Source organism: Giraffa tippelskirchi, chromosome Y (genome assembly GCF_054371585.1).
Source record: "Giraffa tippelskirchi isolate mGirTip1 chromosome Y, T2T-mGirTip1v1.2.pri, whole genome shotgun sequence".
NCBI classification, from domain to species: Eukaryota; Metazoa; Chordata; class Mammalia; order Artiodactyla; family Giraffidae; genus Giraffa; species Giraffa tippelskirchi.
Window position 1 is genome coordinate 26,111,815 of NC_137290.1, and position 71,887 is coordinate 26,183,701.

General features: G+C 46.2%; 1 protein-coding gene across 1 annotated transcript; it reads left to right on the forward strand.

The window, feature by feature from the left end:
- Nucleotides 1-12,473: 12,473 nt before the first annotated feature.
- Nucleotides 12,474-36,772, forward strand: LOC145537570 (zinc finger imprinted 2-like). The gene is made up of 6 exons (XM_081568265.1): nt 12,474-12,591; nt 12,861-12,917; nt 26,606-26,899; nt 33,839-34,000; nt 34,195-34,287; nt 35,703-36,772. Exons 1-6 carry the CDS (start codon nt 12,474-12,476, stop codon nt 36,770-36,772), a joined length of 1,794 nt encoding a protein of 597 aa, XP_081424391.1.
- The last annotated feature ends 35,115 nt before the right edge of the window (nt 36,773-71,887 follow it).

Genomic DNA, 71,887 nt, shown 5'->3' on the forward strand with positions numbered 1-71,887 from the left:
GCCAAAAATAAATGCATAAATAAAATTATATTAACAAAGGAATTAATGATACCACTTGGAGCCTATCTCCCTAACAAGAGCTGTTGTAGAATTACAAGGGAACTGAAAGAGGGTAATTTTTAAAATTAACTGATTTCAGATGTTTGGTATTGCCCAAATGGCTTAAAAAGAAAAAAAAAAAAAAAAAAAAAACTTATCTATCTGGCTGTTCCAGATGTGCAAATTCTTAGTTCACATGTGGGATCTAGTTCTCTGACCAGGAATCAAACCCAGCCCTCTGCATTGGAGGTGCCGATTCTTAGCCCAATGGACCACCAGGGAAGTCCCTCCAGATGGCTTCTTGTTTGCTTGCCATTGGTTGGACTTCTTGTATCGCCCTTCATCGATTTGGTCCAAGTCATCTATTTAGAGATGAGAAAACTGAGGCTGCCACGTAACTCTGGCTAGCGTTCACACCAAGCCAGTGTTCTCCAGTCCTGTAGCCATTTTTATTCCATCTCTTATAGTTCTCCCCTTTACTTGTGGAACAAAATTGAGGAATGAACTTTCTGATAGGCATTGTCATTGCAGTTAAGAAAATGAATACAGCGACACAGTTTTGGAGCTGGTGAACTTGCTCATGTCTGAGGTGACCCAGAGTTGTAGACCCAGATTTCTCTGTTTCGGCAGAAGGGCTGTTCTTATTAATGTTGAGTTCCTTGCTATATTTGGAAGTGAGAATGAAGGTCAGACCACAGACTGATGATTTCTTTGAAATGAAATGTAACTATGGCATTAGTAAAGTATTGACTTTCATCCACTTTCTAAAGTTTTCTCATAGAGCAACTTTGTTTGTATATTTTAAATGGACGTGAGTAGGGAGGCCCCTGCAGTATGACTGACCATAAAGCCCAAAGTGTTTTTGCTGGCAGCCTCCCCCTGTGGTCTCTGCAACAAGGGGGAGAACCAATATTTCAACAGATACTTTATTCATTATCCGCCTATTTTGGGGGTGAATTGGAGGTTACTCTTTTGGGGTTGGTAGCATCTTTATGATTACATGTTCACGAGAATTCCTTCTTTTGTGAAAATAAGAAAACAGGTATTTCTTGTTTTATTTTTTATTTTTATTTTCTCCAGATGTTCAAGCTGGTTTTATTTTTTTTATTTTTTTTTACTTTACGATATTGTAGTAGTTTTATGAACTCCTCACCAGGTACTGAACGACAGTCGCCAGTTTTCTCATTTGATCCTTGTACACACCCTACAAGGGGGCATGTTTTTATCCTTGTTTTATGCATGGGACTCAGAGAGAGTTGTGGAGGATAAGATATAATTGCAGGAACAAATCTCAGGCATCAGGTACAAGGGTGCTCTTTGTCCTATTTTCTTGCTGAATTGGAGCAAACTGCATAGCACAGGGGTGTCTTGGCAGTGACTGGGCCAGATCTGAGACCTGGTTTGGTCTCCTGTCCCCTCCTGTCCCTGCTGTGATGTGGGAGGGCTCAGCAGGTATGTGCCCACTTAGGTCACCACAGAGCATTGACGAGAGTTCCCTGTGCTGAACAGTAGGTTCTCATGAGTTATCTATTGTATACAATGTAGTGTATATGTACACTATGTACATATGTCAGTCCCAGTGTCCCAGTTTGAATCTCCCCACTCCCCCATCCCCTCCTTTGGTAGCAATAAGTTGGTTTGCTACATCTGTGACTCTGTTTCTGCTTTCCCAGTAAGTTCATCTCTGCCATCTTTTCAGATTCCACATGTAAGCAATGTTGGACAATATTTTTCTCTTTCTGTCTTATTTCACTCTGTTTGACAGTTTCTAGGTTCACCTACATCTCTGCACATGGCACTGTTTCATGGCTTTCTAATGGGTGAGAAGTCCTCCGTTGTATATATGTACATCTTCGATATCCATTCCTCTGTCAATAGATATTTTAGGTTTTGTCTATGTCTGTCTATTGTAAATATTGCTACAGTGAACACTGGGGTGCATGCATCCCTTTGAATTATGTTTTTCTCCAGATACATGCCTAGGAGTAGGATTGCTGGGTGACATGGTAGCTCTATTTTTAGTTTTTTAAGGAACATCCTTAGAGTTCTTCTTAGTGGCTGTACCAATTTACATTCCCATCAACAGTGTAGGAGGGTTCCATTTTCTCCACACTGTTTCCAGCATTGGTGGTTTGAGATTATTTGATGATGGCCATCTGACTGAGGTGAGGTTGACACCTCATGTAGTTTTGATTTGCATTTCTCTAACAATTAGTGATGTTGAGCATCTTTTCATGTGTTTGTTGGCCATCTGTAAGTTTTCCTTGCAGAAAGGTCAATTTAGAACCCCCCTATTTTTGGTTGGAATATTTGTTTGTTTTTGCTTATTTGTTTTTATATATTGAGCCACACAAGCTTAATTCCTTTTGGAGGTTAATTCCTTGATGATTGCTTCATTTTCAAATTTTTATCCCAAGGGGAAGGTTGCCTTTTTGGGTTTTTTTTTTTAATGTTTCATTCGCTGTGTACAGATACATTTTAGATATATGTAAGCTAGAAAAAGTCTCAAGGAAGTTCATAACCCGAATTGTTTCTCTTTTTGTCTTTCAGATGATAGATGCAATAATAGGCATGATGATGGAAATATATAATAATCTAACTATTGGAGGTGCAGAATCTTAGCCAATGGACCACCAGGGATGTCCCCCCAGAGGGCTTCTTATTTGCTTGCCATTGGTTGGACTTCTTGTATCACCCTTCATCGATTTGGTCCAAGTCATCTATTTACAGATGAGAAAACTGAGGCTGCCACGTAACTCTGGCTAGCGTTCACACCAAGCCAGTGTTCTCCAGTCCTGTAGCCATTTTTATTCCATCTCTTATAGTTCTCCCCTTTACTTGTGGAACAAAATTGAGGAATGAACTTTCTGATAGGCATTGTCATTGCAGTTAAGAAAATGAATACAGCGACACAGTTTTGGAGCTGGTGAACTTGCTCATGTCTGAGGTGACCCAGAGTTGTAGACCCAGATTTCTCTGTTTCGGCAGAAGGGCTGTTCTTATTAATGTTGAGTTCCTTGCTATATTTGGAAGTGAGAATGAAGGTCAGACCACAGACTGATGATTTCTTTGAAATGAAATGTAACTATGGCATTAGTAAAGTATTGACTTTCATCCACTTTCTAAAGTTTTCTCATAGAGCAACTTTGTTTGTATATTTTAAATGGACGTGTGTAGGGAGGCCCCTGCAGTATGACTGACCATAAAGCCCAAAGTGTTTTTGCTGGCAGCCTCCCCCTGTGGTCTCTGCAACAAGGGGGAGAACCAATATTTCAACAGATACTTTATTCATTATCCGCCTATTTTGGGGGTGAATTGGAGGTTACTCTTTTGGGGTTGGTAGCATCTTTATGATTATATGTTCATGAGAATTCATTCTTTTGTGAAAATAAGAAAACAGGTATTTCTTTATGAACTCCTCAGCAGGTACTGAACGACAGTCGCCACTTTTTCTCATTTGATCCTTGTACACACCCTACAAGGGGGCATGTTTTTATCCTTGTTTTATGCATGGGACTCAGAGAGAGTTGTGGAGGATAAGATATATTCGCAGGAACAAATCTCGGGCATCGGGTACAAGGGTGCTCTTTGTCCTATTTTCTTGCTGAATTGGAGCAAACTGCATAGCACAGGGGTGTCTTGGTAGTGACTGGGCCAGATCTGAGATGTGGTTTGGTCTCCTGTCCCCTCCTGTCCCTTCTGTGATGTGGGAGGGCTCAAGCAGGTATGTGCCCACTTAGGTCACCACAGAGCATTGATGAGAGTTCCCTGTGCTGAACAGTAGGTTCTCATGAGTTATCTATTGTATGCAATGTAGTGTAGATGTTCACTATGTACATATGTCAGTCCCAGTGTCCCAGTTTGTATCTCCCCACTCCCCCATCCCCTCCTTTGGCAGCCGTAAATTGGTTTACTACATCTGTGACTCTGTTTCTGCTTTCCCAGTAAGTTCATCTCTGCCATCTTTTCAGATTCCACATGTAAGCAATGTTGGACAATATTTTTCTCTTTCTGTCTTATTTCACTCTGTTTGATAGTTTCTAGGTTCACCTGCATCTCTGCAAATGGCACTATTTCATGCCTTTTTAATGGGGGAGAAGTCCTCTGTTGTATATATGTACATCTTCGGTATCCATTCCTCTGTCAATAGATATTTTAGGTTTTGTCTATGTCTGGCTATTGTAAATATTGCTACAGTGAACACTGGGGTGCATGCATCCCTTTGAATTATGTTTTTCTCCAGATACATGCCTAGGAGTAGGATTGCTGGGTGACATGGTAGCTCTATTTTTAGTTTTTTAGAGTTCTTCTTAGTGGCTGTACCAAATTACATTCCCATCAACAGTGTAGGAGGGTTCCATTTTCTCCACACTGTTTCCAGCGTTGGTGGTTTGAGATTATTTGATGATGGCCATCTGACTGGGGTGAGGTTGATATCTCATGTAGTTTTTATTTGCATTTCTCTAACAATTAGTGATGTTGAGCATCTTTTCATGTGTTTGTTGGCCATCTGTATGTTTTCCCTGCAGAAATGTCAATTTAGATCCCCCATCAATTTTGATTGGAAGATTTGTTCGTTTTTGTTTATTTGTTTTTATATATTGAGCCGCAGAAGCTTAATTCCTTTTGGAGGTTAATTCCTTTTTAAAGATTAATTGCTTGACAGTTGCTTCATTTTCAAATTTTTATCCCAAGGGGAAGGTTGCCTTTTTGTGTTTTTCAATGTTTCATAGCTGTGTACAGATACATTTTAGATATATGTAAGCTAGAAAAAGTCTCAAGGAAGTTCATAACCCGAATTGTTTCTCTTTTTTTCTTTCAGATGATAGATGTAATAAAAGGCATGATGATGGAAATACATAATAATCTAACCATTCTAAGAACACTACTGGAAGCACCATAGCTCAGGTAAGAGATGACACATGTCATTCTTGTTTTTTGTGTGGCTGGTATATGTTTCATGTATTTAAGTTTTTAAGAATTGGAGTAAATTGCTTTACAATGTTGTGTTAGTTTCCCCTGAATAACAGTGTGAACCAGCTCTACGTAAACATGTGTCTCCTCTTTCTTGAACCTCCTTCCCAATCTTCATTCCCTGCTTTCTCAAGTTTTTTTTTTTTTTTTTTCTTTTTTTCTGGGCTGCTGTGGAGGAACCCTGAAGAAATTCTCTAGAAACCCCTCTCAGGTTCTGGCTCCAGTCACCAGGCTCAGTGTGCCTTGGTGGTGGTGTTGAGGGTATTTCTTAACTTGGCCAGGAAGCTGGTGCTGTGGAGACACGCCCTGCTCTGTGTGATCACCTCACTTCTAATCAAACAGCTGAAGCCACAGCAGGACCTGTTGACCCACGGGTGAAACCAGAAACCAGTTATTTTGGTCCCATGTCAAATTGGCTCCTCTGTCGTCTCCTGAAGTTGGGACTTCTTTATTCCAGTGATCTTGGTGTTCGAGAGGTAGTATCCCAAGATTTCTCCATTTAGGTGATTACTTAGAGAATAGAGTGGTTAACACATTGAAATGTCCAATTACGAAGTGACCACTTATTTTTTTAAAGCCTCCTTGAATTTTCTTCCTGGGATAATGTCAGTGCAAGCCAGCTGCAAACGTGTCTCTAGGGGAAATGACAAATAGCAGGACTTGTTGAGATCATTGAAAAGTCGTGATGGAGAAGTGAGGGGAACCCCGAGTGGAGCCATTGATGTGAGAGGACAGTCAGAGTGAGGCTGGCACCCAGAAAAAGAGGGGGACTACTCCAGGAAGATGCCTGATGGGCCTTAAACAGGGAACCGTGTGCTTCAGCTGTTTTTTCCTTTTTGGCCACCCTGAGCGGCATATAGGATCCTAGTGCTCTGACCAGGGATTGAACCTGTGTCCTCTGCATTGGGAGCATGGAGTCTTAACCCCTGGACTTCCAGGGAAGTCCCAAGAGCGCTGTGTGCATGTAAAGATTTCAAGGAGTCCTGAGGGTAATCCGTGAATCTCTCTAGGGATTTTTGCTATGTGACCATCTTCATGATTACACTGGGATGTCAAACACAAAGTCCAAATGCTGGTTTTTGAAAAACCTCCTCTCCCTCACCCTGACCTGTCCCCCTGCTTCATTCTTTTTTGTTCATTAAATTGATGTGCAGTTACCAGAAAACTTGTGTCTTGATAGGTGTCAGAACAGTCCAGATTTTAACGAGGTAAAATGCAGCCCTCTTCCACAATTAGATACATCATTTCTGCAGTGATACACTACAGTTGTTCCCACTGTGTTTGATAAATCACGATTTCTCAGCCTTGAAGTTACTGCCATTGGCGCCAGATGTTTTGCTGTGGTGAGGGCTGTCCTGTCCGTCTGGGAGGTTGAGCAGAATTCCCACTCTCTACCCTCTGGACGCCAGAAGCAACCCAGAATGCCTTCAGGCACTGCAGTGTCGTAAACAGAGGAAGTGGGCAAAAGTCATCCCAGTTTATAACCGCGGTGATGTTTAAACACTGTCAGTGGCCTTCTGTCAGTTCAGTTTGGATGTATATTTTCTTCTCTCCAAATGAATTTGGCCCCAAATATACTCCTCCTCCCCTTCACCCCAAATTCCTTATGGTTTCCAGAATGCTTAGGCTTTGGGATTTCAGGTGAATGATTATGGCCCTCACCCAAAACTTCACATCAGTGATGAAATTAAGCTGCTTTTTGGATGTTTCAGTTTTATTTTTTTTTAGGCCAAACTCCTGCTCAAAGCTTTAACATATGGTACGGCAGAAAGTGAAAAGGAACTAAAGAGCCTCCTGACGAAAGTGAAAGAGAAGAGTGAAAAAGGTGACTTGAGGCTCAACATTCAGAAAACCAAAATCACGCCATCCGGGCCCGTCTCTTGATGGCAAATGGATGGGGAGAGTGGAAACAGTGGCTAACTTTCTTTTTCTGGGCTCCAAAATCACTGCAGATGCTGATTGCAGCCATGAAATTAAAAGACGCTTACTCCTTGGAAGGAAAGTTATGATCAAGCTAAACTGCATATTAAAAAGCAGGACATCACTTTGTCGACAAAGGTCCATCTAGTCAAGGCTATGGTTTTTCCTGTGGTCATGTATGGATGTGAGACTTGGTGTAAAAAGAGGGCTGAGTGCAGAAGAACTTATGATTTTGAACTTTAGTGTTGGAGAAGACTCTTGAGAGTCCCTTGGACTGCAAGGAGATCCAACCAGTCCATCCTAAAGCAGATCAGTCCTGGGCGTACATTGGAAGGACTGATGCTGAAGCTGAAAGTCCAATACTTTGGCCACCTGATGCGAAGAGCTGAATCATTTGCAAAGACCCTGGTGCTGGGAAGGATTCAAGGCAGGAGGAGAAGGGGACGACAGAGGATGAGATGGTTGGATGGCATCACCGACTCAACGGACACGGGTTTGGGTGGACTCCTGGAGTTGGTGATGGACAGGAAGGCCTGGCGTGCTGCGGTTCATGGAGTCGCAAAGAGTCGGACACGACTGAGTGACTGAACGGAACTGAAGTCTCTTATGTGTGAACCTTCAAGTTGGGAATTTTGAAAGACATGAATGTTTGCATGTCCAATCCTGTAAGTTAGGTCACATCTCTGGTGTACACTGTCACCCGCACACATCCTCTACAATCATTGTGCTTTGTGTGCTTTACTGTACAGAGTGCAGTATTACAGTATCTTTATTTCAAGCCCAGGATGTCCACAAGCAAGCATAAAAGCAGTGGTGATGTAGCTGGTACTGTACTATATAGCTGATTGTGTCAGTTGGTTGCTTAGGCTAACTTTGTTGGACTTCTACAAAGAAATTGGACTTATGAACGTGTTCTAGGGATGGAACTTGTTCATATGTAGGGCACTCACTGTACTATTTACTTTGAAAATCTGGTCTTCTTTTTCACCTTAAATGGCTTTTACTGGCGCATCCCTTAGAAAAGATGGACCACTTGTATTTGTTTTTTTTAAGCAGAATTTCTCATGAATTTGAATTAACCCACTGGCAAGCAACTGGGGGAGGCCAGCAGAGACCAGGCTTCCCGCCCTTTGACTCAGCACATGACATTTACCTCATCGTGATAGCTGGAGCTTCCGAGCCCTATTGGCAAAAGGCACCCAGATGCACTTTGTAAGCCTTTCTGCTTCCATACAGATCCACAGGCTGAAGACTGAGGTACAAAGGAGAAACCAGAATTAAAAGAGACACGTGTACCCCAGTGTTCATCGAAGCCCTGTTTATAATAGCTGGACACGAGCTATTAGCTAACAGATGTCCATGAGCAGACAAATGGATAAGAAAGCAGTGGTACATATACACAATGAAATATTACTCAGCCATTAAAAAGAATACATTCGAATCAGTTCTAATGAGGTGGATGAAACTGGAGCCTACTATACAGAGTGAAATAAGCCAGAAAGAAAAACACCAATACACCATACTAATGCATATATATGGGATTCATAGAGATGGTAATGATAACTCTACATGCCAGAAAGACAGCAAAAGGGACACAGAGGTATAGAACAGTCTTTTGGACTCTGGGAGAGGGCAAGGGTGGGATGATTTGCGAGAACGGCATTGAAGCATGTATATTATCATATGCGAAACGAATAGACAGTCCTGTTTCAATACATGAGACAGGGTGCTTGGGGTTGGGGCAGTGGGATGACCCAGATCGTTTTTTAGCATACCTGTCTCCAAACACTGCATGGGTCATGCCCTACATGACATAAAAATTCATTTTGTATTCATTCTGCTAAATTGTGTTTCAGTATTGGCACGTCCCATGGACTATTTTCAATGTACTTATACTAAAAGGTAATTCATTGTTTATCTGAAATTTCAATTTAAGTATTTATCATGTATTTTACCTGCGATGCCCCAGTTTGGGGGGGTGTGTTTAACCTCTTGTGCTGTCTGCTTTCCCATCCACAAAATGAGCAGAATGGTGAAACGTGAGGATTAAATAGAATTAAATGCATGTCAAGTGTTGAGAACACAGTCTGACCCAGACCCATCGCTGTTGGTGGCGGGGGGTGGGTCAAGAGGCCTCCCCGCCACCGTCTCCCACCCACCTTCCCTGGATCACTGTCTCTGACCCTGGGACCCGCCAGCCTGACCTCTGACCTCTGATCTCTCCCCCATCAGTCCAGGGCCTCGTTCTGGGCCAGGTTGTCTGGGGGAGAGAAACCCTGCGGGAGGGAGAAGGCCCCTGGGTCACCGAGCAGCTGAGGCACAGGGACAAGGTGCTGGTCAGTGGGGCATGTGGGATTCAGAACTGGGGCAGCCCTCCAGGACTCTCAGAGCTGGGACGACCCCCCAGGAATGGGGTGACCCCCTGGGGGCCTCTCACGCACTCTGGCTCTCCGTGACGTGCTCCAAGCAACTGGGGCACCTGGGGCGCCCAGAAGTTTATTCAAAAGAACCGAGAGCCGCAGGCGGACACACCGCCCTGCAGCCCCAGAGGGGAAGACACAAGAGCCGTGTGCCCACCGTCCCCTCCGGCTGAGCCTGGCCACCCAGCCCCGGCGCCTCCCCCGGAGGCCGCCCCTCTGACCCAAGCTGCCCTGTGCCCACCGCCCCCGCCCACTGACCCCGGCCCACCCGGGCCTGGCCCCTCCCCCAGAGGCCGCCCCTCAGAGAGGCACCCGGACCCCCCAAACCAGACACGACCCCCCAAAGTCCCTGGAGGTCGACAAGCCCATTTCCGACGGCCGTAGTTAGCAGCACATCATCACAGCCGTCCTCCGAGGACCTCCATATGCCTCCAGAAGTTTCTCTGCCCCTATTTGTCCCAACAGGCTCCCCCCAGAGATAATTTCTCAATCTTCTCTTTGGTCAGGGCTGTGCCTGGACCCGTGATTCCCACCTGACCTCTCCTGTGTCCTGCACCAAGTCCCGCCTCCTCCCCCAAACTAACAAGTCCACAGGTCTGTCCCTTGTGCTCCCTAAAACCTGGGGACCAGGACCCAGCTCCCCCTCCGCTGTCCTGGAGGGGGTCACCGCCATCCCCTCTTGCAGATACCCCAGCCTCCTCTGCCCACTGCAGTCGTGGCTCCTCCCGGTGACCCCAGAAACGCTCAGACCTGGGGGAGGCCAGGAGGCTCAGAAGGTGAGATGGCCCTCAGGGAGGCCTGGTTCCTCAAGGGGCGCCACCGCCCTCCCCATTGGGTCTCAGTGGCCCCCAGGCCGCGCCCCTGCGCCCCACTCCCCAGGAGGCCCCCGCACATCCTCCCCGGGTGCCCCCTATCCCACGCTCCCCGCGGAGACCCCCGCAGCACCATCCTGCCCGAACGTGAAAGGTGGAGACCCTTCAGGACCGTGGCCAAGGAACTGACCTCGAGACTGTCATCGCGACCTGGGTCTTCCACCCTGGGCGTAGGCGGGATGGGGGCCCCGGTGCTTTTGCTTGATGCCCGGACAGGGCTGGCTCTCGGGATGCCCGTGGAGCCTGTGGACAAACGTGAGAGAATGAATGCGGCTGGGTTGCGCAGTCACACAAGGCCCCCGTCCCCGCCCCCAACCCCCAAATACTAAGTCAAGTGGTTAACAGGGTCTCTGACACCCGCACAGGTGTCGGAATGTTCACCGCAATTCCGTTATTCGTGGGGAAGGTCCTGGGCCTCTTCCTCCAGGAAGACCCCCAGCCTGCCAGCATCACTGTCCCTCTTATGAGCTGTCCCTACTGGACCTCAGCGCATGGCCCCTCCCCCAGCGCCCCTCCCCCACTGTGGGGCCAGGCCTTCCTGGGAAAGGCACAGAGGCTCAAGCTTCAGAGACCCAGGGGTGGGGGTCCTGCAGGATCACAGACACACAGTGACTCCCTCCCGCGAGCTGACCCCCTGCTCGGGACTCACAGGGGGACACTCTCAACAACTCCCAGCCACACCCCTGGACCCAGAGCCCCACGTGTGCAAATGAAGACACACTTTGCACTTGTAGATCCTGAAACACACGCAAATGGGCAGTAACACATCGTGAGGTTCAGGAACACTCAGGCACATGCGCGCGCGCATGCACACACACACACAGACGTGCAGATACACACAGCTTCAAACACTGGGCACTTCCAGGCACACACACTCAGGACACACATATTTGCACAATTCGATCTGAAAGGACACTCTAGGGGACACCCAGACCACCTCTGTCTGACACCCCAGGCTCCACCCCCAGTCTCACCTGGGGACCCATCCCCCAGAGGCCTCCCCTCTCAGACCCCCCCCCCGAGGTTCACTCCCCTTTAAACTCTCTCCAGATGGTGTATTTAAACCTCAGAATCACTCCTTTGGACTTACAGGCTTGGTGAACAGTGAAACCTACTAGGAAATCAAATCAGACAGATACGCAGAGAGAAACCCTGGCGTATCTCTCTCAGACACCCTCAGAGACACCCAGGCGTGCACACAGACACACACATACCCACACCCACACCGCAGTCACAGACATTCCTGGAAAATCAGAGACACCCCTTCAGCTCGCGAGCCTTTTGGAAACGCTAAGACCCGCTCACAGATCCACACACACAAACGTTCAGGTTCAGGATCGTGGAGCTTGAAAGAGCAGACAATCCGGGCAGATACACACACAGACACACGCATGTACGGACTTGCAGAAACACCCATTTTCAAACAGACGCTTTGGACACGGGAACATAAAGACACAGACGCCTTGGCAGACACGTTTGCAAAGCCGGAATCGGCCTCCAGACACAGGATCGCCTAGGGCTGGACCCGGGGGCCGACGCTCGGTCTCCCCCAGAGGTCGCCCCCCTCAGATGCGCGTCCCCGGCGCGCTCCAGGCACCCGCCGGCCGCAGGCACGGGCGCGGAGACACACGAGGCTCCATAACGCTCCGGCAAGCACGCTTCTCGCCAGCTTGCTCTGGTGCCCCCGAAAGGCTCCGGAGGGGTTCCACGCCCCTCCGCACTCCCCCAGGCCCCCGTCTAGGCTCCCCCGAGTCAGCCTCCTGAGCTGCCTCCGGTCGTTCCGGAAGGAGGCCCCGGCCCTGCCGCCTCCCCAGAGCGCCTCGTCCCCCACGGGAGCCGCGCGGCCCGCAGACCCGCGCTCCTACCTCCTGGCGTCTTCGGGCCGGGCGCCTGCTCCTCCTGCACCTGCCCAGGGAGGAGGCCCAGCCAGGCCCTCACCCACACGGCCCAGTCCTCCTCGCTGCCCTCCAGCCTGCTCTCTTCCCGGCGGCCCGAGGAGCCCTCGGACCACGAATCGCCCGCCTCGCGCCTCAGAAGGGTCTGAGGACTGCGGCCGCCCTCGGGGAGCCGCGGGCTCCTCGGGGGGCTCCTCGGCGCGCGCGCCCGCGCCCCGCCGCCGGAACGCACCCGCACCTCCGGGCGGGCCGCCTCCGCCCTCCCCGCGGCGACCCCGCAAGCGCCAGCCCGCGGCCCGCCGCCCGCCGCCCGCCGCCCTTCGCCCGCCGCCCCGCACTGCGCGCTCGCCCGGATGGCGCAGACCCTTCGGAGCCCCGGCAGCGACTCGGCTCTGGGCTGCCCAGAGGCACAGAGTCGGGGCGGGCTGGCCCCGCGCCGCTTCCTGGCGTCCCGCGGGGGCGGTGTGGGCGGTGGGTTCCCTGAAAACCCGCCTGGGGACACCCTGGACAAAAGCACGGAAGGAGCGGCTCCAGACCACCGACCCCGCCCCGGCCCACAGGGACTCAGATCGGGTGGCTACAACAGTGCCCAAAACAGAGAGCAAGTGCTAGTGCTGGCTGTGGTTTCATTGACAGGGTTGGAGGGTTGGAAATGTTGCGCTCATACCTGCTGTGTGAGCCCAGCGTCCCTGGAATACTGTCTCCCTGGCGGGGGTTCCACCTGGGCCCCCCGCCCCCAGCGCCCCTTCCCCTCCCCGACCTCGACCCAGCCCGGGCCCAGGTCTTCCAGGAGGCAGGTGGGGTTGACAGGAAAGAACCAAGAACCGTGTTATACTGCCGAGCCGCGGAGACCCAAGGGCCTGGATGCCTGGGGGTCGGGGGGGTGGCACTGATGTCTGGGCCCTGGGGGCCCGCCCTGCGTCATCTTCAGATACACAGTGACCCCCAAGGCACGCCCACACACTCACTGCTGCTCACAGTGGCCTACTCTCAAACCCCCAAGATGTATTTCTCCTCCGTGGACCAGAATCTCCTCCCCTCTTTTTTTTTTTATGCAGATAATTAGAATGAGGAAGTTTTCTTGGGTATTGACCATGCAGTAGGCACCAACCCAGTGTCTTTACACATGTTGATCCCCTTAATACTCACGACCACGTGGCCAATTCTGTTATTCTGTCTCTTTCTGAGATAAGAGAACAGAGGCACAGAGTTCTTGTCGCTTGCTTCAGGTCACACAGATCATAAGGAGCCAAGCCAGGATTCAAATCCAAGGAGGCTGACTCCAGAGACTGTGCCAACAGGACTTAGCAGTTAAACAACAACAACAAGCCTCTGTATCAGACTCCTTTGGTGGCAAGCAACAGAAACCCTGACTGAGGGCCTTTGCACCGGCTGTTTCCTCCCCCTGCAGTGCCCTTCCCCCGGGGTTTTTCTGTTGTTGATTCAATCAGCATCTTTTCCAGTTCTTCCTTGTATGCAGGTATTGTTGACTTCACCGCTTATGAGATATTTATGACAGTTCTTTGGTGCTGGCTGACTTTAAGATTATCACCAGTTTCCAGCCCTCTGTTACTTAGGAAAGCACCCACTCATTTCTGAGAAGTCAAATGATCACCCGTGAGCTTCAGCACTTCAACAATTTAGAAGATTGTAGAGCGAGTTTTCTCTTTAAGATAATACATGCATTTCACAAGAATCCCAAGTCGTAACAAGGTGTATTCATTAAAACAAACAAACAAAAAGCCTCTCTCTCTCTACCTTCTACTTTTGAAGTTTTAATTTTGCAGATATTTATAATCTATTCATCTTGAGAAATTTCTTTCAAAAGTTTTGCCATCAAAAACCAGACTCCAGGGGTACAAGCACATATCCTTCAGACTGATTAGAGCAAAAGCAGGAGAGTTGGTGAGGCGGTGAAACCCCTGGAACTCTTGTGCATTGTTATGGAAGTGTGAATTGGTGCTGCTCTTTAGAAGAGAAAACTGGTGGCTGGCATAACTGCACATGTGCATGTCCAACCCCAACAACCCCGTTCTTGGGTATATTCCCAGTAGAAATGCATATTAAGCTAACAGAGGGTGTGTAGGAAGATGTTTCATGACACCTCTTACACTGTTGGTGGGAATATAAACTGGTGCCGTCACTCTAGAGAACAGTGTGGAGGTTCCTTACAAACTAAAAATAAAGCTATGGTATGAGCCAGCAATCCCACTCCCAGGCACGTATCTGAAGAAAACTCTCCTTGGAAAAGATCCATGCATCCCTATGTTCAGAGCAGCACTGTTTACAACAGCCAAGACATGCAAGAAACCACAGAGTCCATCAGCAGACGAACGGATGAAGAAGATGTGGTACATATACACAACGGAGTATCACTAAGCCATCAAAAAGAATGAAATGATGCCATTTGCAGCAACATGGATAGACCTAGAGATTACCATACTGAGTGAAGTCAGGTAGAGAAAGACAAATACCTTATGATATAACTTATAGATGGAAACTCATACAAATGGACTTAGGAACCAGAAACAGACTCACAGACATAGGAAACACACGTAAAATTACCAAAAGGGAAAGGGGTTGGGGAAGGGATAAATTAGGCCTTTGGGATTAGCAGATACAAACTGCTATATACAAAAATACATAAGGTCCTGCTGCATAGTCCAGGGAGCTCTATCTAATATCCTGTAATGAAAACCAATCTGAAAAATCATACATATTTCTATCCGAATCACTTTGCTGTGCCCCCAAAACTAATACAACATCGTAAATCCACTATACTTCTATACAACAAAAACAAAAATGAACGCATATATATATATATATGTGCTGTCGCTTTGGTCGTGTCTGCTCTTTGTGACCCTATGGACTGCAGCCTGCCAGTATATATAGGCTTCCCTCAGGTCTCAGACAACAAAGAATCTGCCTGCAAAACTATAGGTTAACTCACGTATATATCCGTTCCGTTGAGTCCAGTCACACAGTCGTGTCCAACTCTTCGCGACCCCACAGACTGTAGCATGCCAGGCCTCCCAGGCCACCACCAACTCCCAGAGTTGACACAAAGTCACGTCCATCCAGTTGATGATGCCATCCAACCATCTCATCCTCTGTCATCCTGTTCTCCTCCCACTTTCAATCTTTCCCAGCATCAGGGTCTTTTCAAATGAGTCAGTTATTCACATCATGTGGCCAAAGTATGGGAGCTTCAGCTTCAGCATCAGTGTTTCCAATCTATCATATATATATATAAACCTTACATATATACCTGCATATGTATAAAGAATGTTCCTAACTGGTCCATTCATAATAGTCCCAAAGTGCCAGCTACCCAAATGCCCACAGCATTTCTCAGCTTTAGTGCTGAGAATCCATTTGTTTAAGGTCTGATGAGAGTCCGTCCTTAAGGGTAAGGACCATCCTCAACACACAGGCCAGGCGGGGTGTGTTTCGGCAAGTGTGTGCCCATTCCAAAAGAGTGTCACTTGCCACCATCTTGGGGGTTTTGTGAGTAGGCCATTGTGAGCAGCAATGAGTGTGTGGGGGTTTGGGAGAGGGGTGACCACGTGCCTGGGGGTCACTGTGCATTTGGTGATTCTGCAGGGTGGGACCCCAGCCCCCGGCCCTTCCTACCCCCACCCCCGGGCATCCAGGCCCTTGTGTCTCCGCAGCTTGGCAGTATAACATGGTTTTCCCCTGTCAACCCCACGTCCGGCCTCCTGGAAGACCTGGGCCCGGGCGGGGACCAGGTAGGGGAGGGGAGGGGTGAGGGCGGGGGCCCAGGTGGAACCCCCCACCAGGGAGACAGTGATGCCAGGACGTTAGGCTCACAGAGTGGGTGTGAGGCCAGAATTTCCAGTCCTCCAACCCTGATAACAACAAACTTGTTTCAGGCAGTTTTAACCGCTCGATCTGAGCACCCGTGTGGACCGGGGGTGTGCGGGGGTCGTGAGCCGCTCCTTCCTCGCTTTTGTCCTGGTGGTCCCCAGGCACCTTTTAGGAAAAAGGTCCCTTTTCCTAGAAGGTGCCCTTTTCCTAAATAATTGAAGCAGATGTACAATGCATATAAGGGAGGCCAAAAAGATGCTATTTTAGTTAGTCCGAGTTTGCTCAAACTTATGTCCATTGAGTCGGTGATGCCATCCAACCATCTCACCCTCTGCTGTCCCCTTCTCCTCCCGCCCTCAACCTTTCCCAGCATCAGGGTCTTTTCCAGCGAGTCAGTTCTTCGCATCAGGTGACCAAAGTATTGGAGCGTCAGCTTCAGCATCATTCATCAGCTTCCAATGAATATTCCGGGTTTATTTCCTTTAGGATGGACTGGTTTTGTCTCCTTGTGTTCAGGGGCCTCTCAGGAGTCGTCGTCAGCACCATGTATGAAACCTCGGCAAATTGTTTAACCTCTGTGCCTCAGTTTTTCTATCTGTGAAAGGGGGAATGATAAAATGGGTCCTGCCTCTTGGGGTGGTGGGGAGAATTAAGTGTGTCATATGCAAAAGAACTCACTCAGGTAGGTATCTGGCTTTCAAGAACCACTATTTATCTTTTAAAGATTTTTTTAAATGTGGACCATTTTTTAAATTTTTTATTGGATTTGTTTTACAATATTGGTTCTCTTTTATGGTTTTTTTTTTCTTTTTTTCTTTTTTTTTTGGTAACAAGGCATATGGGATTTTATCTCCCCGACCAGGGACTGAACCTGCACCCCTGCATTGGAAGGAGCAGTCTTAAGAAACGGTATTTAAATCCTCATTATCATTCTGCTGATGTAGTATCAGGTTAACCCATGTATGAGCTGGAATGGCTTCCCTAGGTCTCAATATGTGAAAACTTCTTTATTTGCAAAAGCCACAAGGAAAATGTGAGGCCTGTGAGGGAACATCAGCCTGTGAGGCTGAGTTTCTGGATCCCTCCCCTGTCCTGGGGCTACCCATGTGGCCCAGTGGTAAAGCATCTGCCTGCCAGTGCAGGAGATACAGGTTTGATCGCTGGGTCGGGAAGAATCCTGGAGGAGGAAATGGCAACCCACTCCTGTATTCTCACCTGGAGAATCCCCTGGACAGGGGAGCCTGGCGGCTACGGTCCTCGAGGTCTCAAAAAGTCGGAGGCCGCTGAGCATGCCCACACACACACACAGGAAGGAAACTGAAATCAGCCATCCTCGGTAACATGGGCAGGACTGAATTAAAGATTAGTATGGCTAGGCTCCTAAAAAACAAACAAAAAGAAACAGACAGACAAAACCACACACGCATGATTTGTCTTCCCTGGAAGTCTGAAAATCTAATATCTGCAGAGGCTGGGCAAAGACATCCAGTGAAGTATTAGTGAATTAGTGAATCCAGCCGATTGATAGAAGAGGGAGTGATGGGGGCTCTGGAGAAACGGAATCTGTTGCAATGAGGCGGCCGCTCCAAGCTCCTGCCAGCTGGTGGTGGTGGACCAAGCACTGCCAGATTCTCTGATACTTTTCAAGAGAACCCAAATTCCAGGCTGTTATTTAAACTTCTTGACTCGGCAGTTAACTCAACTATCAAGGGCTTCTCAGGTGGCGGTGAAGAACCTGCCTGCCAACGCGGGAAGACAAAAGAGACTCGGGTCCATTCCCTGGGTTGGGAAGATCCTAACCAACCAGAGGGAAGAAGAAAGGGAAATGGCACTGTGCATGTCAAATACCCGCCTCCAAGGCTCAATCCTAGCCCAGCCACGTACCACCTGTGTGACGTTAGGCAAGTTGCTTAACCTCTCTGTGCTTTGGCTTCTTTATCTGCAACATGTAGGAATAACAATGTCCCCTCACCCACCATAGAATTGTCATCCTGCTGCTGCTGCTAAGTCGCTCAGTCGTGTCCAACTCACGGACCGCAGCCTACCAGGATCCCCCGTCCCTGGGATTCTCCAGGCAAGAACACTGGAGTGGGTTGCCGTTCCCTTCTCCAATGCCTGAAAGTGAAAAGTGAAAGTGAAGTCGCTCAGTCCTGCCCGACTCTTAGAGACCCTGTGGACTGCAGCCCGCCAGGCTCCTCCGCCCATGGGATTTTCCAGGCAAGAGTACTGGAGTGGGGTGCCATTGCCTTCTCTGAGAATCATCATGAGGATTAAGTAAAGTTAGTACAGGTGTAACTGTGAGAACCGTGCCTGGTACGTAAAACCCTGTGTCTCTACTGCTTTCTCCAAATGGGTGAGTCTGTGTTTCTCAGAACTGTGTGGAACGGCCTCTTCATGGATATAAATAACAATCCTGCTGCAAACACCACGACTGGGGACTTCCCTAGGGGTCCAGTGGTGAAGAATCCGCCTGCCAATGCCGGGGGCCCAGGTTCGATCCCTGGTCTGGGAAGATTCCACATGCTGCAGGGCAGCTGAGCCTGTGCGCCAGCCACGACTGCTGAGCCCGTGTGCTGTAACTACTGAAGCCTGTGGACCCTGGAGCCCGTGCTATGCAACAGAGAAGCCGCCGCCATGAGAACGCCACACATCGCAACCCCAGGATAGCCCCCGTTCGCTGCAGCTCGAGAAGGCCCTTGTGCAGCAACGAAGACCCAGTGCAGCCAAAAGCAAACACATAACTTAAGAAGCATCACAATCTGAAGCCGTGGAGGGGAGCAGACACCCTGGGTTTGAGCCATCGGCCAACGAGAGACATCAGCTCGGCTGCTGAGTGGCATGGGGGTAGGATGAGATTTTAGGAACTGCCTCTCCACGAGCACTGCCCGCAGTATTTCCATCCTGCCGTCTCACAGCTCTGGCTTACATGCCTCCACTCACGGGGATCTCAGCTAGAACAGTGGTTATTCAGACAAGGATGACCATGCTCCCCTAAAAGGGATCTGTGGCGCCATCTGGGGACATTTTTGGGTAGAGACAGGGGATGTTGGTCAACCTCCTGCAGTGCACAGGACCACCCCCACAGCAAAGAGGGATCTGGCTCCCATGCAACAGAATCACCAAGTTGGCCGCTTTGACCCCTCAGTCTTGAATCCCTGATACTGCATCAGCAGAGTGACAACGAGGATTTAAATATCGTTTCCTAAGGTTGGCCATAACCTTCCTTCCAAGGAGTAATCGTCTTTTAATTTCATGGCTGCAGTCACCATCAGCAGTGATTCTGGAGCCCAAAAAAGTAAAGTCTGACACTGTTTCCACTCTTTCCCCATCTATTTCCCATGGAGTGATGGGACCAGATGCCATGATCTTAGTTTTCTGAACGTTGAGCTTTAAGCCAACTTTTTCACTCTCCTCCTTCACCTTCATCAAGAGGCTCTTTAGTTCTTCTTTACTTTCTGCCATAAGGGTGGTGTCATCCGCATATCTGAGGTTATTGATATTTCTCCCGGAAATCTTGATTCCAGCTTGTGTTTCTTCCAGCCCAGCGTTTCTCATGATGTACTCTGCATAGAAGTTAAATAAGCAGGGTGACAATATACAGCCTTGACGTTCTCCTTTTCCTATTCGGAACCAGTCTGTTGTTCCATGTCCAGTTCTAACTGTTGCTTCCTGATCTGCATACAGGTTTCTCAAGAGACAGGTCAGATGGTCTGGTATTCCCATCTCTTTCAGAATTTTCCACAGTTTATTGTGATCCACACAGTCAAAGGCTTTGGCATAGTCCATAAAGCAGAAACAGATGTTTTTTGGTACTCTCTTGCTTTTTTGATGATCCAGCGGATGTTGGCAATTTGCTCTCTGGTTCCTCTGCCTTTTCTAACACCACCTTCAACATCTGGAAGTTCGCGGTTCACGTATTGCTGAAGCCTGGCTTGGATAATTTTGAGCATTACTTTACTAGCATGTGAGATGAGTGCTATTGCGTGGTAGGTTGATCATTCTTTGGCATTGCCTTTCTGTGGGATTGGAACGGAAACTGACCTTTTTCAGTCCTGTGGCCACTGCTGAGGTTTCCAGATTTGCTGGCATATCGAGTGCAGCACTTTTCACAGCATCATCTTTCAGGATTTGAAATAGCTCCACTGGAATTCCATCACCTCCACTAGCTTTGTTCGTCGTGATGCTTTCTAAGGCTCACTTGACTTCACATTCCAGGATGTCTGGCTCTAGGTGAGTGATCACACCATCACGATCATCTGGGCTGTGAAGATCTTTTTTGTAGAGTTCTTCTGTGTATTCTTGCCATCTCCTCTTAATACCTTCTGCTTCTGTTAGGTCCATGCCTTTTCTGTCTTTTTCGAGCCTATCGTTGCATGAAATGTTCCTTTGGTATCTCTAATTTTCTTGAAGAGATCTCTAGTCTTTCCAATCTGTTGTTTTCCTCTATTTCTTTGCACTGATCACTGAGGAAGGCTTTCTTATCTCTCTTTGCTATTCTTTGGAACTCTGCATTCAGATGGTAATATCTTTCCTTTTCTCCTTTGCTTTTCACTTCTCTTCTCTTCCCAGCTATCTGTTAGGCCTCCTCAGACAGCCATTTTGCTTTTTAGCATTTCTTTTGCATGGGGATGGTCTTGATCCCTGTCTCCTGTACAATGTCACAAACCCCTGTCCATAGTTCATCAGGCACTCTGTCTATCAGATCTAGTCCCTTAAATCTATTTGTCACTTCTACTGTATACTCATAAGGGATTCGATCTAGGTCATACCTGAATGGACTAGTGGTTTTCCCTACTTTCTTCAATTTAAGCCTGAATTTGGCAATAAGCAGTTCATGATGTGAGCCACAGTCTGCTCCCGGTCTTGTTTTTGCTGACTGTATAGAGCTTCTCCATCTTTGGCTGCAAAGAATATAATCAATCTGATTTCGGTGTTGACCATCTGGTGACGTCCACGTGTAGAGTCTTCTCCTGTGTTGTTGGAAGAGGGTGTTTGCTATGACCAGTGCGTTCTCTTGGCAAAACTCTATTAGCCTTTGTCCTTCTTCATTCTGTTTTCCAAGGCCAAATTTGCCTGTTACGCCAGGTGTTTCTTGACTTTCTACTTTTGCATTCCAGTCCCCTATAATGAAAAGGACATCGTTTTTGGGTGTTCGTTCTAGAAGGTCTTGTTGGTCTTCATAGAATTGTTCAACTTCACCTTCTTTGGCATTACTGGTCGGGGTATAGACTTGGATTACTTTGATATTGAGTGGTTTGTCTTGGATACGAACAGAGATCATTCTATAGTTTTTGAGACTGCATCCAAGTACTGCCTTTCGGACCCTTTTGTTGACCATGATGGCTATTCCATTTCTTCTAAGGGATTCTTGCCCACACTAGTAGCTATAATGGTCGTCTGAGTTAAATTCACCCGTTCCAGTCCATCTTAGTTCGCTGATTCCTAGAATGTCAACGTTCACTCTTGCCATCTCCTGTTTGACCACTTCCAATATGCCTTGATTCATGGACCTAACATTCCAGGTTCCTATGCAATATTGCTCTTTACAGCATCGGACTTTGCGTCTATCACCAGTCACATCCACAGCTGGGTATCGTTTCTGCTTTGGCTCCATCCTATCATTCATTCTGGAGTTATTTCTCCACTGATCTCCAGTACCATATTGGGCACCTACTGACCTGGGGAGTTCATCTTTCAGTGTCCTATCTTTTTGCCTTTTCATACTGTTCACGGGGTTCTCAAGGCAAGAATACTGAAGTGGTGTGCCATGCCTTTCTCCAGTGGACCACATTCTGTCTTATTGTAGACTGCAATTATTTTCATTGGTGCTGCTTGGCATACACAGCAGGATATCCGAAAAGCACACCTGAGTTCACCTGGAGTCTACTTTGGACCAGTGCTCGGTACCAAGCACGGGCCCTTTGAGCCCCTTTGCCATCACAGCACCCTCAGGTGACTCTGTGAGTTTTCCCTTATATCTGTTGTTCAGTCATTAATTCGTGTCTGACTCTTTGCAACCCCATAGACTGCAGCACGCCAGGCTTCCCTGTCCTTCACTATCTCCCAGAGTTTGCTCAAACTCATGTCTGTTCAGTCGATGATAACATTCAACCCCCTCATCCACTGTCACCTCCTTCTCCTCCTGCAATATCTGGATCTTCTTCTGTTAAGCGTTGGTCCACTGAAGAGAGTGATGGTCTTTTTTTCTAGGCAAAGGACCTAGATGGAAGTTCTAGGTAGGAAGGCCTGGAATTTTGGAGTGAACCAGGTTGGTGTTTTTTTGTTTGGTTTGGTTTTTTTAATGTGGCTTAAAAAACATGGATGGACCTAGACATTGTCATAACGAGTGAAGTAAATCAGACAGAGAAGGAGAAATTTCATATGGCATCCCTCATATGTGGAGCCTAAAATTAAATTATATAAATGAAGTTACAACACAGAAAGACTCTCACAGAACAAACTTATGGTTTGTTCTTATGGATAAACTTACAGATAACCAACAAAGTCCTACTGTATAGCACAGGAAACTTTGCTCAATGTTACGTGGCAGCCTGGATGGGAGGGGAATTTGGGGGAGAATGGATAAATATATACATACGGCTGAGTCCCTTCGCTGTTTACCTGAAACTGTCACAACATTGTTAACTGGCTATACCTCAGTACAAAAGAAAAAGTATTTTTTTTTTTAAGCTGTATAAAGGTATGATGACTGAGTAAAATATTTGCATGGGAGCAAGAACCACAGGGGTAATACCATGTTCAGGGGGATGATTTTCCTTTTTGTCTTAATAATATTTTCTTGCAGCAAATAAAAATCAAGATTCAAATGTGCATAAATTGCTTTTATATGATTACATATTGTGACATCTTAAATATGTATGAATATATAATCCCTTTATCTACTCTTGCTGCTCTGATTTTAACATAAGGAGTTAGAAAACCATTTAAGACAGTGTAATCTCCTACGTATGATCTCTTAAGAGGTGCTGCTAATAAATTGAACCGAAAGTTTTTAACTTTTTATTTTATATTGGAGTATAGCCAATTAACAACGCTGTGATAGTTTCAGGCGGACAGCGAAGGGACTCAGCCACAGATACACATGTATCCGTTCTCCCCCAAACTCCCCTCACATCCAGGCTGCCACTGAACACAGAGCAGAATTCCCTGTGCTTTACAGCAGGTCCTTGTTGGTTCTCCATTTTAAATACAGCCATGTGTACGTGTCTGTCCCACACTCCCTAACCATCCCTTCCCTGCATCCTTCCCCTCAGCAACCATAAGTTGAACATACAGCTCTTTCACACCTGACTTCGTGTCGTGCCCCTGGCAGGCACCCTGGACAAGACACCCACACATAAGAAAATATTCGTGAGTTACCTTCAGCCTAGAAAATAAGAACAATGGAGAAAAACAAGATCCAGAACAACATATGAATTTCCGAGAAGTTGACGTGCACTTAAGGTATGTGTGTGACTTAGAGGTGGGAGTCTCCTGACCTCTGGATATTTCATGTGGATTCTGAGAAAAAATGTCTGCTTCTTTAATTAGACGGAAATGTACACAACAGAGAGCTTTGCATCGAGTCTGACATTTAGTGCATGACTCCCTGGGACATTCCAAGCTGGGCTGTTGACCTACTCTCCCTCTGGACCCCAAGCTGTGTTAACTCCTCACTGACTTCTAATCCAGAATCAGCGATCCCTGTTGGGAACGCCCTTGTTGCTTCCCCCTTATCTCCATTCCTCCCTCAACCACTGTTATTTCTTACTTTTTAGGTTGCTGTGGTTGTTCGTCAGCAAGTCACGTCCACTTCTTTGCTACCCCACGGACTGCAGCATGCCAGGCTTCCCTCTCCTTTGCCATCTCCCAAACTTTGCTCAAACCCATGTCCATTGTGTCGGTGATGCCATCCAACCATCTCATCCTCTGCTGCCTCCTTCTTCTCTTGCCTTCAGTCTTTCCCAGCCTCAGGTCTTTCCCAAGGAGTCCACTCTTCGCATCAGGTGGCCAAAGTATTGGAGCTTCAGCTGCAATGTCAGTCCTCCCAATCAATATTCAGAGTTGATTTCCTTTAGGATTGATTGCTTTGATCGCCTTGCAGTCTAAGGGACTCTCAAGAGTCTTCTAATAAAATTGTAGCCAACATATATAAACCGCCTGTATAGATCTCAGACACCACTTTAATCATTTGACATGTGATGGGGTTCAGGATACCTCACCCCAAACTATGGCACCTGCCATATTGAAGGTGAAGCAGTTTGAGAAAACAGCAGAAGGAAGAGGTTCACTCTCACTTCCCCTTCCCCCTTCTTCCATGAAACAAGCCATAATCCCCTCATGGGAGAGGTACCCTCCCTATAGCAGGAGGAAAGGAGCATTCTTAGCTCCAAAGGGTGAGGCACACTTCCAAGAGGAAGCCTAACACACAGGCCTTGCTAAGTTTCTGCCAGCTTATTACACTCACCGCTTATTCCTTAACCGATCATATTCTTCCACAACTGTCCATACCTCATCAAACCTAATTTGAAATACCCAGGTCTGTTTCTTTAGGCCTTCATTTCCTTAGGAAGGCTCCTGTGTCACTTAAAACATATTAAAATAAGTTGTAAGCTTGTCTCCTGTTAATCTGTCTTTGTTGATTCATTTTCAGACCCACCCAGCGACCCTCAGCACGTGGAAGAAAAGATTTTCCACCTCTACATATTTTAATCCTTACATTTAGTAACTTGCTGTCCTTTTAGTCTAGAAGGGCAGACTGAGGCTCAGAGAGTTTGAATGACCTCCAAATTGCAGGTTTTCAGGTACGATACATAGAAAGGCACTTCTGGGGAATCCCCCACACCACCAGGGGTTTGTGAGCTGCACGTGTATACCTAAAATGTCATCACCAAATCTCAGGTCACAGGTTTTCTCTTAAGTTCTCTTCCTGGAGTTTTCTAGTTTTGGTTTTACATTTGGGTGTCTGATCCATTTTGAGTTAATTTTTGTCACAGGTATAAGGCCAGTGTCAAGAATATTAACCATTATGTCATCATCATCATAATCAACATCACAATGCCTAAAATACTTATTGCACCTTTCACTATACTTTCCCTACATATCTCGAGGCCCTGATAAATGTTCTTTAGTTAAACACAAATGGCTCCTCAACACAGGAAAACATATTCTACCTTGCTCCTGAAAGATTTCTCAACCCTAGTTTTGGAAAAACTGAAAAAGCATCCTATAACACTGAGAATGCAGGTTTGCTCACACAGGCCGGTGGGGGTCTGATATGCAAGCGTCTATGGAAGGCAGCTTAGAAATCTGTCAGAATGACACACACACATGTGCACTGTGGCTCAACAATTCCACTGCAGGGGATTTATCTTCCCGGAAGGTTTACACAGCAGCAGAACTGATGAAGCTCCTAGTTTTGCACAGAATACTGGTAGCAAAGGGCTGACAACAACTCAACCACCCAGTAGTCAGGAATGGGGTAAATAAATCAAGTCACAACAACAGTACAACAGAATTCAAACACCTGTTCAAAAACAGTAGGCAAATTCTCTTTGTACTGATATGAAAAGGTCTCTGAGACAGGAAAAAATGAAGGCATAGAACAATGGGTACAGTCTGCCACCTTTTGTATAAAAAAGGTAGGAAATGAGACTATGAGTATTTTTGCAAACTAAAAATATTTATACTCTATTTGTACAAACATATACTTACATATAATATGAATCTGTGTGTCATCATGATATACGTGTTATAGTTGGTCAGTCGTGTCTGACTCTTTGAGACCCCATGGACTCGACAGTCCATGAAATTCTCCAGGTACGAATACTGGAGTGGATAGCCGTTCCCGTCTCCAGGGGAGCTTTCCTACCCAGGGATCGAACCCAGGTCTGCCTGCATTGCGGGTTGGTTTTTTACCAGCTGAGCCACAAGGGAATCCCAAGAATGAGCCACAAGGGAATCCCAAGAACACTGGAGTGGGTAGCCTATCCCTCCTCAGCGGGACTTCCTGACCCAGGAATCGAACCAGCAGCGTCTCCGGCATTGCAGGCGGATTCTTTACCACCTGACCTTCCAGGGAAGCCTTACATCACTATCAAGGAAGTATGTATATTACTTAAGTACACATTTTAAGCTACAGTATATACCACATTGTGTCACATTATAGGTTGTGTTACACCGTCACACTTCTTATTTAGAAAATACATTTTATATTTTAAAATATTTATGTCTATTACAGATAAATATCTACCCAATTTATAGTATAGCTATTTACAATACGTATCAATGATGACGACATGTATGTGTGTATAACGCACATACGTATATACGCACATATCTCTATTTACATGTACATAAAGACACTGTGGAAGGACACTGAAAACATGTTCACGCTTTCATAATTATTCAATATAATTACTCATACATATTCAACTAATTACACCGGTCACCTGAGTGTTCCGCGGTTTTATAGCATGAGAATTCGGTCGGTGGCACACACAAAGTGAGAAGGCTTTTCACTGCATACTGTTTATTTTGAAACCGTTTTAAACCACGTGCTAACTACTGCCAACACTCGTAAAGCATCTAAAGGAAGTAGTCCTCCGGCCCCTCCCAGCCCTCTCTTAGGCCCCGTGGTCCTCGCGGGCCCGCCCAGCGGAGCCGGCCAGAAGCGGCCTGCGTTTTCTGCACCGGCCGTCCCACAGGGCGCATGCGCAGACCGCTGGTAGCGCCTGCCTGGCGGGTTTGCGCTGCAAGTCCGAGGTGCAGAGGTTCGGTCAGGCGAGGGTGTCCGTCTGCGAGGTGAGCGCGGCGGCCAGGGCCCGGACGCGAGGGAGGGGCCCTGGGGGTGAGGGCCCGGCTCGCGGGCAGGGAGGCGCGGGCGTCCCCTCAGGGACGCCGGGGCAGACGCTCCTCTTCGCGGGGAAGTCGACGGGAAGGGAGGCGCGAAGTAGCGGCCCTGAGGGGAAGGGGTGCGGGAGGCCGCGCGGGCGAAGTCAGCTCTGAGGGGGACGCGGCGGCCTCCCTGTTGTTCACGCCCCGGCTTCCTGCCAATGCTTCCCCGGCCGGAAGGCCTTCCGCCCGCCCTCCTCCTCCCGCGTCGAGCACCTCTTCCTCCCCGCCCCAGGACCCCCACAGACCCTCCCTTTTTAGGGCCTCTCCGCTCTCACCCCCAAGAACGCGCGTTCCTTGGTCCCTGAGGACCCTCCCCGTCCTCCTCTCGGATCCCTGCCCTCCCCTTCGAGGACCCCACGGGCCTTCCCCTTCAGACGCACCTGTTGGCCTCCTCAAGGACTCCCGCCCTAGAAAACCCTCCTTCCCCCTCGAGGACCCCCTCCCTTCCCTTCCCTTCCCGTCCCCCCCTCCGTTTGGAGGATCCCCCCAGTTCACCCCCTCAAAGACCCCCTGCCTTCCCCTCAGAACACCCTCCTTCCTCCATGAGGACCTCCACCCTCCCCTTCGAGGATGCCCCTCAGCCCTCTTCTTCTAGGACCCCACTCTCGCTGTCCCCCACCAGAACCACCCTTCTTCGCCTTTGAAGACCCCCGTTCCTCTCCAGACCCCCTGCCCCCTCCCCCCAGCCTCCCCCACATTCAAACGCCCCTTTTTCCTTAGGACCCCTCCTCTCCCCTCAAGACAGTGCCCTCAGTCTTGGCCCTGCCATTATCCCTCCCCTCTGTCCTGCTCCTGCCTCTCTCCGAGCTCCACTCCCTTTATGGCAGAGGAGCTCCTTCCTTCAGCTCCCCCTGTACCTCCTGTCCCACCTGCCTCCGTGTTTTCCCCCTGGCAGTGGCCCACCTCTCCTCTCCCAGCCCTTTCCTTCCCGCAGCCTTCCTGCCGTCCCCCACTTCTGCCTTGGCCCTGGTCCCTCCTTCCTGCCCCTCTTGCCTCAGACCTCCTCCCTCCATCACACCTCTCCTCTCTATATCCTTTCGCTCAGTCCTGGCCCCCTTCCTCTCCTTAGTTCTGCCTCTCCTTTCTGCTCCTCCTTTGCCTCAGTCCCACCCCTCCTCTCTGGGTGCCTACTCCCTGGACCCCTCTCCTAGCCCAGACTGGTTCTTCCTCTTTACCTTGCCCCCCTCCTCCTCCTCTGGTCCAGCTCTGCATTCTGCCTGGCCTTGCTTTACTCCTTTCCCCATCCCTCAGCACTTCTCTTTTGGTGGCTCCCTTCAGTCCCTGCTTCCTCCTCACACAGCATCTGCTCACCTGCAATCTCTTGGCCTCCACTCCCTTCTCCCAGCACTCATCCCCATTTCTCTGAACTTTCTTCCCTACTCTGAAATCAAGGAACCCACCACCACTCATGTTTTTTAGGGATTCTTTGGCTGTTTTTTCTTTTCAAGTATTTAACATTAGCTGCTTTTATGCCTTCTTTTCCCTCTCTGGGGGAGGAGAAGGGATTGTGACTCTCTGCTCTAGCTTGGGACCTGGCTAGCCTAGAGAAGCAGGCTGCCAGGATTTCACAGTCATTTCTGCTGCTCCTTTCTCAGAATCTTACGCTGCAGCCTGTAGAGATGGAAATTCAGTGGGGGTATCGTACATCCAAAAAAAGGAAGTAATAGCAAATTTTAAATTGATGGTAGGCAGAAAGGTATTAAGAAAAAATTACAGTCTTCTCATATGTTATCCCAGTCTAACTTCTAGCGAAAGAGTTAAAATGTTTAAATAAAGAAATAAGAAAATAAATTTGCATATTTAAGTGATCTCTGCCTTTTTGTTACAGACTTGTTTGATTTCTTTATATGTTTTGCATAGGGGTGCAGTCCTTTGTAGGATGAATGTATTGTAACGATCTTTCCTCGTTTTGTATTAACTCATGTTTAAAAGGATCTTCTTAGGTGGTTCATGAATTCGTTCAGTTCGTTATGGTTTGGGGTTCAAGTCTCTTCCCTTCAGTGCCATTTCTGAGATTTTGGTAGCCCGTGTCTGTGGATGTTCTAGACCTGACATGGTGACTGAGGCAACAACCAGTCTGTAAATGTGCAAATCTGTGTGAATATTCACTTAGGCATTTGTGTGAAATGAGCTAACTTCCTTTGACTCACATAACCTCTACTGTCCAGTTAAACTGTGCAAGCCATTTGTGAGTCTCTCTGTGTAATTTCTGCAGATCCTAAGGTTTCTGACTCTCTTCTTCATCTGATAAAACTCAGCCCACCATCTTCCCCAACAGTGTGCTTTGAAGCAGCCTGCCTTTTAGAGTATCCCCCTCCTTTGAAGGGTCAAGCTGTAAAAATGCTCCACGTGAAAGAGGTTTTGGATATCTCGAGGAATCCCCAGCTCCTTCATCCACGTGATCAAGAAAAAACTCCAGAAACCACCCCCATAAGAAACCCAGAGGCTCCAAGAGTTTCTCATCAAAACTTTAGCTATCTTCAGTCCCTGTCGGTTACAGGACCTCACCAAGCTGTGAGCCAAATCCAGGAGCTCTGCTGGCGATGGCTGCAGCCAAAGAGCCGCACCACGGAGCAGATGATGGAGCAGCTGGTGCTGGAGTAGTTTCTGAACACGTTGCCAGGGGAGGTTCAGACATCAGCGAGGTCAAAGCAGCCCAAGAGCAGCAAGGAAGCAGGTGACCTGGTGGCAGACTTGATCCAAGCATGTGAGGAGGAAGGTGAGAGAAGGGACTTTTTGAATATTTGCTGTATGCCTGGCATGTAAGAGGGAGGTAAGTGAAAACTTGTTCAGTGAATGAATGAATGAATTTTATACTCGCCAGTCTAATCTGCCTAATCCTATGTGACATGAAAGAAACTTGAGATTTGGCTTTTGCTTTTCATCCTATTTTCGGAGAGTATGCCTTCGCTCTGCTTTGTTCCCCACCCCTCCACGTTTCATTTTGAGCCTAAACCTTAGTGTCAACACAAAACAATACACAGTCAAAAAAAAAAAAAAAAAAAAAAAGAGGGCATGCAGTGTGAGAGATAGGAGGCCTGAAATTTAAATTGTCAAAATTTGACTGGTCTCTTAGAAACTCACAGTTACTCGATTGTAACTAAGGCCATCTCACTGATGATAAAAGAAAGCTATTCACTCCTGATAGGCCTTTGAATGAAATTGATACTAAATCAAAGCTTTGTGTGTGTGTGTGTGTGTGTGTGTGTGTGTGTGTGTATATATATTTATACATTTATATATACGTATATATAGAGAGACAAGGAGAGAAAGGCAAGGGAACAAGATGGGGATGTGGACCAGTGGGATGGGTTGATTACTTTGAAAAATATAAAGAAGTAAATTTGAAATAAACATGAGGGTCATGCATGGCTGAATGGTGATATATCAAGGATTATGATCAGTCCAGTTTTGTGCACCTGCATTCATTAAAAGGATTTTGAAGATGCTAATAGTAAACATGTTGGACAGTTAAAATGTACTACATTCTAAATATGTTATAATAGTGCTTTACCTCTCTTAGTAGTTCTTGAGATAGGTATTACCCTCCTTCCAGAGATGAGAAGAGAGAGGCACGGGGAGGCTGAATAACTTACCCGTGAACGTGTTAGTCATTCAGTCTTGTCTGACGTTTTGACCCCATGGACTGTAGCCTGCCAGGCTCCTTGCCAGTGGAATTCTCCATGCAAAAAGACCGGAGTGGGTTGTCATTTCTTTCTCCAAGGGATTACGTCTGAGCCACCAGGGAAGCCCAACTTGCCTGTGGTCCACAATTATTAATAGTAATTGGCAGTCAGGATTCAGACTTCCATGGCTGGCTCCAGAGTCTTGTCATCTTATTAATCGTGGCTGTTAACACCACCTCCAGTGGACATAGGGCATGTGGTCCCACAGAATTTTTAAACTTGGTCAAAGACACAGCCTTTGATGGAGCTGAAAGTCAAGAGAAGGGAAAGGGCTTGCTACGGTATGAGAAAGAAATTATAGAATAGGGAAAGGTACTCTTGGAAAGAGACCACAAACAAGGAAGGACTTCAGGTTTCCTGAGGGAAGGTGGTGGTTGTCTTCTAGATCCCTGAGTGAAAAAGATGTAGTAATAAGACTTTTCGTCTTTCTTTCTTTCTTTCTTTTTTTTTTAACTACTGTGTGTTAGTCGCCCAGTGACCATGGCGTCTGGGGCCATCACGTCATGGCAAATAGATGGGGAAAGAGTGGAAACAGTGGCTGACTTCATTTTGGGGGGCTCCCCAATCACTGCAGGTGGTGATTGCAGCCATGAAATTAAAAGACACTTACTCCTTGGAAGGAAGGTTGTGACCAACCTAGACAGCGTATTGAAAAGCAGAGATGTTCCTTTGTCAGCAGAGGTCCATCTAGTCAAGGCTATGGTTTTTCCAGTAGTCATGTGTGGATGTGAGAGTTGACTGTAAAGAAAGCCAAGTGCCGAAGAATGGGTGTTTTTGAACTGTGGTGTTGGAGAAGACTCTTGAGAGTCCCTTGGACGGCAGGGAGATCCATCCAGTCCATCCTAAAGGAGATCAGTCCTGGGTGTTCACTGGGAGGACTGGTGTTGAGGCTGAAACCCCAGTCCTTTGGCCACCTGATGCAAAGAGCTGACACACTGGAAAAGACCCTGTTTCTGGGAAAGATTGAGGGCAGGAGGAGAAGGGGACGACAGAGGATGAGATGGTTGGATGGCATCACCTTCTCCATGGACATGAGTTTGGGTAAACTCCGGGAGCTGGTGATGGACAGGGAGGCCTGGCGTGCTGCAGTTCATGGGGTCGTAAAGAGTCGGACACGACTGAGTGAGTGATCTGAACTGAACTGAACGGAACTGAGTCGCTCAGTTGTGTCTGACTCGTTGCAACCGCAGGGACTGTAGCCCGCCAGTCTCCTATGTCCATGGAATTCTCTAGGCGAGAATACTAGAGTGGGTTGCCATTCCTTCTTCCATGGGATCTTGTTGACTCAGGGATTGAACCCGGGTCTCCTGCATTGCAGGCAGATTCTTTACCCTCTGAGCCACCAGGGGAGCCCCAATATCATCATACATTTATCTCTTCTACCATAAATGAGTGTTTGGGTCTTTCCTAGATTTTGGAGGTTGTAAGACAGTACACATGAGCAGATATACCTAGGAATAGGTATATTTCTGGACCCCAAAGTGGTTTACCAATTTACATTTCCCTGGTGGCTCAGATGACGAAGCATCTGCCTGCAACGCGGGAGACCGGGGTTCAATCCTTGGATCGAGAAGATCCCCTGGAGAAGGAAATGGTGACCCACTCCAGTACTCTTGTCTGGCAAATTCCATGGATGGAGGAGCCTGGTAGGCTGCAGTCGATCGGATCGCAAAGAGTCACACACAACTGAGCAACTTCACTTTTAGCATCTTTTAAGAGGTCTCAAAAGTCCACATTCTAAGGTTTCCTAGGTGGCTCAGTCAGTAAAGAATCTGCCTGCAACGCAGGAGATGGAGGTTCAATCCTTGGTCAGAAAGATCCCCTGGAAAAGAAATGGGAACCCGCTGTCTAGTATTCTTGCCTTGGAAATCCCGTGGAGAAAAGAGCTTGGCTACAGTGGATGGGTCTCAAAATGTTGAGTCAGGCACGACTGAGCAACTACACCACCACCACCAAGAGTTCCCCTTCTCGACACTATTTGGTATTGTCAAACGTCTTAATTTTTGTCAGTTGAATCGGTATAAAGTCATACTTTGTCATTTTGAAATGCATTTTCTTATTATAATAAGATTGGCCATCTCTGCATATTTATGAGCTGTTTGTGTTTTGTGGATGAGTCACTGAGGCTTAACCTATCCACACTCACAGAGCTTGTAAGAGAGAACCAGAACGTAAACCCAGCTGTCTCTTTTTCCTGGGATTGGGGTATACTGCTCAGCTTTTATTTGCATTTTTTTCTCTCTTTATTAAGGAACTTAAAAGGATCTTTCTCCTCCAACACAGATCTCTAGAAGTTCGCAGCAGGAGCTGTCTTAGAAATATTCCCACTTCTCTCAGACTTCAGGACAAAAGAAAGATATACTTATTTTTTTCTCTTTCTTTTTTATGTTTTAAATTATGAAACTATGATAACACATTTACAGGAGGCTTGGAGAGTTCAGAACAAAGTTACATATAGTTCCACTGTGTGGTGGTTGGTGGTTTAGTCGCTAAGTCATGTCGACTTCTTGTGACTGCATGGACTGTAGCCTGCCAGGCTCCTCTGTCCATGGGATTCTCCAGGCAAGAATACTGGAGTGGGTTGCCATTTCCTTCTCCAGGGGTCTTCCCGACCCAGGAATCAAACCCGAGTCCCCTGCATTGCAGGGAGATTCTTTACCAACTGAGCTATGAGGGAGCTATGGGGGAAGTTCTACTATAAATTACCATTATTTTTAAGTAGATAAATTACAATTTTTAGTTGGACTTTCAATATCAAACTCAAAAAATTAATGGAATGAATAAAAGTAGAAGTCTGTAGTAGATCTGAAAAGCAGTATGAACCAATTCAGCATACTTCAGATTTACATAGTTTTCACACAACAAGAGAATCCAAATTCTGTTCAAGCTCCCACAGACTATAAACTAGGAGACCCTGGAACGTATCCAGGGACATAAAGTGCAAAAATTTCATGGCCTGAAGGCATTGAAATCATATACAGTCTGTTCTCTTATGACTGTGGAATTATGTTAGAAGTTAATACCAAAAGATATTGGAAAATAACCCACATATTTTCAAGTGCAGTGTGACGTTTCCCAAGAGAGATCTTTGACTTAGCCATTGAAAGCCTCTCTAAAGTTAGAAGACTGAAAGAAACAAGAGGGTGATTGCAGAGAAGAAAATGTTTTAATGAGAAAGACTTAAAGGAAAGAAACCCTTGTAGGTCCCTGAAACCTTTGCGTTAGAGTCTTTCTGCTTGTCTGAATGTGTGCTTCATGGTCAGTCCCCTCTTATCAGGCACCTTTCCCCCTCTTTGGGATAATTCCAGATTTCAATCATTTAGGAGTATATCTGGTATTTCAGGAATTGATGACTTTCGAGGATGTGGCTGTGGACTTCAGTCCAGAGGAATTACCCTACCTCAGTGCTTCTCAGAGGAAGCTCTACCGGGAGGTGATGCTGGAAAATTACAGGAACCTGGTCTCCCTCGGTAAGCTGTGATGACCAAAATTGTTTCCAGACATTGGCATATGTCCCTAGTGGCAGAATCTTTGGAAACAGGCTTGATTTTTCTTGTGTGTAAATTTGCACTTGCCTGTTATCTCAGAGCCTTTAGAAAGCAGGCTGGGAGTTCCTGAGGGTACAGGACAGAACCCCCAAGTTATCAGTCTCCTTCTTCAACAGGGTACCAGTTCCCTAAACCTGACATTATCTCACAGCTGGAAGAGGAGGAGTCACATGCTAGGGAGGAAGACGGGAGTGCAGTGACATGTCAAGGTGAGCAGTGAGACCGGAATCTTGGGGGAGACAACCCTGCTCAGTGAGCAGGGGCTGGGAGCTGGTCCTCAGAGCCCACTCAGCTTAGGGAGAAGGCCGGTAAGTGCTTTCACCTTAGGGGCTCGTGTGGCCTCGCCACATCATGCTCACTCAGTACTTCTTTTCTCTCCTCTCTGAAGCTCATCTCTTCCTCTCCTGCTCAGCTCCAGGGAGGCCAGTTTCCCTATCCTCTAATGTTCAAGCCCCTGCATTCATTTGTGCCTTTCCCCTGACAGCTAGAAATCAGAGGTCTTTCCTCTGTCACTGAGACAAGCGAAAACCTTGGTGTGATACCACTGCTCTTTCCAGCCCTCAGGGAGTTGACTTTATAAAGCACACATCAGGTTCTTACCACTCCCAAAAGGAAATCCAGACTTCTAGCAAAACGTTTAAATCCGTCCCAGTCTGGCCCAAAAGTCACATCCAGCTTCATCTCTCATAGATACTCCTAGTAGAACCCTGCACTGCCGCTCCCCAGGACTGTGTACTTTCACAGTCAGTGTCTGCTCAGAATAAGCTTGCCGCCCATTTCAGTGCTTGCTGAGCCCTAATGCCTTCCCCTGCCTGATCTTTTTCTGTTCCCAAACGAAATTCCCCAAACTCTCCTTTTGTACATTTATAGCCTGATTAGAGTCTCTATACAGACTTATGAACATGCAGGTGGATAACGCTTTGCTCAGAATCAGCGTTTAATAAATGTTGAATTGAATGGGTAAAACGAGAGATTGGGAGCCAAGAAAAGAGCTGGAATTCTCTTGCTTTATTCTGAGTGAGAAGGTGTTGACCGGGGTACTCCAGTGTTTCCCCAATAGTCCTACAGCATTATGATAATAGGGGTTCTTTACAAAAAAACACAAAAACTGTTGCCTAACAAGATCAGTTCGAGAAATGCTACCTCTTACATTTCCCCTCTTTGAGATCTGAGATGCTGGTTAAGGGATCTGAAGAGTCCTACAAGAGTGAAAGCTGACTTGCATCGTACGGTATCTCCCGGATTGACCTGACAATAGAATCCCTTTATGGCCACAGTTATACTAGTTCCTCCAAACAGCAGTGATGTACCAAGCATGGTCTGGAAGTTGCAGCCAAACCCCCGTCCCCCCCTCTTTCTCTGGTTTCCTTCTCGTTCTCTTGTCGGTGCCTCTGGCATCTTTGTCAATGTTCAGTCCTGCTAGATGGTCTTTTCTGCCTCACCCTCACCTATCCTTGCTTACTGTCTTCTGCATCCTTCTCCCACTCTCTCCTTAGGTTCCCAGACAACTCTCAAACCTCTGTACTAACGCGTCTGTAATGTTTGGTCTCTTTCTTCTGTTTCTACTATAATGATGTTTTTCTCTGAGTGAAAAATAATAGAGGACCTTTTACATTTCTTTTAGGTTGGGAGGACCAATCTGAAACCAAAGATCTAACTCCAGAGCAAAGCCTGCCTGTAGAGAAATCATCCTCGGGGGCAGGAATAGAGGATTTGGAGGCAGGTGACTCCTCGTGTGCCCACACGAGAGAGTCTTGTGCTGATGATCCGCTGGAGTTGCGCCAGGTCAAGCTGGCAGAAGTTTTGAGTCCCACAAAAACGAGGGACCCCAAGACCCTTGCTCAAGAAGGAAGCCACGAGGGTGATCAACTAGAGAAAAGCTCAGAACTTAAGAAACCATCAGAGAGTCTGCTAGGAAAGGGTCCCCAGGAGCACACTACTCTTGGAGTCTGCACCAGGTCCCGGCTGGCCCACAACTCGTTTTTCCTCCGAGAGAACAAACGCCACAGATGTGACTTTTGTGAGAGAGACTTCAGTACCCGACGAGGCCGGGAGAAGCAGCAGCAAATCCACACGGGGAAGAAGCCCTTTGTATGTAAACGGTGTGGGGAGGCCTTCTACCTCATGCCGCACCTCAGCAGGCATCAGAAGACTCACTGGGACGGGAAGTCCTTGACCCAGCGTGCAGATGTCTACGGCCGCGTGAGCGTTCAGAGGCAGGACTGCCATGAGCGTCTCCAGCGCGGCGAAGCTTTCATCCAGGCCGTGCATCGTCTCCAGCATCTCAAAGCCCACGAAGCCGCAAGAGCCCTGCCACGTGAGTTACCCCGAGACAAGATGTATTTGATTCGATATAAGCGGCAGCACGACTACGTTGGAAAAAGAGCCCGTCAGTGTTGCGACTGTGGCAGAAGGTTCCGTCAAAGTTCACACCTCATCCAGCACTACAGGATTCACGCTCAGGAGAGGCCTTACCAGTGCCAGCTGTGTGGGAAGTGTTTCAGCCGACCCTCCTGCCTCGCTCAACATTACCAACTCCATTCTCAAGAGAAGCCCCTGGAGTGCCATTACTGTTGGAACACGTCCAGTCGGAACATTCTCAACCTCTTAGGCTTTCTCCTGGAGAGAGACCCTTGGAGTGCTCTGAATGTAAGAAGGTCTTGCACCCGCCCTCCCACCTTGTTAACAACTTGAAAACGTGTCATGGTGTAGTCAGAAAACAGCAAGCGGTTACAAGGGGATAGAACAGTCTTTTTGCAGACGGACAGTCAGCACGTGTGTCAGTCACGGAAGCAGAAAACCTTACAGAGTATTTCTGTCACCTGGGAAAGAAGCCGATAGATTTTGTCCTTCTCTGGTGGTGTCCATAGAATAGAGGTCCTCGATTTTGACATCCCGACAAAAAATGTGTGACTGGCAGGTGTGCTCCAGACAGGAACTCTGTTGCCTGAATTTTTACAGAAGTGTTGACATACAATATCTTTACCACATGGGATGCATCAGCAAAGGGCATCGTAAAAAGGTGTGTGAGGTGTACCTCTGGTGATAATCCACAAAGCTGAAGTAATTGGTAGTGTACTTACATAGTAGTTCATAATTCTGAAAACATTGCCATGTGTATTACTTGATCTCTTCAGGAATGCTGCACTGCACCTGTGTTGAGGATATTTATTTCATATGTACAGATAGAGCAAACTTGAAACTCCAGGTTGTCATTTGATTTGACCTGGGTTGTAAGTGATGGGGCAAAAACTGAACCCCGGCTTGGTTTGGTTCGATTGTTTGGTTTTGGAGAGTCCCCGAGATACTTATTTTAAATCTTAATGCTCAACCCAGGTTTGTTTTATTCCTGCGACATTCTCTCTGAAGAAAAGTAACATCTGTACTGAGCGAAGCCACCTTTCTTTTTAGTAATTTCAGTGTTATTTCATGTTAAATCAGATGGGGACACTTGTGGAATTAGGGGGTCAAGGAGATTGTTAAAGTGAAGTTCAGATAGCCGTTTCTCTTACAATTTAGGATTAGATGAATTTTGGGGACACTGATCAGGGAAGTATATTTTTGCTAAACACTTTCTTATAATTGGTCTTGTAGATCGTAAATCTGCTGCTGATCAAGTAGCATTTTTTTGTAGTTTTATATGTGAGTGTTCTGTATTTTTGAAAAAAGAAGGGGTATTTGAAAACTGTTTCTGTTGTTGGGCTCTGGCATCATCAGCACAGCCAGCTTCCCCTCAAGTCCTACTTCTGTGCTGGGCATACTTCACTCAAAAGTATGAGCCATGAATTGCACTAAAAATCTCTTTCATGCCATACTGTTCTAATGTAAAGAACTGACTTGAATGGTGGTCAGATGCAAACACACCTGGGAACCAGGTGACCTAGTGTCTCAGAATCTGACTCCTTGCCTGGCAGGGTGGGTTGTGTCTGTCATTATTCACTGCCGTGCTTTTTCTCATCCTGCCGTTTGTGATCTGTGATGTGTGGCCCCAAAGTCATGAAATTAAAAACAAACATGAGTCATTAGGGCCTGCACCAGCCAAATGAGCACTTGATCCACACGAGCGCTCACGACACAGCCCCTCTTCCTTGTTTCCCAAGTTCCTGGTGGAACAGCCCTCACTGACTGGCCCTGTTTCCTCCCGTGGACCACCCTCCCACCCACTGTATATTTGTTTCTGATCCTGCCACCACTGCCTCAAAGGAAGATAACCTCAGTGTGGCTTGTTGATGTTGTTAATTAACCTTCATTTGTTTCTCTTAGTAATTAATAAATATCTCTCAGGAGAAACTTGCAGGAGAGCTTCCAATTTCTCCTCCAACTTTTACCTACTGAATTCTAGAATCTAGCAAGTGGATTTTACCTACAGCCGTTTTTACTCTGTCGTACTGGTGATTTTTTCATTTTTCTCATCCCTTCTACGTTTAGTAATTAGAATTCTGTGAGGAAAAGTTGCTCCCCTAGATTTTTATTCAGTAATTTATTTTTATAGCATGGATTTGTGGCATGGGCTGTAATTCAACGTGACCATTACTTAATTTTAGAATTGTTCCAGCTCTGGCCACTGGGAGTCCTTTCGAGTTGGCTCCTGTGCCTTTTCGACAAGACCCCATCCTTTTTCTGAACGGTTGTAACTGTAACCTCCGTGCAACTCCAGGAAAACCCTGTCATTTCTTCATGATAACTTCTACCTCACCACTGCCTTGTGAAATCTGCTGCTTTCCCCAGGATCATAGCTTTACTCACACCCTTATCAGTCTGCCATCCCATTTCTTCCTTCACCATTTTTGCTAAATCTCCATACTACCTCAATTATTATTTGCTTAACACACTTTCTTTCAATTGTGTCATCTCTGTTCTTTAAACTTCAGTATATCTACCTAAAAAGGAAAATTTTAAATCAACTCAAACAAAGTGTCTTACCCAGACCGTAATCAGATTTTCCTAGTCATTGCCGAGATGTCCTTTTATAGCTGGCTTGTTTGAACCTGGATCCAAATGTGCTCTATTGATTGCATTTGGTTGTCTGACTTCAAGTTTCTCTTAATCTAAAGCAATCTCTTCTCACTTTTTCTTAATGCCTTGTGTGACCCCAAGAATAATGTAGAAATGTATTTCCCCCCTCTCTCCACCCAATCCCTAGTATAGCTAACAGCTTTTATATTCCTTATGTTAAGGTTTAACTGTTTAAATTTAGAAGCACTCGTTTTTTTTATTTATTTTTAATTCTGATAAACACATGACGTAAAATTAACCATCTCAGACATTTTTAAGTGGTCAGTAGTGTTAAGTAGAGCCACATTATTGTGCAGTGGATACTCGGGACTTCTCATCTTGAAAAAGTCAAATTCTGTATCCATGAAACAAGAACTCCCCATTTCCCCCTCCCTCCAGCCATGGCAACCATCATTCTAGCTCTCTCTCTCTCTCTCTTTTTTTTTTTTTTTTTTAAGCTTTGTGTGATTAAGCAAGTAGTCCTGGAAGAAACTAGGTCAGTTGTCCTGTGGAATGTCCCCGCTTGTAAATGTGTCTGTTTGCTTCCTGTGGCATCCTTAACTTGTCCCTCTCTCCCTGTATTTTCTGTAAATGGAAGTCAGTGCTAAACTCTGGAGAATTTAGTTTGATTCGTCTTCAGCTGCTTTGGCAGGAATACCTCCTAGGTGGTTTTGTGTACTTTATATCACATCCCGGTCAAGTTTTTTGCCCCTGCCAAAGGTCTAGGCTCTTGAAGTCATTCTCCAAGCCACTGCACCATTCACAGGCAGGAGGGTTTCAGAGTTTTCACCATCCGTGGAGTCTTCATGATCCAGCTGCATGTTCCTTCTTCACCACCTCTTCTAGACTTTTCTTTATGTGCCTCCCCCCGTTACTCCATCCTGGTCTTTAGATATTTGGATTAAGAGGTGATGGAGACTCCTCGAGGGGGTCTGCTGTGGGCCATTTGTCGAGGGCCCTGGGCCAAGGCTTCTTAAGAGACCTTAACTCTAGAAAGCCAGGGGCATCAGACTTGACTCTGTTCCGATGCTGCTTTCGTACCACAGATGGCAGCGGTGACAACATGGATAGTTAACTCGGCCGGTCATCCCTGGACTAGTTGGAATTTATGAAATATGCACAAGCCACTGCCTCCATACTTTTCAAGATGAACTCTAGTGGCCTGTGGTGGCAGGTACCTCAGCCTGTTATCTTTCACCTTGCTGCTTTTCTTGCTCCTATTCTAGTGGGCCCCCAAGGATAATGCTATTCTTCGTGGCTTTTCCCAACCAATTCCGGATACATCAGACAGTTTGAGCACTGCTCTTATACTCAGGCTATTTTTTTTTTTTTTAATGTAGAAACACTCATGTTTTAAGCTTTCTTTGATTATGCAAGTAACACCTATCCGTTGAAGACGATTAGAAAATACTATCATCTTTGAGGTTTTGGGTGTTTGTTTTGTTTTGTTTTTTAATATTTGTACTTCCCTGTCTTAGATAATGCTTGCTGCTAAAAGAGGTATGTGCTGTTCAGACATTTTTTTCCTGCGTATAGGTCTATATCGATTTTTAAATAAAATACATACTATTTTAAAGGTGGCGATTTTTCTTCTAATGTATCATGAACATCTTCCCACATTGCTAAATGTATCCCCCAGTTTCACCTTTCAGGACTGCCTGACACTTGGTGGCATAGATGTGGCCTAGTTTATTTCACTAGACTTTAAGGTTTGGAAACTGGGGTTACTGTTCTTTATCTCTTTTTTCATTCCATTGCGAACCTTTTATTTTTTTTTATTTAGTTATAATTAACATACTGTATTATATGAGGATGGGGGGATAGACCAGAAAGGTGGGGGGATAGACCGGAAAAGTGAGGGGATTAAGAAGTACAAACTTCCAGCTATAAAATGAGTCACAGGAATGTAATGTACAAATAGGGAATATAGCCAGTACTATTGTGACAGCTTTGTGGTGGCAGATGGTAACTGGGCTCATTGTGGTGATTGTTGCTGAATGTATAAGAATGCTCACTCCCTGTGTTGTACACCTGAAACTTATCTCGTACATGTGCACCGCTTCCCCGTTACCTCCTGAGTCTTGGAATTTCCATCAGCAACTTGCTCTGATGTCTTTGCATGTGGTTGTGTGCCCCAGGGAGAACTCCCTAGCAATAGACTTTCTGGGCCAAAAGGTATATGCATCTTGAAGGCTTTGGAAGCACCCTTGGCCTTCTCTCCTCAAGGTCAAAAAGACGTGTACACTTGTTTTTTTTTTCTCTTGGGAGCAACTGAACTACTCAACTCTCCGTGAAGAACTACTACACTACTACTACACTACTACACTATTCTCTGTGAAGAATTTGCACTCTTAACCCCGCTTAGGGAATTAAGAGGCCTAATGTCAGGCCTGGAAAGAGCCACAGATGAAGTAGTTTGTTCACACCCTCATTTTACCAGTTGTGTTAGGTTTACTTTCCTCATTAAACAGTAGTAAGCATATTAAAAAAAAAATTTCAGAAGCACAGCAGGCTAATAAACTCCCCCCCCCCCGCCCCGGGTGGTCTCATCAGAGCACACACCCAGGACCATGCTTGTGTTCACTGGCTGAGGAGCCCCTTGCCAGGTCAGGGAGAGCGTGGGCTTTGGAGCCAGGCGGACCTGAAGCCAGAGCCGGCCCTCTCCTCAGAAGCCACTTAACCTCACTTTCTCAGGAAATGCAGTAACAGTGCCTCCCCTTGGAACTCTTGAAAGGCCTGGAGCTCGTCTGTACAACAGTGCCTGGTACATAGTTAGGCACTCGGGGTGTTCTTAAAGTTCTCTTAGTGACAGTTGCTAAACCACAGAATTACAGACCACAGTCATATGTCCGATACAACCACACCTTAGCACATTGGAGTATTCACTGTACTTGAAATAGTTTTTCTGAGTAAACAGTTTTCGTATAATTACAGATTTGGGGTTCTCTTTTTCTCATTAATTTGTAATGACAGTGATATAAAGGTTGGATGAACAGATCATAAAGCATTGCATTTATAGTTGCTTTCTGAAGGTAGATTTCCAAAAAAGTGGTATTACCAGATGAGACAGGAAAAGCATTTCTGTGGTTCTCAAAAGATGGTGCAGAATTTGTTTCCTGAGGGGCAGCACTCACAGCCGCCAGCTACAGGCAGGGCAGGAGGGGGGTGGGCAGGGATGTGTATAGCTAATCAGTCACGCTGGCCCTGAACCTGAAGAATGGCCCGAAACCTTTCTCAGCATAGCACTCCTTATCAGACAGACTGAGCAGTTCATATTTGCAAAGAAATGGCTTTCCCACGCCTGGTATAAAGAAGCCTTTGAACAACATTACCAGCATTGGATATTTATTACTTAAACCAAGAAAACGTTTGCTTGTTTGATAAGCCAAAAAAGTGATTCTTGCTAACTCATGGATTCCCTCCTGCCCGTGTATGCTTTTAAAATTCTCTGTGTATAATCTAGGCCTTTTGCCCGTTTTACTATTGTGTCTGTGCTTTTTTTTCTCTTTTACTGATTTGCACAAACTGGTTTTCCTTTTTTTTAAAAGGATTTTTAAAAGGATTCCTATTGTTCACTTGAGAGCAGTAACTTGACTCATTAAAAACAATTTCAGTTTTATGAAAAGGTAGATCTCTCTCTGCCTTGCTGTCCCCCGCCCCCGACTCCAATACACCATAAACAGCGTTAACATTTTGGTCATTTTGCTTTGGTTTCTCATCTTTTTTCTTTTTTTTTGGCTGCACATACTGCATGCAGGATCTTATTTTCCCAAACAGGGATTGAACCTGAGTCCCCTGTGCTGGGAAGCACAGGTCTTAACCACTGGACCGCCACAGAAGTCCTCTTGTTTTCTTATAATTGAAAACTAATCGCCAGACTAAGGAGGTGCTTGCCTCTAGGGAGTAGTGGGGAGGAAGTCTGTCTTCCATGGTACCTCTGTTCGGTCTCACCTACTCACACATGTGGCCGTGTTACCTCTTTTAAGATGGTTATAGTTTTCATTTAGCTGTGATCATCCCATGTGTGCATGGCATGTTTTTTCCATGTAACCGTACACCTCACACACTGCTCTGTCCCCGGGCAGTCGTTTTCACCTTGCTCATAGCTGCAGAGTATGCCCAGAGATTTATCTGTGTGGCCCTCCCTCTGTTTGAATGTGTCATTTAGTTCTGGTTTTTCACAATTGTAGAGGATGCTGTGAGGAACATTTTGGTCCTTAAAATATTTTTCTAAACTTAGGAGTCTTTTAAGATTTTGCCAAAGGGGAGTTCCTATATCAGAAGAGGAATCATTGTATTGGAAGGGCTATACTTGTCTAAGTTTCCTGATACAGATCTAAGTTTTCATTCGAAAACATATCGATTTGCACTGCCGCCATTAACTCATGATGGTGCTTTCCACACATTCTTGCTAGCATTATGTACTAAGAGTACTTTTCACCTTTGCTAGTTTAACAAGAGAAAGGACATCTAATTTTAATTTTATTTATTTCGTTTTTAAGGACACTGAATAGTTTCCTCTGAGCTTCTTAGGCAATTATATTTCTCCTCTTTGCATTCATTGTCTGTGTGGCTTTAATATCTTCCAATCAATTTGAGCAGTCTCTTTATATAATAAGGATATTATCTGTCTTCATTTTGGCCATAAACATTTTCCCCCAGTTTGTTTGGATAATTTTTTTCAGAAGGGTTCAATTTTTATATAGCTCAATTCTTCTGCTCTCTTTTCTAAAGCTACAAAACCTAACCACCGCTAAACATTAATGTTTTATTCTGCAGTTTTTAGTACTTATAAAATATACTTTAACTGTTACTGAATTTACTTCAAATGTATTATGTGAAAATAAAAATGGTCTCCCATAAACTGCCTCAGCATCAATTTTAATAAGTGACACATCAAGTCGTAATATGTTATTTTATAATACAGTTGCATATCTGTATCATCCAAATTGTTTTGTCACCCTTTACGCATCCTAGATCTGCATTTTTAACTTGTATATAGCCTTATTACTTTACAATATTGTAATAGTTTTTGCCATACATTGACATGAATCAGCCATGAGTTTACGTGTGTTCCCCTTCCTGGACCCCCCACCCACCTCCCTCCCCATCCCATCCCTCTGGGTCATCCCATTGCCCCGGCCCTGAGCCTTTGTCTCATGCATCGAACATGGAATGGTGTTCTGTTTCACATACGATAATATACATGCTTCAATGCTATTCTCCCAGAACGTCCCACCCTCACCTTCTCCCTCAGAGTCCATAAAATTGTTCTTTGCATCTGTGTCTCTTATTCTGTCTCGCATATAGGGTTATCGTTACCATCTTTCAAATTCCATATATATGCATTAGTATACTGTATTGTTTTTCTTTCTGGCTTACTTCACTCTGTATAATGGGCTCCAGTTTCATCCATAACTTGTATATAGCCTTAGATGAGTGTTCTGTCATCGTACCTTTAAAAGTGTATTTATATGTATGTGTACTTACATGAGAAAGATATGATGGTTACTCTTCTGGATAAAAAATTTGTTTACCAACTAAAAACAGCTTTTTGATGATTATTGAAGCAAACTCACAAATCAGGCAGAATTGACATTGTTACATTTATTAGCATCCAGGAATATGATGTTCTTTTATGTATTCAAGCATTCTTATCAACTGGTAAAGCTTTGTGTTTTCAACAAAGCTTTTGTTTTTCGCATCAGTTTTCCTTGGTTATTCCCACATACTGTTGCAGTTGTAGGCTTCGTTGTGTAGCCTTTTTCTCATTGGTTATAATTCCCCCAAACGCCAGCATCCCAGGAATGGGGTTACTATTCCTAGTGTTGCCCCGCTGCATGCAGTCAAGCTAGCCAAACCCTGTGCTTCCAGAGGCAGGTGGGGGCCACAGATTCTTCGAAGGAAAACGCAGAAAAAGCTTAGCATTAAGTATGTGAGCACACGTATAGACACAACTTATAAATACCACCCCCATACCCCGCCCCCAGCCTCAGTGTTGAATCTCCTCTCACTCTGGTTCCAGGGTGGGGACCAGGCCATCTGATTATCAGGTCTCCTCCAGGGGGGACCCTGAAAGAGGGAAGAAGTACAGGACCCACTGGCATGATACCTGGCCCACTTCAGCCTTTCAGACAGAAGACTGGTTTGGATCAGTTGACCATAGGCTTTGTCGTTTGTTTAGTTGGGCTTTGGGGTTTCTTGTGGGGTGGGGCAGGATTGGCCATACCACATGACCTACGGGATCTTAGTTCTCCCTACCAATTGTAGAAGCCAGCCGGTGCTCCAGAGGGTGGCGCCTCACTGGGAAGCACTGTCTCCTGCTTTCTTTTGGTTTCATTCTATTATAGAATGCAAATCAAAAATTAGATTTCCAGTTTTAAGCCACATTAAAAAAAAAAAAAAACCGCCAACCCGGTTCACACCAAAATTCCAGGCCTTCCTACCTGGAACTTCGCCTAGGTCCTTTGCCTAGAAAAAAGGACCATCTGTCTCTTCAGTGGACCATCACTTAATATAAGGAGATCCAGATATTGCAGGAGGAGAAGGAGGTGACAGCGGATGAGGGGGTTGAATGTCATCATCGACTGAACAGACATGAGATTGAGCAAACTCTGGGAGATAGTGAAGGACAGGGAAGCCTGGCGTGCTGCAGTCCATGGGGTCGCAAAGAGTCGGACGCGACTTAACGACTGAACAACAGATTTAAGGGAGAACTCACAGAGTCACCTGAGGGCGCTGTGATGGCGAAGGGGCTCAAAGGGCCCGTGCTTGGTACCGAGCGCTGGTCCAAAGTAGACTCCAGGTGAACTCAGGTGGGCTTTTTGGATATCCTGCTGTGTATGCCAAGCAGCACCAATGAAAATAATAATAGTCTATAATAAGAAGAGAGAAGAGTTGTGTTTACTCATGATAGAAAAAAGTCTTGATTTCTATAAGCCAAACGTGGCCAACCTGAAAGTCATCTTCCCAGATTATTCTGAGAAGCTGCTCCACGTTTTCAGCACGGTTTTATATATTGTCAGAACAAAGGCTGTCAGAAGGCTGAGTGCTGAGGAATTGATAACTTTTGAACTGTGTTGCTGGAGAAGACTCATGAGAATCCCTTGGACTGCAAGAAGATCAAACTAGTCAATCCTAAAGGAAATCGACCCTCAGTATTCATTGGAAGGACTGAAGCTGAAACTCCAATACTTTGGCCACCTGATGTGAACAACCGACTCTCTGGAAAAGACCCTGATGCTGGGAAAGATGGAAAGCGGGAGGAGAAGGGGGCGACAGAGGATGAGATGGTTGGATGGCATCACCAACTCGATGGACGGGAGTTTAGGCAAACTCGGGAAGATGGTGGACAGGGAAGCCTAGTGTGCTGCGGTCCATGATGTCACAGTGAGTCAGATATAACTTAGCCACTGCAAAACAACAGAACAAAAACATTAAACGAGGCAGGGGGGTTATATTTCTTCAGTGTTAAAAGAGAGACCAGCACATACATATCGAGTCAGTGTGGACCTGGCACCTGGGAAGGGAGTCTTCCTATCAAAGAAGAACAAGCCCTAGTGACCCAGAAGTAGGGTCCTTAATCTTTATTTTTAACATGGATATTATTTCTGGTCAAGGTGCCCTTTTCCTGAATAATTGAAGCAGATGTACAATGCATATAAGGGAGGCCAAAAAGATGCTGTTTTAGTTAGTTCGAGTTTGCTCAGACTCATGTCCATTGAGTCGGTGATGCCATCCAACTATCTCATCCTCTGCTGCCCTCAATCTTTCCCAGCATCAGGGTCTTTTCCAGCGAGTCAGTTCTTCGCATCAGGTGACCAAAGTATTGGAGCGTCAGCTTCAGCATCAGTCCTTTCAATGAATATTCAGGATTGATTTCCTTTAGGAGGGTACTCTCAGGAGTCGTCTTCAGCACCAGGTATGAGACCTCGGCAAACTGTTTAACCTCTGTGCCTCATTTTTCTATCTGTGAAAGGGGGAATGATAAAATGGGCCCTGCCTCCTGGGGTGGTTGGGAGAATTAAGTGTGTCATATGCAAAAGCACTCACTCGGGTCGGTATCTGGCTCGCAGGAAGCAATATTTATTCATTTTTAAAGATTTTTTAAATGTGGACCATTTTTATTGCATTTTTTTTGTTTTACCATACTGGTTCTGTTTTATGGGGGGGTTTTGGTCACAAGGCATGTGGGATTTTTATCTCCCGGACCAGGCCTCGAGCCTGCACCCCCTACATTGGAAGGGGAATTCTTAGGAAACAATATTTAAATCCTCGTTGTCACTCTGCTGATGCAGTATCAGGGATTCAAGACTGAGGGGTCAAAGCGGCCAACTTGGTGCTTCTGTTGCATGGGAGCCAGATCCCTCTTTGCTGTGGGGGTGGTCCTGTGCACTGCAGGAGGTTGACCAACATCCCCTGTCTCTACCCAAAAATGTCCCCAGATGGCGCCACAGATCCCTTTTAGGGGAGCATGGTCATCCTTGTCTGAATAACCACTGTTCTAGCTGAGATCCCCGTGAGTGGAGGCATGTAAGCCAGAGCTGTGAGACGGCAGGATGGAAATACTGCGGGCAGTGCTCGTGGAGAGGCAGTTCCTAAAATCTCATCCTACCCCCATGCCACTCAGCAGCCGAGCTGATGTCTCTCGTTGGCCGATGGCTCAAACCCAGGGTGTCTGCTCCCCTCCACAGCTTCAGATTGTGATGCTTCTTAAGTTATGCGTTTGCTTTTGGCTGCACTGGGTCTTCGTTGCTGCACAAGGGCCTTCTCGAGCTGCAGCGAACGGGGGCTATCCTGGGGTTGCGATGTGTGGCGTTCTCATGGCGGCGGCTTCTCTGTTGCATAGCACGGGCTCCAGGGTCCACAGGCTTCAGTAGTTACAGCACACGGGCTCAGCAGTCGTGGCTGGCGCACAGGCTCAGCTGCCCTGCAGCATGTGGAATCTTCCCAGACCAGGGATCGAACCTGGGCCCCCGGCGTTGGCAGGCGGATTCTTCACCACTGGACCCCTAGGGAAGTCCCCAGTCGTGGTGTTTGCAGCAGGATTGTTATTTATATCCATGAAGAGGCCGTTCCACACAGTTCTGAGAAACACAGACTCACCCATTTGGAGAAAGCAGTAGAGACACAGGGTTTTACGTACCAGGCACGGTTCTCACAGTTACACCTGTACTAACTTTACTTAATCCTCATGATGATTCTCAGAGAAGGCAATGGCACCCCACTCCAGTACTCTTGCCTGGAAAATCCCATGGGCGGAGGAGCCTGGCGGGCTGCAGTCCACAGGGTCTCTAAGAGTCGGGCAGGACTGAGCGACTTCACTTTCACTTTTCACTTTCAGGCATTGGAGAAGGGAACGGCAACCCACTCCAGTGTTCTTGCCTGGAGAATCCCAGGGACGGGGGATCCTGGTAGGCTGCGGTCCGTGAGTTGGACACGACTGAGCGACTTAGCAGCAGCAGCAGGATGACAATTCTATGGTGGGTGAGGGGACATTGTTATTCCTACATGTTGCAGATAAAGAAGCCAAAGCACAGAGAGGTTAAGCAACTTGCCTAACGTCACACAGGTGGTACGTGGCTGGGCTAGGATTGAGCCTTGGAGGCGGGTATTTGACATGCACAGTGCCATTTCCCTTTCTTCTTCCCTCTGGTTGGTTAGGATCTTCCCAACCCAGGGAATGGACCCGAGTCTCTTTTGTCTTCCCGCGTTGGCAGGCAGGTTCTTCACCGCCACCTGAGAAGCCCTTGATAGTTGAGTTAACTGCCGAGTCAAGAAGTTTAAATAACAGCCTGGAATTTGGGTTCTCTTGAAAAGTATCAGAGAATCTGGCAGTGCTTGGTCCACCACCACCAGCTGGCAGGAGCTTGGAGCGGCCGCCTCATTGCAACAGATTCCGTTTCTCCAGAGCCCCCATCACTCCCTCTTCTATCAATCGGCTGGATTCACTAATTCACTAATACTTCACTGGATGTCTTTGCCCAGCCTCTGCAGATATTAGATTTTCAGACTTCCAGGGAAGACAAATCATGCGTGTGTGGTTTTGTCTGTCTGTTTCTTTTTGTTTGTTTTTTAGGAGCCTAGCCATACTAATCTTTAATTCAGTCCTGCCCATGTTACCGAGGATGGCTGATTTCAGTTTCCTTCCTGTGTGTGTGTGTGGGCATGCTCAGCGGCCTCCGACTTTTTGAGACCTCGAGGACCGTAGCCGCCAGGCTCCCCTGTCCAGGGGATTCTCCAGGTGAGAATACAGGAGTGGGTTGCCATTTCCTCCTCCAGGATTCTTCCCGACCCAGCGATCAAACCTGTATCTCCTGCACTGGCAGGCAGATGCTTTACCACTGGGCCACATGGGTAGCCCCAGGACAGGGGAGGGATCCAGAAACTCAGCCTCACAGGCTGATGTTCCCTCACAGGCTTCACATTTTCCTTGTGGCTTTTGCAAATAAAGAAGTTTTCACATATTGAGACCTAGGGAAGCCATTCCAGCTCATACATGGGTTAACCTGATACTACATCAGCAGAATGATAATGAGGATTTAAATACCATTTCTTAAGACTGCTCCTTCCAATGCAGGGGTGCAGGTTCAGTCCCTGGTCGGGGAGATAAAATCCCATATGCCTTGTTACCAAACAAAACAAAACAAAACAAAACAAAACAAAACCATAAAAGAGAACCAATATTGTAAAACAAATCCAATAAAAAATTTAAAAAATGGTCCACATTTAAAAAAATCTTTAAAAGATAAATAGTGGTTCTTGAAAGCCAGATACCTACCTGAGTGAGTTCTTTTGCATATGACACACTTAATTCTCCCCACCACCCCAAGAGGCAGGACCCATTTTATCATTTCCCCTTTCACAGATAGAAAAACTGAGGCACAGAGGTTAAACAATTTGCCGAGGTCTCATACATGGTGCTGACGACGACTCCTGAGAGGCCCCTGAACACAAGGAGACAAAACCAGTCCATCCTAAAGGAAATCAACCCTGAATATACATTGGAAGGACTGATGCTGAAGCTGACGCTCCAATACTTTGGTCACCTGATGCGAAGAACTGACTCGCTGGAAAAGACCCTGATGCTGGGAAAGATTGAGGGCGGGAGGAGAAGGAGACAGCAGAGGATGAGATGGTTGGATGGCATCACCGACTCAATGGACATAAGTTTGAGCAAACTCGGACTAACTAAAATAGCGTCTTTTTGGCCTCCCTTACATGCATTGTACATCTGCTTCAATTATTTAGGAAAAGGGCACCTTCTAGGAAAAGGGACCTTTTTCCTGACAGGTGCCTGTGGACCACCAGGACAAAAGCGGGAAGGAGCGGCTCACGACCCCCGCACACCCCCGGTCCACACGGGTGCTCAGATCGAGTGGTTAAAACTGCCTGAAACAAGTTTGTTGTTATCAGGGTTGGAGGACTGGAAATTCTGGCCTCACACCCACTCTGTGAGCCTAACGTCCTGGCATCACTGTCTCCCTGGTGGGGGGTCCCACCTGGGCCCCCACCCTCGCCCCTCCCCTCCCCTACCTGGTCCCCGCCCGGGCCCAGGTCTTCCAGGAGGCCGGACGTGGGGTTGACAGGAGAAAACCATGTTATAGTGCCAAGCTGCGGAGACACAAGGGCCTGGATGCCCGGGGGTGGGGGTAGGAAGGGCCGGGGGCTCGGGTCCCACCCTGCAGAATCACCAAATGCACAGTGACCCCCAGGCACGTGGTCACCCCTCTCCCAAACCCCCACACACTCATTGCTGCTCACAATGGCCTACTCACAAAACCCCCAAGATGGTGGCAAGTGACACTCTTTTGGAATGGGCACACACTTGCCGAAACACACCCCGCCTGGCCTATGTGTTGAGGATGGTCCTTACCCTTAAGGACGGACGCTCATCAGACCTTAAACAAATGGATTCCCAGCACAAAAGCTGAGAAATGCTGTGGGCATTTGGGTAGCTGGCACTTTGGGACTATTATGAATGGACCAGTTAGGAACATTCTTTATACATATGCAGGTATATATGTAAGGTTTACATACATATATGTGTGTGTATATATATATATATGATTGATTGGAAACACTGATGCTGAAGCTGAAACTCCAATACTTTGGCCACATGATGTGAACAACTGACTCATTTGAAAAGACCCTGATGCTGGGAAATATTGAAAGTGGGAGGAGAACAGGATGACAGAGGTTGAGATGGTTGGATGGCATCATCAACTGGATGGTCGTGACTTTGAGTCAGCTCTGGGAGTTGGTGGTTGACTGGGAGGCCTGGCGTGCTACAGTCTGTGGGGTTGCGAAGAGCTGGACACGACTGAGTGACTGGACTCAACTGAACGGATGTATACATGAGTTAACCTATAGTTTTGCAGGCAGATTCTTCGTGGGACCCCCTGAGCTATGCAGCAGGACCTTATGTATTTTTGTATATAGCAGTTTGTATCGGCGAATCCCAAAGGCCTAATTTATCCCTTCCCCTTCAAACCAGTCAATCCCTAAGGAAATAAGTCCTGGATATTCGTTGGAAGGACTGATGTTGAAGCTGAAGCTTCAATACATTGGCCACATGATGCGAAGAGCCAGCTCACTGGAAAGATGCTGGGAAAGATAAAAGGCAGGAGGAGAAGGGAGTGACAGAGGATGAGATGGTTGGATGGCATCACCGACTTGACGCACATGAGTTTGAGCAAGCTCCAGGAGCTGGTGATGGACAGGGAAGCCTGGCGTTCTGCAGTGCACGGGGTCTCAAAGAGTTGGAGTGAATGAGTGACTTAACTGACTGACTGACTTAGTCTTACGACATGCACAAGGTCATTCTCTGCCTAAATCTGTTTCTCTAAGTAACCAAACACAGAGGCCCCAGACCCTCCCCCCGCCCCTAATAATCAAGTTGCCGCGACCCTTCTGACGCCCGTGCTGGTGTCAGATGCGGTATGAACAACCTGACTCGGCCTTTGGCATGCGGAGGGGGGCGGGGCTTGGGGCTTGTGCGTGACTCCAAGCCGCTGAGCGCTGTTCATTCGCGCGCGCATTTGTGCACCGCATCCCGGAACATCTCCGGAGCCGGCTCTGCTCAGGCGCCAAGGACGCCCGGGGAGTTAGCCCGCCCGCCCGCCCTTCCCAGCGGCCCAGACCGAAGCGGGTCCCGAGGTCAGTCCTGCGGCCGCCGCTCCGCGGGGTCTGAGCCAGCAGGGCGGGGGCTCTGCGCAGGGCGAGGGGCGCGGGAGGGCGCGGGAAGGGGTCCCCGCGGGGAGAGTGGGGGCGCCCCGGGAGGAGGTGCGGGCGCGGGGGCTGCTCCCTGGGAGCCCCGAGACCGCAGGGCGCGAGGCGGGGGCCCTGCAGGAATCCAAGTCTCCCCTAAGAGCAATCTAGTCACTGGGTTCCTTTGAGCCCTTGGGCAACTCCGGGCCCCAGGATTTCTGGGGCCACTGGAAGGAGCGAATCCTGGAGGGGACAGAGGAGTAGGTCCCTCCTCAAAGTGGGGTGTCTGGAGGGCGGAGTGGCGGGGACCCCCTCCAGGACAGGTGGAGGGAGGATGCTGGTTCTGGTCCCCAGGTTTTGGGGGCGGAAGGGGCAGACCCGGGGACTTTGGGATTTGATGGAGGAGGAGGAGGTACGGGGGCTGCTCGCAACCTGGGAAGCCAGCTGGGTGTCAGGGGTCAGGGAGCTAATGGGCCGAGTAGAACACGGGAAGTGATGCCGTGGGGATGTTGTGGGGAGTCTGGGGGGCACTTTGAGGGGTACGGAGCAGGGGGGACCCTCTGGACGTGTTTGCAGGTGCGCTGAGATGCATCAGAGGCTTGCAGATGAGAAGGGGGCGTGGGAAACAGCTTTTGCACCTCCGGTGGTTCTGTGCACCTGCGTGGCTGCGGGTGGGGGCTGGGAGCACGTTTGGGGCGCCCGGTTTTGAGGGGCAGCCCCTGGGGGAGGTGCCGGGGCGAGGCTGAGAATGGGCCTGGGTGTCCGCCAGAGGGAAGTTGTGTTGAGGAGGGTGAGGGGTCATTTCAGTCTGTGGGTCTGCCTTTGTGCCTGTCTGGAAGGTGTGTGTGTGTGTGTGTGTGTGTGTAGGACTGCCTGTGAAGAGTGTGTGTGTGTGTGTGTGTGTGTGTGTGTGTGTGTGTGTGTGTGTGTAGGACTGCCTGTGAGGAGTGTGCTCAGTTCTGAGAAGCAGGCCTGCCCACCTGAAGGGTGGGGGTTTCTGAATTTCCCTGGACTTGTCTGCAGGTGTGTTTGTGTCATGAAGCCCTGATTTCTGCAGTCTGCATCTGAAAATGTGTGTTCCTAACAATTTTGTGTGTGTGTAACTGGTCGGCTGTTCCGATTGCTACATGAGAGCACTCTCCCACGTTGGTCCTGCGTTTCATGCACTTCCCAGGTCTAAGCCAATCAGGCACTTAGGTGCTCGGCAAGAGCACTGACCATAATTGACTACGTGCTTTGTTCTCTTCCCAGGTCCAAAATCTCCAGTGACTGGGTGGTGGGCAAGACACAGGTCCAGGTGGGCCGTGCATCTTATGTAGCTCTCTGGTCTCAGCCACTCAGTTTGCTGCCTGTGCCAGAGGGCAAAGTCTCAGGTGTGCCATATGTCTCTTCAGGGTAGCTGACCCCAGGCTGTTATGACCCTGGCCTATGTGAACTACCCATGAACCCAGGAATTCCTCATTAGCAACTGTCAACAAGCTTAGAGCTTGTAGATGTTTCTGGGGCCAAGATACCTGCAGCCTATTTCCTTCTGCCTCTGGCAGTCAGTCATACACATTCCTCTCCCTCTACCTGGAGGAAAGGGTCTTAAACGCTAGCCGGCCTCGTCTCCTTTGGTATTTTCTAGCGGACAGTCTTCTCTTCTGTGAGTGTGCCATGGTTCACTCTGTGGCCTTAGAGCCTTCTCGCAGGAAAGGTCCTTTTTACAATTTCTGTCTCTAGTGTTACCAGAGTTTAGGTTTCTTTGTCAGCTTAGCTCTGTCAGATTGTCCTCAGGGCACTAAACCCAGATTCTAACCATAGTGTGTTTGATACGTCCCAGGCCTCTCTCCCAGGCCCCACGTAAGATGGTGGACAGGAGCATCTGAGCCACTTCTTGGCTAGTAATTACATTTACTGTCATAATATGTGTTTCTGTTCTCTTCCCCCCTGGTTCTGTTTCTTCCGCTACTGACACCTATGAGAGAGAGCTTCCTATTTTGTGCAAATTTCTCCTCCTTTATGACTCCCTCTCCAAGATGGGTCTCCATCTCTAAAAACATTTCCTCTCTCTATGTTTCTTATTTTGCCCTACCTCCTTTGTAAGAGACTGGCTTACCTTTCTCCGTTTCTAGGGTCCATCAACATCGTTTTCAAATTGTTTTCTGGTAGGTATTCCATGCGCAGTTGATCCTTTAATGGATTTGTGTGGGAGAAAGTGGTTTGTGCCTCCTATTCCTCTAACATTATGAACCCCACTGTGACCCTGGAAATCCGTTTTATTAACTGAAATCTTGTTGTTGTTCAGTCACAAAGCCATGTCTGACTCTTTGTGATCAAGGACTCTCTGTCCCTCACCATCTCCTAGGGTCTTCCTGAGATCATGTCCTTTGAATGGGTGAAGCTATACAACCTTCTCCTCCTCTCTCACCCAAGTCTCCTCCTCATTTCATTGTTTCCTATGAATCAGGGTCTTTTCTAGTGAGTCAGTTCTTTGCTCAGGTGGTCAAATCTTGGGAGCCTCAGCTTCAACGTCAGTGACTCTAATGCACCAGAGTTGATTACCTTTATGTTTGACTGGCTTGATCTCCTTGCAATCCAGTGGACACTCACAAGTCATTTCCAGCAGATCAGTTTGGTGTTCTCGTATCTGTACATGTCTACTGGAAAGACCATAGATGTGACTCTATGCGCCTCCATTGGTCAAGTTATGTCTTCACTTTGTAACATGCTTTCTAAATTTGTGAGAGCTTTTCTTCCAGGGAGCAATCGTCTTCTAATTTTATAGCTGTCATCACCATCTGCAGTGAATTTAGAGCCACAGAAGAGGAAAACTGTCCCTGCTTTTGCCTTTTCCACTTCTATTTCCCATGAGTTGGTGGGACCAGATGGCATGATCTCACTTTTTTAAATACGGAAAATTCAAATGTACTGTTTACCCTATGTTTTCCTATCAACATTGATAATTATTGTTTTCTTGTAACGTGGTTTTCCCTCAGTGTTTAGGCTAAGAAATTATTTTCTAGGAGTATTCTTGATGATAGTTACTCACTATATATAATACTGCTGGTTTTACGTTTTGTGCTGGAGCATGTGTGCCATGTTTCTGTGACAACTGGGTGAAATGCTGACAAAATACACAGCCTATAAAATACCTCTGCATTAACATAATATATTGAGTCTGTTCTTGTTATCCAGTTACATTTTCTCTAATGTGGCAACTACGAAAATACAAAGGAGGGCAAGAAATGAGAGATATGATGTGGAGGGGGTGGCAGGAAGCTGAACCACTGTGGCATGAAGGGGGAGAAATTTGCATCATTGATTTGTATTGAAATATTTGGTACCAGAAGTTTAAAGTGATGAAGAAAAAATTACATACTGAATTATGGAGAAGTGACTTTGATGTATACAACATATAATTTCAATGTTCAGCTAGCCAGAAGAGCCTGATTATGATCTACGGACAGTGCACTGTGCATCTATTTTACCTATTAAGTGGGTAGCTGTTATCCCAAATCCAGCTAGTTGACCAGTGTGCATGTGGTTCAGACATGTTCCTATGTGACTTCAGACTTCATATTTAAAATTGCATCCAATGTGAGGATACCAACAGCTTTCTGAGAGCAATATCTTTAAGTAAATGAGAGTTGCAATTTTATGGGCTCAAGGTGTCCTCAGAAGTATGAACCCCATGTCTTATTACGTACGGAAAGAATTTTGGAAGATGAGCTAGATTAAGGGAGAGCCTTTCAGCAACAGGATCTGAATCATTCAGCCAGAAAGTTATTAAGTAATATTGGCCTTCCCAAAAAGTTCATTTAAGATCTTGGGGAGATATAGATAGATAGATATAGATATAGATATAGATAAAGGTATAGATATGTGTGTGTGTGTGTGTGTGTGTGTGTGTATAGCTTTGTCTTGACAAAGCTAAATCTCTCCTAGTTTTGAACTGCGGCCTGAGTCTTAGCAGTTCCCCTTTTGCTGCTCTTAGGGACTGAACCAGCAGTGGCTTCTCTCAAACCTGCCACACCCCAGGCATGTTGGCAGACCCCACAGCGGAACACAGGAATGATTTGAAGGATTTTCGACTCATTGGCGAAGCAGTCAGCGAATTTCTCAGCTGGCGTGGTAAGTGGGTGATGATATGCCCAAAAAAGATAAGAATTAACTACGGGCCCAGGAGAAACATGGCCTAAGGACAAATTGGAGATTGTAGCCATAAAACCTCTTGTACTTTGTGAGTTACATAAAGGGATAGCCAGGTTTAATTATGTGGCTCAGTGGTAAAGAATCCACCTGTCAATGCAGGAGACGCAAATTTGATCCTTGGGTCGGGAAGATCTCCTGAAGAAGGAAATGGCAACCTACCCAGAAGTCTTGCCTGGAGAATTCCATGGACAGAGGAGTCTGGTGGGCTATATAGTCCATGGGGTCACAAAAGAGCTGGACACCCCTTAGTGACAAAACAGACAGCACACAGCTTCTGACAGGAGCCATCTTCTTAGCTCTGTGTCCCCTGGGGTTTTCTTAGTCTGACTCCTTAAAGCAGGGCGAGGGATGGGTTTTGAGCTTTTTTCCTCTGTGTTTGTATCATTGTGAACGGTTCTGGAACCTCAGTTCCTGCAGTTCATTGAAAGAGGATGGAAGATCTCTCAGTGATAAACGGCAGGAAGAGAGAGGAGCCCCTGAGTCAGTCAGGAAGGATGGATCACCACCCCATCCCTTAAATTTATGAATGGCCTCTGAAACATCCAATTCTGCGTGGATTGGGGTTTGAGGGACCACTTCTGATGCTATAGAAAGCAACTGGAGTAGCATTTATTCCATGAAGTTTGTGGAATTGTTGGGTCTCAGATGGCAGTGTTCCTATGAATGATACATTTATACTATTCCTCTGTTTCTGAAGTAGATCGTTTGTTTGGTTGTAGGTTTTTTCACTGTTTCCAGAAAGAATTTCATATATGCTGATAAAATGGAAATCAAGACAGTGAGAAAGATGGAAATATAAGAGTGAGAGATTTGGGGAAAGTTTGTATACAGAAATAAGTATATCAGTCTTCAGAATTAGCAAAGTCTGGCTTCCATTTTGGCCCTGAGCTTCCTGGCAGTCAAAGTGAAAAGGGAAAAACATATGAGTGCTTTAAAAGAGCTCATGATTCCCCCCTAAATAGAAAGCACTCCAGTTGATAAAATGAAGCTGAGATTTTCCTCTCACTGATGTCTGAAGGACGTTTCTCGAGGATCCTCTGAGTGTGGTGGGACTTTTACACAAAGGATGATTCTGAAAGAATAAGTCAGTTAGAGGAACTTCGCAGAGGTTGAAATCCAGAGCCACCTGAGGATGGTTTCGGTCTTGAAGAGTCGAGTTTGTGTCACTCTGCAGTCGAGCATCATTTCAAAGGTGTGCTTTCACTTACGAGTTTATTACGTGGTGGGTGTTTGGAGAGTGCTTGGTGACCTCCAAGTGATCTTCAGTTAGGAGTGCAGCTTATACACAGAATCTGAATCCTCAGATCGAAAGATGGCTTTTCTAGCTAGAGATCCCAGAGCAGACACTAAGGGAGCTCCCTTCAGGACCTTGACTCCACTTACCTGTGTCATATCAGTCATTTCCAGCCTTCTCTTAAAAAGTCATTTTTTAATGTACAAGACTGCGACCTAGGTCTGATATAAGTAGGCTAGTTGGGTGAGGTCGCTTTTGGAGTGTAGACATTTAAGAAATTCACTTCTTTTTTGAGAATACAGGTGATTATATACTCCCAAATTTTTAGGACAAATGGAAATTTCCATGGCCTTTCCTCTCCCTCCCCATCCCCACTCAGTAAACCATCCATATCCTTTAGAAATTAAAATGTTTTGTGTCTAAAAGAAAACCCCCCAAGAGTGTGTCAAGCCTGGAATGTTTTCAGATTGCATAGTCCTCTTTTGATGTTGTTGTTGTTTGTTTGTTTGTTTGTTTCTTCGTTCGGAAAAGAGCTCCAATGGGACTCTTTCAGAGCAGTAACCACTCTACAAAGCCAGCTGTTTGCTTTCATGAGATGAGAGTTAGAAAGGACCTTTTTGTGTTTGCCTTTTGCCCAAGGAGGTATCAGGCTAGCTAATCCACAAGGACAGTATATTTTTTAATCAAATGGCAGTAAAGAGAGGAACTGAAGTTGATTTTGCAGGTTAGAAGCCTTGCCTGAGGGATCTTTACCTTTTAGAAGGGCCAAGCTCAAAGCCACTTCTGCCCCTGCAAGGGGAAGGGGCAGTGGCTGTGACAGATATTCGAAAGGTTGTCCTGGGCAAGGATGGGGGCTCCTCACTCTAGGTAAAGATCTTCTCCCAGCCCCACCTTGGGTTCTGGCCCAGGACTTTGGCTGAATTCTTCCCCAGAGAAGCAAGAGGGCCGGGCAGTTGTGTAACCACCAAGACATCCCCACCCCAAGGCAGAAAAATCAGCCTGTCAGCACTGTTTTCTTTTCACACCCCTTGGTTTTCCCAGAGCCACAGTTAACTGAACATTTCCCCTAGAATAATCAAGAACTTATGTCTTTTCTGGGTGACAGAAATCTAAAAATGACAGGCATGAAGTCATGCAGTGGAAGCATGCTGAGCCCCTACAAAAGGTGTTGTCATTAAGGGCTTCCTTGGTGGCTCAGATAATAAAGAATCTGCGTGCAATCCTGGAGGCCCAGGTTTCTTTCCCTGGGTCGGGAAGAACCCCTGGGGAAGGAAATGGCAACCCACTCCAGTGCTTTTGCCTGGGAAATCCCATGGACAGAGGAGCCTGACGGGATACAGACCATGAGGTTGCAAAAGAGTTGGACCCGACTGAGCAACTTCACTGTCACTACTTATTATTTGATGTCCAGGCACATCGTCTGAGATCAAGGATGCTGACTTGCACCCGTGTTTTTTGTGTGAACCCGAGGGAATCCTCTCTGGGGATGCATGTTCATCTCTCCAGTGCCTGGGGCCCCTGCAGTCGTAACGGACCCCCTTCCCCTTACAGATGAATATTCATGTAGTCACCCCCTGTCCGCTGCTCAGTGCTTCTGCCTCTAACCTGCCTTCTGGCCAGCCCTTCTCACTGCCTGTCCTCCCTCACCAAAATTCTGCCTATTCCTGGGCATGTCTTGGCTAAAACTGTTCTCTTCCAAATTTTCCCTGCTGCCTGTTGAAATCCTGCCCTCCACCCTCATAACCCAGTTCCTCCCAGTAGATGCACCCCAAAAGGCAGCGTTTTTCAAACTCTAGTCACTCGTGGTCATTATTTTTGTCATTCCCAAGACCTGCTCGTACAATTATTGCCATAGTATATTTTTTTATCTGAAGCAGCAGCTCTTAAAAAAAAAATTGAATTCAATTTTGGACTTAAACTTGACTACCACACTGTAGGTAAAACAGTATTTTGTGCTGTGCATAAAAGATGCAAAATGGATAACTGCAGTCAAAACAAAAGCAAGGCTTCTAAATTCTCCATAAATACCATTGTGCTGGGGATGGTTCTGTCCTTGGTGTGGAGTTCCCTTGAGTGGTAGGTGTCAAGGCTGCCAGGACCACACTGAGACTCTTCCAGAAGGAATTAGAAGAGATGAAAGAGAATACTCTTCGTTCTGGGTGATTCATTGTTATTCAGTGCTTTGGCCATTGGGAGACTGTCTGGTTCCTTGGGGTACATGCTCTGTAGGTTTCCTGTCCAAGAGAAGGATTCCTGTTAATGCCCTGAGGGACTTTGGCTAAGTCTTTCTCAAAGTGCTTACTGAACTCTAACTTTGTAAAACAAGGTACTTGCAGTGATTCTGTTCATCCAGTGGGTCATCAACTAGCAGGTTGGCCACTCCAGGCCAGGGGCTGGGTCATGTTGGCCTCAGTCCACCAGAGGGCTTGACAAGTATCTCACATGTGAGCAAACCCACATTTGAGTAACCCAAGGAGCCTGATGTTTGAAGCTAGCACATGCTGTAGTGGTGGCCTAAGCATATAAAGTGTGAATGTGCCCATTCACGGGGAGGCCCTTGGCATGGCAGCCTGGGATGGTCACCTAGAACTCACTGGCCTGGAGACCTTGCAGGTCAGCCTGAGTCCCATCTACTTTCTGTTTTGTTTTTTCATGTGTTGGCTCTCATCCTAGGTAGAGCTCCACCATCCACAACAGCGGGCAGCCGGTCTCCCCCGGAAATGCCGGTCCTCACCTGCTCATCCTCCCAAACTCCCACGGCTGGGGTCACGGCCACCAACAGCACCATCTGCACGGTCACGGCCCAGCCACCACCACCACCGCCACCAGCAGCATGAGAAACCCGGTGAAAAAGCAGAGGCCAGTTTTACCGAAGGAGACTGCCCTGGCCATGCAACAGGTTGTGTGGAACTCATCAAGTAAGTTTCAAACGTCCTCCCAAAAGTGGCACATGCAGAAGATGCGGCGCCAGCAGCAGCAGCGGCAAAGCCAGGAGCAGCAGCCTCAGTCTTCCCAGTGGACAAGATACCAGAACAGACAGGCTGTGAAAGGTACAGAGCCTCCTCACTCTGCACTCCATGCCACCAGCTCCTTTTTTGCCACATGGACAGGAGAAAAATAGTCTTTGTATTATTTGTATAGTTCTCCTTGGTTGCCTGGACGCTGTATCCTGGAGGCTGGACACATTCCATTTGGCATTATTTTTAAAAATTACTTTGCAGCTTGCCTTTGTATTTTTTTTTTTCTTTTTTTTTAATTTTATAAACACTACATACATATTTTCTTAGCACGGGGGGAAATGAATGTCTAGACACACAAAATCTCTTGTCTTGATTGACTTTATATTTCATTCTCTACCCTTTCTCAGAGGTATTGTTAACCATAAGATCTTTTTCTAATCCATGTATGTGTACATATATTTGTGTGTGTGTGTGTGTGTGTGTGTGTGTATATCTATCTGTCTTCATAAAAGTATTATTTACTTTTCTATTTTTGAAAACATAAAAATGGTACCTTCCTTGCCTTTTTCTCCCCCCACCCATCAGCATGTTTTGGAGGTCCATCCATGTCAATGCATGTGGCTCTCCTTTTTTCTTTTGGACTGCTGGGTAACATTCTACAGTTTATCTAGTAAAGTATTCGCCTACAGATAGACATTTAGGTTACCTCCAGTTTTTACCTGTTGTAATCAGTGCTACAATGAATGCCTTTGTATAACTTTCCTTGTGCATGCCCGTGAACCCCTTGACATTTTTTTTTGAAAGAGTACAGTATGAGAAGTGCATAGTAAAGGATACCTTAATAACTAGGGATTAGTCCCCCCAGTGCAAGAAGAGGAACCATTGCTGAAGAGCAGAATGACAGCTCCCAGCATGAGGCTCCCTCTGGGCTGATGCAAAGCAGAACAAAGTGCTGATCTGATGGGTACTGGTTTGTCCATCTCTCATGAGACCTGGTACAGGTCTTGTTTCATGGGAAAACCTGCATTGAGATCCTTCATTATTGTGCTCCTTGATCAAAACTCTTACATAACTGAGTGCACTGTGGTGAGTAGAACTCTTAAGAGTTACAGCAGGTTGCGAAATGAAAGAATAGGCATATCTTGAACTGGCCCCCAGTGAAACTCTTCAAAGACTGGGATGGAGGAAGACCAAAAGATTGGACACAGAGTATGGGAGTACAGCCGGATTCATCCTGCTGTCTGAAGAGTTGCTAGGGCAGAACCGAGTCTGGGATCTTACAGGTTGGGATGGCCTGTTCCAGGCTCCTGACTTCATAGCCCTAAGTATAATGAGCCTTCAAGAGGAACTTGGGAGCTGGCAAGAAGGAGCTCATTGATGGTATGGTTCCTAATTCCCAGATTGTCTTGTTAAAGATAAACGAAACTGGCCGCTAGTTGAAGTACTTAGGATAGATCTTAATCTGCTATTTACTATTGCAGTAGGATAAAAATGTCCAGCATAAAGTGAAGTCAACTCCAATGTGTACACAGGGGACTGGGGTTTTAAAGGGCAAATTTGAGAATAGGGAGGGGGAATCATGGGAACTCTATAGAGTCAGAAAACGACAATTTTACAGAAGGTGGGGAGGGGGTGTTGGTCCATGTGAAATGTCTGGGTTTGCTAACTCTGATACTTCTTAAAGGTAGGCCTCTGCCCTCCATAGAGACTGGGCATGGGGCCCTATCATTATGTGTTGACTGGAGCAAATAGGCAATTCTATTGGCAGCCTTGAGTTTTCTTAGGCGGGGACTTTAAAGGGGTGGGGGTCATCCTAGGGATGCAGCCTTGAGCTGTTGGAAACTGTGTAAGTCCTTAAAGACCCAGGTGGAGGCCTTGCTGAGAAAGGGCTCCATGGAGCCTTGCTCAAGTATGGCCAATGGGAGAATCTTTGTCCCTTGAAAGCAGAGAAACTCGAACAGTGTGGATTGGGTCCTGCTCCCACCACAGCTTCCAGGTGGGACAGCCCTGCCCAGGCAGTGGGGTGACCAAGAGCCTTTGCTTTTCCAGCTGTCCAGCAGAAAGAGATCAGACGGAACCCAACCACCTCCACCGTCACCCTGGTGACCAGCACCTAGTCATCGCCCCTGGTCACCAGCTCAGTGTCCACGAGCACCCTTGCATCTTCGGTCAGGCCTGCGCATCGCCACCGCTTCAGCTGATGTCGCCGCAGACCTTGCCAAGTACACGAGCAAAGTGAGTGCCGTGGCTGGATAGGAGAGGACCAGCCTTGGATCTTTCCAGGAATTAAACGGGACCAGGAAGTGGTGGATGTATTTTATTGAAGTATAGGTGATGTACTATGTTGTATCAATTTCTACTGTATAAGAAAACGATTCAGTTATATACACGTATACATCTTCATATTCCTTTCCATCATGGTTTATCACGGGATATTGTTTGTAGTTCCCTGTGCTATACAGGAGGACCTTGTTGTTTATTCTATGTATAATAGTTTGCATCTGCTAATCCCAGATTCCCAGTGTGTCCCATCTACCACTCCAGCCCTCCTCTCTACTTCTCTCTTAACTTGCCAAATGCTTTTATGCTCATGTTGAATTTGGGCAAGTAAAGCTTGCAGATCTCCTTGCTGTCAGATGAGAGTGCTCTGGAGTGATGTTCAGGTTCACGTCTGTAGAACCCAGGGAGTGAAAATCACCACCAGAATTGCAGCTCTCTGGGGAGTCCCTTCTGCACTCTGCTGGGGCCTAGAACAGTAATTGACACATACTTGTAGAATGAAAGCAGGTTGCTGTCTAACTTCTCATTGGGCTTCTTATCAGTAACATTTTTTTTTAATACGTACAGTTTTTAAAGGCTTTATTGAATTTGTTGTAATATAGTTTTATTTTCCTTCTTTTAAAATGTTTTGGTTTTTTGACTACGAGGCATGTGGAATCTTTCTCCCTGACTAGGGAATCAAACCCATACCCCCATATTGGAAGGAAAAGTCTCAACCACTGGGCTTCCAGGGACATCATCACACCCATTTTTATAAATGAGTGCACTGAGATCTGGCCAGGTCACACGGCTTGTCCAGGGTCACGTAATCCATGAATGTCTAATTGGCATTTGAATGGTAGCAGCCAGGATCTAGAATATCCTCGTGACCTGGCTTTGAGCTTACTTGTGAATTCACACCAGGCCTGTTGACCACAGCTGTCCTGTGTCCACAAACTGATTGTTCTTACATGTGGCTTTTTAAAGCAACCCCGCTTAAGAGTCATTGTGGCTAAAGAGATAAAATCCAAGCCTTGGGGTTACGTCTTTTATTTAGTATTTCTCTTCCCCCATTTTGAATAAAACAAGAATTTTTATCGAGTTGCTGAGTTTCAGAACAGGAAGGGTTCAACTCGTAGGTATGGTTGCATTCTCAAGGTTTTTATCTTACCTGTTCATCACCTTGAACTAGGATTGGCTTCATATTTTTATTGATAGTGACTTAACAGAAGTAAAATTAAGTCTAAACTCACCAGATCCTGTTCTTCAAGGCTTGAAGCCCAAGTCCATCATCCTTCTGTTAAAAACAGTGATTAGCATGAAAGTGTTAAAGAATTAATGCATGCTTCCCTGGTGGCTTGTCAGTAAGAATCCTCCAGCCAATGTAGGAGACATGAGTTCCATCCCAGATTGGGGAAGATCCCACATGCCCTGGAGCAACTAAACCCGTGCACCACAACTCCTGAGCTTGTGCTCTAGAGCCTGGGAACTGCAACTACTGAAACCTGTGACTAGAGCCCATGCTCTACAACAAGGGAAGCCACCACATTGAGAAGCCTGGGATCTGCAACTAGAGAGTATCCCTCATTCACTGTAACTAGATGAAAACTTGTGAAGCAACAAAGACCCAGCACAGCCAAAAATAAATGCATAAATAAAATTATATTAACAAAGGAATTAATGATACCACTTGGAGCCTATCTCCCTAACAAGAGCTGTTGTAGAATTACAAGGGAACTGAAAGAGGGTAATTTTTAAAATTAACTGATTTCAGATGTTTGGTATTGCCCAAATGGCTTAAAAAGAAAAAAAAAAAAAAAAAAAAACTTATCTATCTGGCTGTTCCAGATGTGCAAATTCTTAGTTCACATGTGGGATCTAGTTCTCTGACCAGGAATCAAACCCAGCCCTCTGCATTGGAGGTGCCGATTCTTAGCCCAATGGACCACCAGGGAAGTCCCTCCAGATGGCTTCTTGTTTGCTTGCCATTGGTTGGACTTCTTGTATCGCCCTTCATCGATTTGGTCCAAGTCATCTATTTAGAGATGAGAAAACTGAGGCTGCCACGTAACTCTGGCTAGCGTTCACACCAAGCCAGTGTTCTCCAGTCCTGTAGCCATTTTTATTCCATCTCTTATAGTTCTCCCCTTTACTTGTGGAACAAAATTGAGGAATGAACTTTCTGATAGGCATTGTCATTGCAGTTAAGAAAATGAATACAGCGACACAGTTTTGGAGCTGGTGAACTTGCTCATGTCTGAGGTGACCCAGAGTTGTAGACCCAGATTTCTCTGTTTCGGCAGAAGGGCTGTTCTTATTAATGTTGAGTTCCTTGCTATATTTGGAAGTGAGAATGAAGGTCAGACCACAGACTGATGATTTCTTTGAAATGAAATGTAACTATGGCATTAGTAAAGTATTGACTTTCATCCACTTTCTAAAGTTTTCTCATAGAGCAACTTTGTTTGTATATTTTAAATGGACGTGAGTAGGGAGGCCCCTGCAGTATGACTGACCATAAAGCCCAAAGTGTTTTTGCTGGCAGCCTCCCCCTGTGGTCTCTGCAACAAGGGGGAGAACCAATATTTCAACAGATACTTTATTCATTATCCGCCTATTTTGGGGGTGAATTGGAGGTTACTCTTTTGGGGTTGGTAGCATCTTTATGATTACATGTTCACGAGAATTCCTTCTTTTGTGAAAATAAGAAAACAGGTATTTCTTGTTTTATTTTTTATTTTTATTTTCTCCAGATGTTCAAGCTGGTTTTATTTTTTTTATTTTTTTTTACTTTACGATATTGTAGTAGTTTTATGAACTCCTCACCAGGTACTGAACGACAGTCGCCAGTTTTCTCATTTGATCCTTGTACACACCCTACAAGGGGGCATGTTTTTATCCTTGTTTTATGCATGGGACTCAGAGAGAGTTGTGGAGGATAAGATATAATTGCAGGAACAAATCTCAGGCATCAGGTACAAGGGTGCTCTTTGTCCTATTTTCTTGCTGAATTGGAGCAAACTGCATAGCACAGGGGTGTCTTGGCAGTGACTGGGCCAGATCTGAGACCTGGTTTGGTCTCCTGTCCCCTCCTGTCCCTGCTGTGATGTGGGAGGGCTCAGCAGGTATGTGCCCACTTAGGTCACCACAGAGCATTGACGAGAGTTCCCTGTGCTGAACAGTAGGTTCTCATGAGTTATCTATTGTATACAATGTAGTGTATATGTACACTATGTATGTATGTCAGTCCCAGTGTCCCAGTTTGAATCTCCCCACTCCCCCATCCCCTCCTTTGGTAGCAATAAGTTGGTTTGCTACATCTGTGACTCTGTTTCTGCTTTCCCAGTAAGTTCATCTCTGCCATCTTTTCAGATTCCACATGTAAGCAATGTTGGACAATATTTTTCTCTTTCTGTCTTATTTCACTCTGTTTGACAGTTTCTAGGTTCACCTACATCTCTGCACATGGCACTGTTTCATGGCTTTCTAATGGGTGAGAAGTCCTCCGTTGTATATATGTACATCTTCGATATCCATTCCTCTGTCAATAGATATTTTAGGTTTTGTCTATGTCTGTCTATTGTAAATATTGCTACAGTGAACACTGGGGTGCATGCATCCCTTTGAATTATGTTTTTCTCCAGATACATGCCTAGGAGTAGGATTGCTGGGTGACATGGTAGCTCTATTTTTAGTTTTTTAAGGAACATCCTTAGAGTTCTTCTTAGTGGCTGTACCAATTTACATTCCCATCAACAGTGTAGGAGGGTTCCATTTTCTCCACACTGTTTCCAGCATTGGTGGTTTGAGATTATTTGATGATGGCCATCTGACTGAGGTGAGGTTGACACCTCATGTAGTTTTGATTTGCATTTCTCTAACAATTAGTGATGTTGAGCATCTTTTCATGTGTTTGTTGGCCATCTGTAAGTTTTCCTTGCAGAAAGGTCAATTTAGAACCCCCCTATTTTTGGTTGGAATATTTGTTTGTTTTTGCTTATTTGTTTTTATATATTGAGCCACACAAGCTTAATTCCTTTTGGAGGTTAATTCCTTGATGATTGCTTCATTTTCAAATTTTTATCCCAAGGGGAAGGTTGCCTTTTTGGGTTTTTTTTTTTAATGTTTCATTCGCTGTGTACAGATACATTTTAGATATATGTAAGCTAGAAAAAGTCTCAAGGAAGTTCATAACCCGAATTGTTTCTCTTTTTGTCTTTCAGATGATAGATGCAATAATAGGCATGATGATGGAAATATATAATAATCTAACTATTGGAGGTGCAGAATCTTAGCCAATGGACCACCAGGGATGTCCCCCCAGAGGGCTTCTTATTTGCTTGCCATTGGTTGGACTTCTTGTATCACCCTTCATCGATTTGGTCCAAGTCATCTATTTACAGATGAGAAAACTGAGGCTGCCACGTAACTCTGGCTAGCGTTCACACCAAGCCAGTGTTCTCCAGTCCTGTAGCCATTTTTATTCCATCTCTTATAGTTCTCCCCTTTACTTGTGGAACAAAATTGAGGAATGAACTTTCTGATAGGCATTGTCATTGCAGTTAAGAAAATGAATACAGCGACACAGTTTTGGAGCTGGTGAACTTGCTCATGTCTGAGGTGACCCAGAGTTGTAGACCCAGATTTCTCTGTTTCGGCAGAAGGGCTGTTCTTATTAATGTTGAGTTCCTTGCTATATTTGGAAGTGAGAATGAAGGTCAGACCACAGACTGATGATTTCTTTGAAATGAAATGTAACTATGGCATTAGTAAAGTATTGACTTTCATCCACTTTCTAAAGTTTTCTCATAGAGCAACTTTGTTTGTATATTTTAAATGGACGTGTGTAGGGAGGCCCCTGCAGTATGACTGACCATAAAGCCCAAAGTGTTTTTGCTGGCAGCCTCCCCCTGTGGTCTCTGCAACAAGGGGGAGAACCAATATTTCAACAGATACTTTATTCATTATCCGCCTATTTTGGGGGTGAATTGGAGGTTACTCTTTTGGGGTTGGTAGCATCTTTATGATTATATGTTCATGAGAATTCATTCTTTTGTGAAAATAAGAAAACAGGTATTTCTTTATGAACTCCTCAGCAGGTACTGAACGACAGTCGCCACTTTTTCTCATTTGATCCTTGTACACACCCTACAAGGGGGCATGTTTTTATCCTTGTTTTATGCATGGGACTCAGAGAGAGTTGTGGAGGATAAGATATATTCGCAGGAACAAATCTCGGGCATCGGGTACAAGGGTGCTCTTTGTCCTATTTTCTTGCTGAATTGGAGCAAACTGCATAGCACAGGGGTGTCTTGGTAGTGACTGGGCCAGATCTGAGATGTGGTTTGGTCTCCTGTCCCCTCCTGTCCCTTCTGTGATGTGGGAGGGCTCAAGCAGGTATGTGCCCACTTAGGTCACCACAGAGCATTGATGAGAGTTCCCTGTGCTGAACAGTAGGTTCTCATGAGTTATCTATTGTATGCAATGTAGTGTAGATGTTCACTATGTACATATGTCAGTCCCAGTGTCCCAGTTTGTATCTCCCCACTCCCCCATCCCCTCCTTTGGCAGCCGTAAATTGGTTTACTACATCTGTGACTCTGTTTCTGCTTTCCCAGTAAGTTCATCTCTGCCATCTTTTCAGATTCCACATGTAAGCAATGTTGGACAATATTTTTCTCTTTCTGTCTTATTTCACTCTGTTTGATAGTTTCTAGGTTCACCTGCATCTCTGCAAATGGCACTATTTCATGCCTTTTTAATGGGGGAGAAGTCCTCTGTTGTATATATGTACATCTTCGGTATCCATTCCTCTGTCAATAGATATTTTAGGTTTTGTCTATGTCTGGCTATTGTAAATATTGCTACAGTGAACACTGGGGTGCATGCATCCCTTTGAATTATGTTTTTCTCCAGATACATGCCTAGGAGTAGGATTGCTGGGTGACATGGTAGCTCTATTTTTAGTTTTTTAGAGTTCTTCTTAGTGGCTGTACCAAATTACATTCCCATCAACAGTGTAGGAGGGTTCCATTTTCTCCACACTGTTTCCAGCGTTGGTGGTTTGAGATTATTTGATGATGGCCATCTGACTGGGGTGAGGTTGATATCTCATGTAGTTTTTATTTGCATTTCTCTAACAATTAGTGATGTTGAGCATCTTTTCATGTGTTTGTTGGCCATCTGTATGTTTTCCCTGCAGAAATGTCAATTTAGATCCCCCATCAATTTTGATTGGAAGATTTGTTCGTTTTTGTTTATTTGTTTTTATATATTGAGCCGCAGAAGCTTAATTCCTTTTGGAGGTTAATTCCTTTTTAAAGATTAATTGCTTGACAGTTGCTTCATTTTCAAATTTTTATCCCAAGGGGAAGGTTGCCTTTTTGTGTTTTTCAATGTTTCATAGCTGTGTACAGATACATTTTAGATATATGTAAGCTAGAAAAAGTCTCAAGGAAGTTCATAACCCGAATTGTTTCTCTTTTTTTCTTTCAGATGATAGATGTAATAAAAGGCATGATGATGGAAATACATAATAATCTAACCATTCTAAGAACACTACTGGAAGCACCATAGCTCAGGTAAGAGATGACACATGTCATTCTTGTTTTTTGTGTGGCTGGTATATGTTTCATGTATTTAAGTTTTTAAGAATTGGAGTAAATTGCTTTACAATGTTGTGTTAGTTTCCCCTGAATAACAGTGTGAACCAGCTCTACGTAAACATGTGTCTCCTCTTTCTTGAACCTCCTTCCCAATCTTCATTCCCTGCTTTCTCAAGTTTTTTTTTTTTTTTTTTTCTTTTTTTCTGGGCTGCTGTGGAGGAACCCTGAAGAAATTCTCTAGAAACCCCTCTCAGGTTCTGGCTCCAGTCACCAGGCTCAGTGTGCCTTGGTGGTGGTGTTGAGGGTATTTCTTAACTTGGCCAGGAAGCTGGTGCTGTGGAGACACGCCCTGCTCTGTGTGATCACCTCACTTCTAATCAAACAGCTGAAGCCACAGCAGGACCTGTTGACCCACGGGTGAAACCAGAAACCAGTTATTTTGGTCCCATGTCAAATTGGCTCCTCTGTCGTCTCCTGAAGTTGGGACTTCTTTATTCCAGTGATCTTGGTGTTCGAGAGGTAGTATCCCAAGATTTCTCCATTTAGGTGATTACTTAGAGAATAGAGTGGTTAACACATTGAAATGTCCAATTACGAAGTGACCACTTATTTTTTTAAAGCCTCCTTGAATTTTCTTCCTGGGATAATGTCAGTGCAAGCCAGCTGCAAACGTGTCTCTAGGGGAAATGACAAATAGCAGGACTTGTTGAGATCATTGAAAAGTCGTGATGGAGAAGTGAGGGGAACCCCGAGTGGAGCCATTGATGTGAGAGGACAGTCAGAGTGAGGCTGGCACCCAGAAAAAGAGGGGGACTACTCCAGGAAGATGCCTGATGGGCCTTAAACAGGGAACCGTGTGCTTCAGCTGTTTTTTCCTTTTTGGCCACCCTGAGCGGCATATAGGATCCTAGTGCTCTGACCAGGGATTGAACCTGTGTCCTCTGCATTGGGAGCATGGAGTCTTAACCCCTGGACTTCCAGGGAAGTCCCAAGAGCGCTGTGTGCATGTAAAGATTTCAAGGAGTCCTGAGGGTAATCCGTGAATCTCTCTAGGGATTTTTGCTATGTGACCATCTTCATGATTACACTGGGATGTCAAACACAAAGTCCAAATGCTGGTTTTTGAAAAACCTCCTCTCCCTCACCCTGACCTGTCCCCCTGCTTCATTCTTTTTTGTTCATTAAATTGATGTGCAGTTACCAGAAAACTTGTGTCTTGATAGGTGTCAGAACAGTCCAGATTTTAACGAGGTAAAATGCAGCCCTCTTCCACAATTAGATACATCATTTCTGCAGTGATACACTACAGTTGTTCCCACTGTGTTTGATAAATCACGATTTCTCAGCCTTGAAGTTACTGCCATTGGCGCCAGATGTTTTGCTGTGGTGAGGGCTGTCCTGTCCGTCTGGGAGGTTGAGCAGAATTCCCACTCTCTACCCTCTGGACGCCAGAAGCAACCCAGAATGCCTTCAGGCACTGCAGTGTCGTAAACAGAGGAAGTGGGCAAAAGTCATCCCAGTTTATAACCGCGGTGATGTTTAAACACTGTCAGTGGCCTTCTGTCAGTTCAGTTTGGATGTATATTTTCTTCTCTCCAAATGAATTTGGCCCCAAATATACTCCTCCTCCCCTTCACCCCAAATTCCTTATGGTTTCCAGAATGCTTAGGCTTTGGGATTTCAGGTGAATGATTATGGCCCTCACCCAAAACTTCACATCAGTGATGAAATTAAGCTGCTTTTTGGATGTTTCAGTTTTATTTTTTTTTAGGCCAAACTCCTGCTCAAAGCTTTAACATATGGTACGGCAGAAAGTGAAAAGGAACTAAAGAGCCTCCTGACGAAAGTGAAAGAGAAGAGTGAAAAAGGTGACTTGAGGCTCAACATTCAGAAAACCAAAATCACGCCATCCGGGCCCGTCTCTTGATGGCAAATGGATGGGGAGAGTGGAAACAGTGGCTAACTTTCTTTTTCTGGGCTCCAAAATCACTGCAGATGCTGATTGCAGCCATGAAATTAAAAGACGCTTACTCCTTGGAAGGAAAGTTATGATCAAGCTAAACTGCATATTAAAAAGCAGGACATCACTTTGTCGACAAAGGTCCATCTAGTCAAGGCTATGGTTTTTCCTGTGGTCATGTATGGATGTGAGACTTGGTGTAAAAAGAGGGCTGAGTGCAGAAGAACTTATGATTTTGAACTTTAGTGTTGGAGAAGACTCTTGAGAGTCCCTTGGACTGCAAGGAGATCCAACCAGTCCATCCTAAAGCAGATCAGTCCTGGGCGTACATTGGAAGGACTGATGCTGAAGCTGAAAGTCCAATACTTTGGCCACCTGATGCGAAGAGCTGAA

Bases quoted from the DNA above. Each gene is read 5' to 3' on its own strand.
- LOC145537570 (XM_081568265.1), top strand. From the start codon at position 12,474: ATGGCGCAGACCCTTCGGAGCCCCGGCAGCGACTCGGCTCTGGGCTGC. The intron at 34,001-34,194 runs GTAAGCTGTGAT...CTTCTTCAACAG, and splicing joins CAGGAACCTGGTCTCCCTCG to GGTACCAGTTCCCTAAACCT. The intron at 34,288-35,702 runs GTGAGCAGTGAG...CATTTCTTTTAG, and splicing joins GAGTGCAGTGACATGTCAAG to GTTGGGAGGACCAATCTGAA.